Consider the following 72,089-nt stretch of genomic DNA (forward strand, 5'->3'; position numbering starts at 1 on the left):
TGACACTGATTTGAGAAATTTGAAGAGCACAGCAGGGGAATAATTTATTTGGAGGCCTGATTCCTACATCAGGATCTTTGGGAACCTCTTTCCAAAAGGTTCCAGGATCCCTGGAGGGGCAAATAATAAGGGGTGAGAGCAGGTGTGAGGAATGAGGTGGCCTCGGCACTGAGCAGAACAGACTTGGTGGGCCTTGGTGCTGAACTGAGGACAGAGGCAATGTTCCATCCCATGGGCAATTTCTCCTTCCAAGAGGGGGTTTAGAAGAGTCCTTAAAGATAAAACTCAAACTGCCTATTTAAAAAGCCCAAAAACACCCAAATATCTGTGATTTCCGTGAAATTTTATAATCTTGAGTAGCGTTTACAAGAAAAAGAAAAAGCAGCAATGATAATGATGGTTCTCCAGAGGCACATAAAGTTGAGTCTTATCTTTTTGGCACCTGTAAAGCAGATTAACTCTGCTGACAAACAAAATGTTAAACCTACAAGAAAGAAAGGATCCTTTTCAGAAAAGCATATACCAAGTTTGCTGCAGTTATTTTTACAGCAGACTCGCTGCAAGGATTGCTCACAGAATTGACTTATTCTAGTACCAGGGACTTTTGAAGCAAAGGTCAGGAATTCATTTCTAGCTCTTGATTAAATTGTAGAATCAGCTTACTAGTGCTGGAAGAAACCTTTGGGAGTCTTCATTTTAACTCATTCAATTTGTAGGAGAAGGCATTAAGGCCTGAAAGGAGGTGATCATAAAAGTCAGTGACAGCTGGGGCTGGAATCCAATTTCCTGACACTTAGCCTAATGTCCTTTCCAGACACAACTCAAAAGTTCTGCTGGGCCTCAGATTTGGCCAATCTGTGAAAGACAATTGAGATAATATTAAGCTCAGGTTGGGAAGTCACTTGTCCGGACACAATGGAACCTTTCCAGAGACAGAAAAAGATGTGGACTAGCCTGTATTTATTCATTACCTGTGATAGGAAGGAAAGAAGTCTGGATTTCCAAACTCTTTAGGCCTTATATTCACCCTAAAATAAAGATTGGTGATTAGTTTTGATATGCCTTGTTAGGTTATTAGGGTCACAAGTAATTTCAGTCTCCTATTTTCAGTAATGGCTGAAAAGGAAGATTGGATTTGAGATTAGATCTTTGGGTTTGCCTCTCATTGTTTTTAAAAGGAGTGCATGGGGGCAGGAGGCAGAAGTTAAGAGAAACTGAGGTGGCAGTTCAGTTACTCTTCTCCTGTATATGAATGTGTGCTCAGGATCTGCTTTTCTACAAATACACAAAGCAGGTTCCTAAGGTGTCACCAAGAATAGTGGGCCTCCACGTGTGGTTGGAATCTACACGTTCAGGTGTTCCGGAACCTTGACAGAAACAGAAAGAGACGTGACTCACCTCTCTCTCTCCTCCTTTCCTGTTGTCTCACAGTTTTGTACAAGTCACCATCCTTTAGATGGAAATAGAGTGAAATGGAAAAGTCAAGTATAGGAGAAGGAAAAAAGTCAGAACTTTTTCAATAGAAGAAACTGATCTTATTCTTTTTTACAGCTAGTTGTTAGCACCCACATGCATACTTGTTCCAACAGCGCCTATGTATACAATCAACAAGCACAGACACTTAGCTTGTGTTTTTCCCCTTTTCTTTTGCTATTATAAACAAACGTTTGTTGAACTATATAGTATCTTCTCCGGCTCACTCTTCTAATTTATGGCAGAAATCTTAACTTAGCAATAATTCACCCAATAGTGTTTTAAGAAGATGGCTGTAGAACAAGAGTGGGGAGGTAAAAAAATATACATTTGTATAGACTGTATATATGTAAGGCCTCTCAAATTTCTGGAGATTTTTTTTATTTTGATGGTCAGTTTAATTCAGCTTGATGTATATACTTTTATCTTACTTCCCCATCAGCTTCTCATGTTCAGGGAACTCATTGTTCTCTTTATTATGTAATTTTATAATAACTTATATTCCCATTGGGCATAAGCATTTATACAAATATTGGCTCACTTATAATAACTGCAAATGGGGAAGGTCTTATAAAAAGCACTGAGTTTAGATTCAGGAAATCTAGGACAAATTTCCCTCTCTGCTGTTTACCTGTTTATTGAGGTTGGATAAATTATAAGAGCTCTTTGCATCACATTTCTTCACTATAAGAAAGACATAACACAGCTTTCCTATCTTCCCCACAAAGTTGTGTATAAATGTAGGAAGTATTATAGGTTTATCAAGTGTTTAATGTCATTGTTACAGATAAAGAAATAAAGGCTCGGCAAGATTCAGTTACTAAATGAGAGGGAGTCATTACAAAGGTGTTTAAATTTTATACTTTGGACCTTTTTATTTTCAACAAAGTCTAAGGGCTATGTGTATGCTCTAAAGTTTAGGTTTAGGAAGAGCTAATAAAATAGCCATATAGCTAACCACTCCATCACATAAATGAGAACCACCAACATCTTTAATACATTTTTTAAATTAGAGTTTTAGATTTTATACAAAAATATTTTTGTTAATATTTCAAAAACTTGATGCTACTCATTTGAATAGAGGAAAGTAAAATTTAAATAAAATTATCATGCAGCAGAAAATATTATTTCCTCCCTGTATAACAACAAGATAAACTGTGGGGACCCTAATGGCATGCACCCGGTAACAATTACAGTAATTCCTGTTTACACAGCACTTCAGATGTTTCAGTGTCATGGTGGTTTTACTTTTTATACAAATACTTGATACATATTTCTACCACTAGATGGAGATAGAACCATAACTGACCGAAGTTCACTTGCCTGTTTAAAAGAAAAGGGTAAAAAACACCTCTCCAATAATTGCATATGGAAAAGTATATATACATTAGCTATGCAATATAATAAATTTCTTTGATAATTTAATATCATATACTTGTTTACATTTTAAATATTTTATCACTATATAAGATTGACATGTGTGAAGTTTCCACGTAATTTAATTTATAGATGTCATATTAATACCTCAAATCTCTGGGATTGGACAGCAGAGGACGGTCAGTTATAAACAAAACAAAGTAAAAGTGTGTATGGAAAACTATTAGTGAAGTTGAGCATCTTCTTCATATATCTGTTGGCCGTTTGTAAGTCTTCTTGGGAGAAGTGTCTATGCAGGTCCTCTGACCAGTTTTCATTGGATTGTTTGTTTTTTGTTGTTGTTGAGTTGTATGAATTCTTTATGTATTTTAGACATTAGTCAGTCCCCTATTGGAGGTGTTGTTTGCAAATATCTTCACCCATTTGATTGGTTGCCTCACTGTTTCATTGATGATTTTCTTTTGCTGTGCAGAAGCGTTTTAGTTTGATATAGTCCCATTCATTTATTCTTGCTTTTACTTTTCTTGCCTTTGAGGTCAAATTCATAAAATCTTCTCTAAGACCAAGGTCCATAAGTTTAGTTAGTATCTATGTTTTCTTCTATGCAATTTATTGCTTCAGGACTTATATTTAGATCTTTGATCCACTTTGAGTTACTTTTGTTATATGGGTCTGTTTATGTATTTATACATTTTCACCCTATCGGTTTATCTATTATGAAATATATATTAGTACCCTTAATGATTAATTTATTTTTATAATTTGACAAATATTATTTTAAATTATTAGATAAAGATATAAAATAATGGATCTGGAAAATTATAATAACTCTCAAATTCAGTGTAATTTTTGCACTCCTGATGGTAAAGATAACCAATTTTACTTGTTCCTCTTTCTGAAGCATTAGATATTATAAATCTAGATAAATCTACTTTTCCTGAAACCTAAATACAACACAGTGCTTTTTGATTTAATAATTTTTCACAATGAGTTCTATTGTCTTGATTTTTTTTTTCCTACAGTAAATGATTCCATTTTCTTGGGAGCAGCATGGCATATTGTTCTATCATAAATTACCTAAACTTAGTTTTCACTAAGTTGTTTCTGATTGGGACTTTGAGCAGGCTTTTCAGTAGCCTGTGCTGGCTACTTAACTATATGCTAGGCTGGTTAAAATGTATTTCCCATCATCGGTCCTACAAAGCCTCTAAGAATCATATTATATAAAAATCATCCTACAGTTTGTGGCATATCCTCTGAAAGTATGGGCTTCTGATTGGTTGTTGTAATGTTAGCACTCATTATGATATTTAAATTCATATATCTGTTTTATGAAAGATTTAAACATTTGTGAGTCTCACTTTTAAGGAAGAGCGTCGATATTTTCTTTTCTCCCATTATTCAAAAGATAAAGTAAAACCCATAGGTTTGTTGGATTCCTAATTCAAACAGGGAAATAAGAATCCTTGTCTCTTTTAAATGAACAACTGTTTAGGGACTGAATGATTATATTCAGGTAGGGGTGTATGTTGACAGAGGTAACATTAGCCTCCATCTGTGGTTCAGAGGGGAGATCGCTGCCATCTGTTGTTACTGAGGTGGGATCCATAGGATCCAGATTTTAATTTTTTAAATGATATGAGGAATTCTGCAAGCCTTTGAACTTAAGGGAGGGTGACTAAATTCCTAAATTTCACATTTCTGCTTTGATACATGGTTACTAGAACCCAAGTCTGATTCCCAGCAGGCGATAGGTTTTCTTTCTTTGGGCTAAATGAGAGCCCAGCAGAGAGAGGTTCTGTTTTTGCAATGTGAGTGGACCAGCAGTGCAGCTGTGGAGCTCTGTGGACAAACTTCTCACCTTCCCAGATTCTTTTCTCAGTAACAGAGCACTGCCACCCCTGGTGGATATATACTCGGTGTGAAGTTCCAGGTCCGGGAAGCTCACTCAGAGCAGCAATAGGCACCTCTGGGTACACAGTGTCTGCAAGGCGAGCTTCTAAATGTCCTAGTTAAGAGTCACTTATCTCCTCCCTCTCTTTTCTTCCTTTCTTTCTTTTTTTTTAAATTAAAGTTTATTGGGGTGACAATGGTTAGTAAAGTCACATAGGTTTCACATGTACAATTATGTATTACATCATCTATATATCACATTGTGTGTTCACCACCCAGAGTCAGTTCTCCTTCCATCTTTGGGCAAAAACGATGGTCATAACTTCCACTTTGCCCAAGCATTTGATGAAATTCTACCACTGACGATGATCCATTTTCTTCTCCTTGAATGAAAACCCATGAATTAAAAGATGGGGAATGCAAGTCCAAGTGAAATCCAGGAGTCCTAAATAGAGGCCCTATCTAGGCTTCTAGAAGTATTTTGGTGTCGGGATCTGCATGTTTCCCGAGCAGTGAAGTGGCCATTACAGAAAACTCCGACTGATACGTTCTGAATATAACCCAGATTCCATGGAGGGAAATTTGATCAAAATCATCTTTAATAAAAAGTCAATAATGTCTCTAATGTGCAATGGAATTTCCAGTTTCAGTACAAAGAAATCACTAAGTACTTATATATAATACATCTGGCAGGAGTCTCTAAGATTCTAAAAATGTTTTTAAAAATCAAGGTAACATTCCTAATGTTTTAAATGTACTATGTCTGAAACAAAACAATAAAGCAACAATAACAACAAAACCTCTCTAGATTAAAAGAAAATGGAAGTCCACGTCTTGCAATCATTATGTTTGCAAAGACAACCATTACTTATATAGGATAAATAAATTAATATTCGGAGGACCAAGGATGAACATATTTTCTCTATTTGAAAACATTGCCTCCTAAATAAAAATACTGACTCATTAAATTGTGTTACAACAATAATAGTATACTTTGATGAAAGGAGAAATAAAATATATACACACGGCTGTGTAGAAAAATCTAAATTATTCATGTAAATGTTTTTCTGTCCTACTCTAAATGGTTTCTATCCTTTAAGAAGTTAAAAGCTGTGGTAGAAATACTTATACCTGACAAAATAAAGTTTAAAACAAAGGCTATAAAAAGAAACAAAGAAGGATCCAGTAATCCCACTTCTGGGTATTTATCTGAAAAACCAAAATGTTACTTCGAGGGGATATGTGCATCCATATTTTCATTGCAACATTATTTATAGTGGCCAAGATGGGGAGATAGCCTGGGTCTATTGATGAAGAATGGATAAGGAGGAGGTGGTACATATGTACAATGGAATATTGCTCAGCCATGGAAGGGAATGGGTCCTTGCCATCTGTGGCAGCATGGACGGACCTGGAGGTATTGTGCTGAATGCAGTATGTCATACAGAGAAAGACAGATGCAATGTGATTCTGCTTATATGTGGAATCTAAAGAACAAAATAAACAAATAAAACAGAAACAAATTCATAGATACAGAGAACATTTTGATGATTGCCAGATAGGAGGGGGTTTGGGGATGGGTGAAAAAAAGAAAGGAATTAAGAAGTACAAATTAGTTGTTACACAGTAGTCATGGGGATGTAGGGTACAGTACAAGGAATATAGTCAATCATATTGTAATAATTATGTATGGTGTCAGATGAGTACTAGAGTTATCGAGGTGATAGATGGGAGTGGGGTTGGGGGCAGGGTGAAAAAGGTGAAGGGATTAAGAAACACAAACTGGTAGTTACAAAACAATCACGGGGATGTAAAGTAAAGCATAATATGGCAATAACTATGTATAGTGACAGGTGAGTACTAGACTAGTCAGCGGGATCATTTCTTAAATTATATAAATGTCTAACCATATGCTGTACACCTGAGATTAATATTAAATAATATTGAATATCAATGTATTTGACGTTCAAATAATTTTGAACATCAAATGATACTGAATTTCAATGTAATTGAAAAATTAAAAAGGGGGAAAATAGGTGAAGGGGAATAAGTAGTTCAAATTTTCAGGTATAAAACAAAGAAGGCATGAGGATGTGATGTACAGCATAGGGAATATAGTCAGTGATATTGTGATAGCGTGGTACAGTGCGAGATGGCTGCTGGCCTTATCATGGTGATCACTTCTTTAGGTATATAAATGTTGAATAACTAATTATGGTGTATACCTGAAACTAATATAATATTGTATGTTAGCTATATTTTAATAAAAGTCATAAATATTAAATAAATACCGAAAGAAAGCATCAGTACAGTACCTACCACATAAGAAAATACTCGATAAATGATTTGTTTTTAAAAAGAAAGAAAATGAATTATTTATCTTTTTCCTACCTGGATAACACTTGCATTTGTGGTCTTTATCAATGAAGCACAGTAACAACCTTTGAGTCATTAGAAGACAGCTTTCATAGGTGGCACAATGAGTGATCAACTTAATGAGTAATGACATAATTAACAATGAATAAATGGTATTAGGGAACCATAGGGGCAAGAAGATCTATATCAACATGAACAGACTCTAAAAATCCATGATGTCGTGAGTAGTAACAATGTTGCCATCATTTTCTGTGGCTAGGCAGAGAAACTACCCAGGAATAGCACATTGGGCACATTTGGCAGTAAAAAATCTATCCAAACAGATGGAGATGGTGCCAGGACACTATGAAACACTTTCATGTGCACTGATTAGGCAATAAACAAATAAGTACTTTTTCTCTAAATTATTCTAAATTTTCATTGATAAAGCACTTCACTTTACATGGGACCATGAATTTTATAATGCAGTTTAAAATCAAATTGTTTTTATAGTCAGATGATTCTAAAAAAAAAAACAACAACAACAACAAAAAAAAAAACACACGCCTTGCCCAGGGCGCTGCACACCCTCTGGGCAGCCCTTCTTATAAGAGAGCAAATGCTGCATCTGCCAGTGGGTTGCTGCATCTGCTCTGATGCTTGCTGAGGGAGGTAGAGAAGGGGTCCACCAGCATTGCAATCCATAAACAATGCCTTCATTGATCAGCCTGGTCTCTGCTCCATCCCAGTCCCTATCTCCATGCCAGTTCTATAGTGAGAATCTCTACTTTTCTCTGTGAAAAATGGCTCTGCACTCTGACGCTGCTTCTGTGCACATTTGGAGTTACAGCTCCTCCTATTCTCCATCATTCCTATTAGGCTCCCATGGGCATTTGATCTTCAAAAAAAAAAAAAAAAATCTAAAAGCTAAAGCTGGTTGCTTCTGGTGCCCCTCAACTGACAGGAATGTAGTTGGCTTCAAACAGACAGTGAGCCTGGCCCTGGAAAAGCAGTCAGTGGTCCCCAGCTCTTCTCTTGGAGTGCTTGCTTTTATTATTTTTTAATCTTTCTTTGCACAGTTCTTTCTGCTGCTTTGCTCATGTATGGCAGGAGACATGACAACCAGCAGTTCCTTGTTTTTGCATTTGTGTTCAAGAGATATATCCAGACTGAAGGTAGAATCTGTTCAACCCACCAAATTCCAGAGAAGGGATGCTGGCACTGGTCAGTCAAGGACCAACCAACCATGGATGTTTTGGACATTCTGGGCTCCCTATATTCTTTTACGATTCTATGTGCACACTGGCCAGTTAAATTCTGAGTTTATCTCTTGTCTCCTATCAAATGTAGAAATAGCAACCATTTGTACTACTAACATTCTGCCATGAATGCTCTTTGCCCAGGGCCACTAGTTTAATGTGTACATATCTGCCTCCCAAGTTATCTCAAGCAACAGTGATATCTAATGTTTCACCACTGCAGGGTTGCTGTTTTCCCAGTTTCCTTTAACAGATACATATTTTAGGAATTTTCATAGCAGAAACCCACTTCTACGTATAAATTTCTTCACATCAATTTTTGCTATAACAATAACTCCAAAATCTTAGTGGCTTACCAAACCAATGTTTTCCTCTCTTTTAAGTTGCAGATGCAGGAGTTTGGATGGGGTTTCGCTAAGATTGGCTCCATGTTTCAGGTCTGGCTCAGGTTTGTTTCCAACGTCTTTGGTCATGCTAATACCTGGTATATGGTCCTCTCATGATTGATAACATCAGAAGAGGCTATATGGCAAATCAAGTAAGACATTTGGCTCCCTGCTTAGACTTGAGAGAGGGAAAATTACAGGAAAAACATTTTTAACGCTTTAGTAAATTACCTTACCAGAGCAGAAGAACCATTACTCCTTTCAAAGAGTGCATGACAGACTTGAGATAGAAGTAGGGACAATGAGAAGCAAGGACACGTCTCAACATTAAGGCATATGGAGTGTGAAAATGAACCAGCCCCCAGTGGAGTAGGGTACAAAGGAAGCATTAACTTCAGGGAAGAGGCTATTTTTAATTTAGGCAAAGGGGGTGGAGGGAATACTCAAGGTGGATGAGTGTAAAATGAGGCATTTCCACTTTGGGCATTAACCTAAAATACAGGGCTAGGGTGTAATAAGACAAAAACTATGAATATTCAAATGTTCCAAGAAATTCAATAATGATAGTTAGTGGGTCAAATAATATAAAACTCATGTTTCTGTGGTAAGCAAGTATAATTTTTACAACAAATAAGCATCAGTCTCAAGAGTAAAGGCAATACAATCTTTGCAACTAAAGTGTAATCTCATAGGAGAGCTTACCTTGGGGAAAAAAATAAAACAATTCAACTTCATGACAACAGGATAGAAAGTAATTATAAATCCTACAAGAAAACCCCATTCCCCCCATATGCCTACTGTTTATATTATTAAGATAACTATTGTTAAATATTTTTTCAGCTTTTACCCTTAGCTAAGTAATAAGACACAAAGGCTAACTCAATGTATTATATTTTCAAAGTTCAATATTTCCCAGTATCTAAAATTCTTGCTATTATAAACCCATGTCCATTCATTCCAACTTTTAATTGAATCAAAGCAAAATAAAATATTTAGACTTTATACCTTTTACTTCTACACTAAACCCAGGACACGCTGTAGCCCTCTCTCCAAGCCTTTCCTCCGTCAAGTACACAGCATTATCTGCAACCCCCAAACCTGCCATGTACACCTCATCAGTTTGTCCTTTCTCACATCCTGTCTAAGTTACCTCCCTGCCCACCACTCTTACACCGAGCCAAGACAGCTCAGGCACCGTGTATTCTGTGCAAGTGATTACTATGACACTGATAACTCTACATTTTTTCCCTCACTAGCTATATAATGTTGGTCTTTCTGTGGTAGACTATAAGCAACTTGAAGGCAGACACTGTGTTGTTATCTTGGTAACCTCAGCACCCAGCACATGATAACCTGCACATAGTAGGCTCTCACGTGTCAGTGTTATCCTTGCTACTACCTCAGGAAGCACCAGATTGTCACAGAGTAGGCAGAGCAGGCCCTCCTATTTAACAAGCAAATGAATTAATAGGTGGATATGTGCCTATTAACAGCGCTTTTAGGAGAGTGAAAAAGAATTTCCTAATATTAGGAACTGTTAAGAAATGATTGTTAATCTTGTTAATTGTGATGATTGTGGTTAGGGAGAAAACATATTCTTATTGTCAGAAATACATATTGAAGTATTTACAGTGAAATGTCCTGATGTGTGTGGAATTTACTTCATAAAATACTTCAACAACAAAGTAGATGAAGTAATATGACATATAATTATTGTCAAATTTCATTATGTGTATATTCTAGTCTATTCCAACACTAAAATGTAACTGGCAAGATGACAAGAACATATTAAAAATGTAGAAATTAATGTGATTATCTTTAGGTAAATCAGTAACCTAATTTTCTCCTGTTAGAATGTTATATTGTCGCAGTAACAATATAACATTCTAACAGGAGAGAATATGACATGCTTGAAAAAGTACAATATAGTGCAATTTAAAAATAAGCAAAAATGTTTCACACTAGGATAACCAAAAGCACAGCATTCTAAACTACGTGAGGCAGGAGGGGAATCTCTTATTTAGAAGTAAATCATTTACATTTAACAAAGTAAATTTCAGATACTACATGAGACAAATAATGTAATCAATTATTTATTTCATTTAGGGAAAATAAATTTTTCTTTACATATATTCTTGAACTTTTCTTGTTACATGTAAAACTAACGTGTTCACTGATGTAAATTAATATAAATAATCTTAATATTACAAAAGAATATGATTTATAATCTAGGATCACTTCAGAAATATAGAATATTTTCTTATGTTAATATTATAATATCTCTGGATACTTTTAAAGACATTAAGTTAATAAAAAGACATCTTCTATCCTTTCACCGTTTTACAGGACTGTTACAAGAAAGAAAAAAAGATTGTCCTAATAACAAAATTCAAATTATAGCTTATCTATCTTACAATTAAGGGGCTAAATCCTAGTTAATTATCTGTGCTTGTGTGACAAAGAAAGAATCATTTCTTCTTTCTATACTTCTCCTTTGCCACCAACTAACCCACGAAATTCAACACTCGGGATCATTAGCATGTTTTTCATTTAAAATATTTCGTCAACATATTCAGATTCATTTTAATAGAATTAGAAAATAGGAAAATGCCTTTGAGTTAAGAAGGATTATTTTATAATATGGTTCATCTCTCTGGCAATTTTGCTTAAAAGAGACTAGGCAATACCTTTTTTGTTTGTTTTCAATATTCAATTAATGTTTTTAGTTTTTTATTTTTTTTTTAGTAAGTAAAAATAGCATTACATATCTAGTGGAAAAAAGTCACTTGTTTCCTTTTCTTCATGCTCACCTTTTAAGCTACACTTTCCTATACTTTTAGGAAAGTAATCACTCTCAGGCTTGTAAGATGTTCTACTATCAAGAGGGTTGGGAGTGTTGAGAATGTGATTCCAGGGCACATTCGTTTCTCCTCACTGCACTGATAGTCCTATGCACCTTAAAGACAATGATAACGTGCAAAACAAAGAGCACGACTGCATATATGGTGTCCACGCCTCCAGAAATTTATATGGAACTAGAAATATTCTGTGTACTTGTGTACACTTTCTTCTTATATCTTCTTTGGCTAAGTCAGCTAGCCAATGACTGTTAGCATCACGAGCAAAACTGTCAATATTATATATGCGTGTCCTGAAAGTTAAAAGAAAAAGTTAAAATCAACATGCTTGTATTTACTGGTGATAAACTCTAATTTTCTATTTACTATGTGATAAACCATAAATGAGTTAATCGGGTGATTTGGGATACCACACAAATGCAAAATTAGTAAGTTATGGAATACAGACAACCTTACCAGTATAGTTAGAGATTAGTAGCTATAGCAACACAAACTAAAATATGACACTTAACTTTTTAGTTTTGGACATTAAGTGGCCAAATTACAATCAATTAAGATACTTTCAGATTAAAAATCAATGAGAAAGTTTTGTCAAAAGAAGACACCTAGAAAGCTTCACTGATACATTAACGTGAATAATTTTGTGTAACAACATAAGAGATATCTTATAAGATCCGTAAACAGGACTTTAAAAAGCTACCTTAAAACAAATTTTAGTATTTCATAAACTCTGGAAACTCTAAAAGCCATCAAGTAAAAAGAAGAAATGAATACAATGTAAGCCAATCATCTCACGAAGCAAATAGTCATAATGAGGGCGTTCCTGTTCGGAAGCCCTAAGTATCAACCTTTTGTTTTTTTTCCCAAATATTTGTGGCATTGCTAACATCTAATCATTACAATAAACTGAGTACAAAACACAAAATGAGAGCATGCTGAAGAGTCAAGAATTGAAGACGTCATGCTGAGAGGTTTAATATGTTAGTCATTCATGCAACAAAGAAAAACAGAGCTGACAATAATAGAGGTTTAAGTCTCTATTATCCTTTTAACAATCACAGATAAATCCTGAGGCAACTGTATTGACGGACATTTTGCAAGACGCAGAAATGTGATGTTATAGAACCAGATACCTTTTATAATTTACCAAGTCTTACTTCTGAGGCATCAGGAGTCACAGTTAAATTATGACACATGGCATTTTGTGCTTTGTTGTCCTCATGAGTGTAATAGGAGCTGAACAGCAGAGAAGGAAAACACTAACTGAATTACCTAATTTGAATTTGAATTAAAAAGCAATACCAGCATTTTCCTACAACCACATCGTTTTTTTTTATATATAAACTAAAATTTATCATACAAGTTCAACACTTCTAAAAGAAGTAAAAAATCCTTTGATAGGCAAACACAAAGGATCACCAGGTGAAGAGGGTATATTATCACCTTTACACTCATTAACTCTTTCCCCGTCCTCATTAAGAGCAAAATTTTAATTTAGTCAATATGAAATCAGGAGAATAACCAGGAATGTACAAAGTTAGCTCTTACCCTGAAATGCTTATATTTACTTCCCAAGTAAGGCAAGTGGAGCATTTTTTTCAGTGCATGTGAAAAAGGCAAATTCTTAGTACTTTGCACAAATTTCCTCTTATTCAGAAACAGAGGAATTAGGTTTACTGCAAACATCAATAAAATTCTAAACAAATACTTCCTCCTTCTGTTTCAGCACTTTTCATACTATTAAAAATATCATGGCCAATTATTTTACCAAAGAATGTAAAGAAACTGATGACAGCCGAGAGCTAGCTAGCAAGCACCCTATAAACTCATTACTTTCCCCCCCCCTCACCTACGGAGCCCCAAAGCCCTGGCTTTGGAAGGTAAATTCATCATGCTCTAATCCATAATGAGGGCAGGAACAAATGCAAGGAAGTACATAAAATGGGTGGTTTACTTTTTCTTCCAGAGTAGTTTTGCTGAGGCACCTATACCAACTCATTTTATATGACTGAGAATTCTGTACGTTTTGGCTGGGCTCTAAACCACATTCTTAGAAAGTTTCTGAAACGTCTAAGAGAAAGTCATACCGTGTTTCCCGAAAATAAGATCTAGCCAGACAATCAGCTCTAATGCATCTTTTGGAGCAAAAATTAATATAAGACCCGTTCTCATTTTACTATAATATAAGACCTGGTCTAATATAATATAATACCGGGGCTTATATTAATTTTTGCTCCAAAAGATGCATTAGAGCTAATTAGGGTTTCCAGGTGGGAATTCCCGCCCGTTCTCGGGAATTTTTTTCGCTTTCCCATTCTGGAATCCTTGAGAAAAGTTGGTCGGGAAATTGGGAAAATCGGCTCCTTAAACCCAGGTGGTTGGTAGTATCGGCTGTCACTTTGTGGAAACGATTCATCATGCAGAACAGAAAACAGTTTGTATCTTGGGATTCGGGAACAGGAAAGCGAAAAAAATTCCTGAGAACGGATGGCAATTCCCTCATGGAAACCCTAGAGCTGATTGTCCGGCTAGGTCTTATTTTCGGGGAAATACGGTATGTTACTACATTTGCTATTATAGCCTCTAGACTACTTCATTGGCAGTAAACAAATATCTGTAAAAACTATTAAAAAAAAACAGAACCTAATGATCAAACATTTTTACTAAAAGACTGAACCCTTTAGAGATTTAAAAAGCATTCACATATTTTAGCTTATAATAGGCTTAAGTAAAATTGTTAATTTAAGGAGAAAGGAAAGTTATATAGAGCAAAAAGTAGACAGCTCACCCAAAGAATTAAAACCAGCAGTTAAGTAACAGCATTAAAACATAGTTGCTCTTAATTAATGAAAATATAGGAATTAAGACAGTTTAGAAATAACTCAAGTTTATATGAACTCCATAATTCGTTTTCTGAACAGTAAAATCTGTAAGATAACAGTAGGGGATCAATTTAAGTAATCCTGTTTGTCTACAGAGCATGTCAGGGTCAACCATGGCATTATACTTAATATATACTGGGGGTGCCAAAAAAAATGTATACACATTTTAAGAGCTGTTATCTATGCTCAAGCAGTAGTTCGCCATAATCAGAAGTGTCTGGACGCCGATGGTAACCACTTTGAGCACCTCTTGTAATTGCAGGAGTCAAAGGTGACTTGTATTCATCTTTTGTAATCAGTATATATTGAGTATTACAATTTTAATAGTTTTTTTCCTTTCTTAAAATGTGTATACAGTTTTTTGGCACCCTCTGTCTATTTATATTCAATGCAGATCATATGTTTCGAATAATAGCAATTTTTTTCTTATGTGTTACTATATTACCATCTAAGGCTTGCCATATGCCAAGCAATGTTCTAACCTCTTTACAGGTGGCAACTCATTTGATCCTTACTGTATGAGAAAACTGAGGCATAGAGAAGTTTAGTTGCTCACAGTCACGTGGCACCTAAACAGTAGACCCAGGATCGAACCAAACAGCCAGGTTCCAGAACCTACCCTATTAACCATTGGGCTATTTTGGGCTAGATTGGCCTGTACTAATAAATACAATTCAGAAAAAGGCCTAAGCACAGGCAATTTAACAATATGTTAGAAGTTGGCTTTTCCTAGATTTCTTTGATTTGGTATAACACACATATACTATCATAAATTGTACTAAGGAAAAAGGTGAGTTGATTAATAGATTGCAAAGGGAGACTTGGGCTTTCAAATCATTTTCCTTTGAACTGTTGTTAATGTCCTTGAATATATTCAGAAATTTGAAAACACACACAAAGTCTATTCATACAAGGTAGTAATTTCAGACAAAAGAAATAAAGAGATAGCATATTGAAAAATACAGTTAAGCTAAGAAAGTTATCTACTCATGATATAGTATCAAGTTTTATTGGAAAGAAGCTAAGGATAAATGTTTTAAATCATTAGAATTTCTGCTCACCCTGATTTTCCATAGTCCCAGAAAATTCTGACTAGAATTAGGGTACCAATTATTATAGTACCAGCAACAAGTCCTTGAGGGGAAAAATTTGGTAACACAGTTAACATAAATATGAGCAATTACATGTACAGAGTAATTTCACAATAACAAACATACTGGTTATGAGGCAAGTTAAAGAAAATATAGAAGACAAGAATTATATTTTGTATATGGTTTCCTCATGTTACAAGTTTGAGAGTAAAAAATGCATGTTATTTATCCGTAATCCTGTTTTCTCAGGTAAAATGAAATAAAATATTTAAAATGAAGTATCACAATGATCAAATAAAATTTGTTGGACAGGTTTTAAAAGATTCTAAAGTGTTTCAATGCCACTATGCACAATTTTAAAAGCTTTGCTGATTGATTTTCATATACCGTATGTATTTCCTCCTCACTTCACTCTCCAATGGCCTTGAACTCTACTTTTGATCTGTCTACAAAGGAAATTAGAGATGACACTAGAAAAGCAAACTGAAGCTAATGTGTCTAATAGGTATATTTGGTTCCAAATCAGCAAATATAAATGTCACACAATTGCACTATCATAAGGACACATGATTTTAAAAACAAAAACAAAAACAAACAACAGAAAAATCTGTTTCCACCACAGGTAAGTTTTTACAGTATTTTACCCAATCAATTTATTTAACTGATGCCCTACCACCTTGCCAGAAGCTTGGAAAGACTGTATTCATAAAATAAATTATGGTTCTTCAAAATTTTTAGTTTCTTTTCCTTTGACCATGTCCCATTAACCTCACCATTTTCTACTGCTACAAAAACACTCCATTTTCTATTTGAATGATAAATATAGAAATTTAAAAGTGATCCAAACTACTTAGATGACAGAAGTAAAAGCGTATTTCTAGAACACTGGTCCATGCATACATGTAAATCTATAAGAAAGTGTGTGAAGGTGGATGGTTTAACAGAAAACCAGAGTAAAATATAGAAATATGAGAAACATAAGTCTACATAAATGATTCCTTAGTAAATTAATAAGGGAGTATTATCTCCCAAATTGGAAACAAAAAAACTTTAAGTTATGAAGGCAATAGTTTATGAAGTCAAAATTCACTTGGTATCTATAGGAAACCATCCCAAAAGTGAATCAGTGTCAATTTAATATTTATGCAACTTGGGATAAATGAAACTGTAAATTTTGAATTAAATTATGATTATGATTCCATGTTCTTAGTCACTAACTGAAGAGACTCTGAGGTAGGAAAAGTACATAATTTTAAAAATGGTTTTCTCCAAGTGAAAGAGATATTTTAGTAATGTCCCCCAATGTAGAATTATTTTTACATACTGTTTAAAATGTTGCAAAGCAATTTTCCACCTATTATCTCATTTGGTCGCCTCCAATAACTAGCACAGTGCTTGGCAAATAATAGAAAGTGCTTAGGAAATATTTATTAAATTCATGGAATGATGTTCTTTTTGCAGACAAGAAAACTAAGAGCACTAAAATATAGAGTATCATCTTCATTTCTGAAGAACCCAAGTCAGAATTCTACCTACAAGATCTGGTGTTAATTAAATGATGCTTGTCTCCTTTTCTGAAGAAGTGTGTGTTCACCTAGTCACTTCAAAAGGTATCACTTATATCTAATCAGGTAGAAATGCAGTCCATGTGCTATGAGAAACTAAGCAAGTTGTAGGGAGGTTTTGTTCTCCCTTCTAACCTTATTTAACATAACAGAGTAAAGGGACTGAGGTCGGTGGATAGGTGATTTCACACTGGAAAGAGACTTTTGCAGAAGAAAAATGAATGTGCTTGAGTAAACATTATATTTTCAGACTTATAAGTCAGGTTCCACTTCCTCAGCAACATGTATAGGACCCTTTAAGTGTCTTGCTATTATCACTGGATTTTCTGTGCCTCTGTTATTTCTTCAAATTTTTAATATAAGGGAAATTCACACACTTCCCTTTTCCGACTAAACAGATCACAGAAAAATTACATGATTACCTAACTTCTTAACTCTGAATAACAGGTAGGTAATTGAAGTCACTTTATAATGGGATTTAAGTTTGTCGTGCATAGACAGGTAATAAGATACAGTGAAGGCCCTTTATCAGCATCACATTCATTTCAAATCCCCACTTGTGATTCAAGACTCTTCAAAGTACACTTGAATTTGGGCTAGTGTGTAATACATGCTATATTCTGGTAGGCAGAAAGCATTAGGAAATAAGGATCTATGTTTAAAGGATACAGAAAATGTATTTTAGATTTTTCACTGAGTATTCTCTTTTTTTTATTTAATATTCCTTTAATTGAACTTTTAATTTCCATAAGGGACTTAGGAATGTCACAATACCAGATTTAAGCAATGGAGGGGGGAGAAGCAATACTTGTAAAGAATCTGGACTATGTTAATTGTCAAATTTGAGTTGTGCAGTTTCTTATCCTCTACTAGGACAAGAATCTTTCTAGACTTGCAAGTACCCAGTTCTGGAAAAACTAGTCATCTGCCTTTATTAAAGCACCTAATAGATGTGACCTTGGGCACGTTCTAAATCTTGCCAAGCCACAGTTCTCTCAGATGAAAAATGGGACATAATTATATTATAAGATTGTGTGAAAAGTTAATAAAATGTCTAAAAAATGTCTGAAATTTTTTTTTAAAGGGGAGAAGGCGATATAAAAAAAAAAGATAGAGAAAACACTGTTAATAGAACCAGCAGAAGAATATCTTTAAAATTCACAATACAGGCTTCACTTACATGGCAAATAAGGAAATTCTGAGAAGATTAGTCCGTTTCTCTTTCTTAGCAGAATTAAATGGGAAAAAATTCAACTACTTTGAAAGTTATAATGTTATCTGTGTTATTTACTTACACTGCAGTATAATCAATAAAAGCAATTTCCTTGCAGTGGAGTTTGCTTCTTTAAAATGAGAAAAGTGACCTGATTTACACAATAAATTTTATTGTCATATGTGTGATTTAAGAGGAAAGGAACTCCTCTTTATTTCTGAGCACAAGTTAGAATTACAACTAACCTTGAAGAAAAGTTTCTGGGAAATCACATAGTGTATACCTCAAGAATTTCAGAGAAAATAGTAAGTATTTCAGATCTTCATTGAATACCGCTGAGCAGATGAGAACAAGCTCATCTATTACACTCATCACAACAACCAAAATGTCATGAACATTATATCACTAAATCATGGGATTTGCATTTAGAACACATTTATTTCTATTTAAAATATAGAATGAACGAATTGAATTCCAACTGTATGAATCTTTCAAGATAAATCTTTCAGCTTAAGGGAGGTTTATTCAAAATATAAAAGAACTATAATAAATAATAATAAAAGAATAATTTAAAAATACCTGCTTTCAGTGATATAGTCCTTTGGCTAATTCATGTATGCATAAGATAGGAGATTGCAGATTACAAGGACGTAATTTTAAAATATACATTTTTTGTAAGAGTGCATCTTCTATTGGATATTTTTATCAACATGTAAATTTAACGGTTCTTCTTAACAAAGATTTCTCTTACCATATTCTTTAGGAGTTTATTAATCTTGTCAATGTATAATGTCAAATAATATATTTATGGGCAAAAAAAAAAGGACTGCACCAAATACGAAAAGAAATTATAACATAGATATGTTTTGGGCCTCACACCTACAGCAACGGAATATATTTTAATGATAACTTTGCTTTAAATCACTGACAGGGAAGGGAAAAGGAAGAGGATATAATCAAAGGTAGAACTCTATTTTATCTGGGGTAGGACAGAAATGTAGAAATGGTCAAGAAGTAGTTTATGATTAATTATAAAATATCTGAGGATAAAAACTATATTAATAACATTCTTCTTTTTATGGTTCTTCATCCCTAGAATGACTCACTGAGACAGTAGGCACTCAATTGATTGATTGGCCCAATGATTTTAAGTTTTCCTAACATTACCTTGGAGTAAGAACATGGTTGGAAACACTTAGGAACGTACCAAGTACCTAATGGTGTCCACGAAACAAGGTGATAAAATGCATTTACCTGTTTTCTCTTTTGCACCCAGAAACACCACTTTTTAATAGTTTTCCTAAGACAGTTAAAAGACAATATTCTCTTCCAGAAATATGGATTGTACATCCAACAATGAAGACAATGTCTTTTAAATTCCAGAAAGCCAGACTTACCAGATGCAATGGTGCTGACCCCTAAAGAAAAGCAAAAAAAGAATTACAAAAATAAAAATGTTAAAGAATCATTGATTTGCTAGCAGTTTTATACATATATATACATACACACACACACATATATATATACAAACTGTACTTAAAAGTTCAAAAGTCATTCAGATTTCCATAACCAAAAGAAATAATTATATTTATGAAAACAATTATATATTATGCACAATCAAATAACACACACACCAGTGCCTATATCTATTCAACAGAGTCAACACTATAAAAACATAAGACACAACAGTTACATGAATACTGAAACAAACACCATGTAAATGATTATGTTATTTAATGACAAGAAACAAGATCAAAAGCTTAAATAGTAACTGCTGATCCAATCCTATGATCAAGAAACTATCAGAAACTGAAGTCTCTTTCAACTCTATCTAGTCTATGAAGACTCTATCAAAACTTAAATTACCATATCAGGTTATTTACTTACATCGTTCAATGACTATGAATGAGGCATTGCAAAACAGCTTCACTTTCAGATAAATATAGAGGTTGCCAAAAGAAATGTATACACATTTTAAGAAAGGAAAAAAGTGTATTAAAATTGTAATACAGTGAATGATGCTAGCATTCCTTTGATTAACGCCATCTTTTGAGTAAACGTCATACTACACATTGCTACGTAATTCAATTCAACTTCAAAAAGTAGTACATAGAAAACATCTCTTAAAATGTGTATATATTTTTTGGCACCTCCGGTATATTTATAATAAATAAATTGCTCTCTTAAGTGGTGAACAAATTTACTCAATGTACCATGGAGAATAGGAAATATTGCATAGCAGAAAAAGCATAGAATCTGGAGACAGCAAACATGTTTAAACCCCAATTTTGTCCCTATTAACTATGCATTGTATATGAATCATATAAGTTAATCTCTGAGCCTCTAATTTATCATCTATAAAATGAAACTTATTTTGCAAGGTTGCTGTAAGGACAAAAGGAGATTTGACTTTGAGTGGTGAATACACAATGCAATATACAGATGATGTATTATAGGATTGTATTATTGGTTAATATTATTAACCAATAATATTAACCAATGTCACCCCAATAAATTTAATTTAAAAAAAATTTTAAAGCAGTGGTATGATATTTAAAGAATAAATTAATTGCAAATAAAAGACTTGATCCCAAGATCAGATGAGATCAAGCATGTTCAGGGCAGTACGGCCATACTAAAATTAACTCAAAATGGGTCAAAGACCTAAACATAAGACCTGAAACAATAAACTGCATAAAAAAAAAAGCATAGGTACTAAACTTATGGACCTCAGGTTCAGAGGTATTTTATGAATTTGACCTCAAAGGAAAGGGTAGTAAAAGCAAAAATAAATGTAAGGGACTATATCAAACTAAAAAGCTTCTGCACAGCAAAAGAAACCATCAACAAAACAAAGAGGCAACCAACTGAACGGGAAAAGATATTTGCAAACAACGCCTCTGATAAGGGGTTAATATCCAAAATATATAATGAACTCAACAACAAAAATTAAACAATCCAACTTAAAAAATGGGTAGAGGACTTGAATAGACAACTTCTCCCAAGAAGACATACAAATGGCCAACAGATATATGAAAAAATGCTCAACTTCACTAACTATTAGTAAAATGCAAATCAAAACCACAATGAGATATTACTTCACACCTGTTAGAAAGGAACCCTCAAACACTGCTGGTGGAAATGTAAATTGGTACAGCCACTATGGAAAACAGTATGGAGGTTCCTCAAAAAATTAAGACTAGAATTATCATATAACGCAGCAATTCCTCTTCTGGGCATCTACCCCAAAAATTTAAAAGCATTTGTCCGTAAAGATATATGTACCCCTGTGTTCATTACAGCATTATTCACAGTGGCCAAGACATGGAAACAACCAGTTTCCTTCAATGAATGACTGGATAAAGAAGATGTGGTGCATATACACAATGGAATACTACTCGTCCATAAGAAAAGATGGAATATTGCCATTTGCAACAACATGGATGGATCTTGAGATTATTATGCTAAGCGAAATAAGTCAGACAGGAAAAGTCAAGAACCATATGACTTCACTCATATGTGGAATATAAAACTGAAAGCAACAAAGGAACAAGACAAACAAAGAAACAAAAACTCATGGATACAGACAATAGTTCAGCGTTACTAGAGGGTAAGGAGTGGGGAGGTAGTGGAAGAGGGTAAAAAGGGTCAAATATATGGTGATGGAAGAACTGACTCTGGGTGGTGAACACACAATTTAATATACAAATGATGCTTTATATAAATGTACACTTGAAACCTATATAATTTTACTAACCAATGTCACCTCAATAAATTTAATAAAGAAGAAAAAACAAAGAAACTTGATCCCAAATATTGGTTGTATTTTTATCTTAACAATTGACTCAAGTTTAATTTAAAGGTGTTAAATTATCTTGTATTTTTTGCAGAAAAATATTTCAACAAAGTTAGCTCTATAACAAATTTACATAAAGTGAAACATTTCTCTTTGCCCTGCTATATTAAAAGTTGGGCATACTAAATCTAAAAATTTTAGGCCCCAAAATGTCTTAAAAATTTAAAAAGTCAGCGAACACATACAAGTGTTAAAATTAATGTTAAATTTAAATGTACAAACATAAGCCACAAAACCAATATTGAGTGCAAAAAGTCAAGGTAGAGAATAGAAATATGGCATGTTTATGTGAATTATAAAAAAATACAAAACAATGTTTTGCACTACTTATGGATACATACATGTGCCATAAGAATAGAAACATAGAAAGCTTGCACACTGCCTCAGGGCTTAATTGCCTTATGCCAAGAGAAATGGGAGTAGGGAAATGTGTAAAGGAACTTTAACAAAAATATCTATCATGGTTAAATTCTTATAAATATCCAAGTAACGGCAAAATAGGCTTCAAGGTAGCAATTATGAAATGTATGAAATCAGTATGAAAACATGGTAATAATGTGTAAAATTATTTTTAAAACCACAATTATTTGATGTCATTGAAAAGTGACCAAAACCGGGTAGAAATTGAAGTTCCCCTTTTAAAGAGAGGAACTAAATGAGGAGGGATTTTGAGTATTTGCGTGTATTTGGCCTTTTACCTAATGGAAGAAAGAAATATACAAAGAAATTTCAACAATAATATCTGTAATGTTTTAAGTTTTTAAGAACTATCTGGGTAATAGCAAAATAGACTTCAACATAGCAAATCTGGACAAAATATTAAAAAACAACAGTAACAATGGTTTGAAGGCCCTGGAGAACAAACTAATAAGTGTAGGCAGAGACTGATCAAAGCTGAGAGAACTGCATGGAATGACATTTTGCATATACTCATATGCAGCTGAGGGAAATACCTAGGCCATGTGGTATAACGAGCAGAAAGCCAGTCTTACTGGATTGAGAAGTCAGAGGATGAACAGAACATCTAGAAACTGAGGGGGCAAATCTGAGGGGCTACTAATGTTCTATTTCTTGAAATTTGTGGTGGTTACGCAAATACTTGTTTTAGAAAAGTTATTGAGCCGCACATGTATGTTTTATGCAGTTTTTCTGTATGTGTGTTGAGTTCAATGAAAATGTTAAAATGATTTTAAAAAAATTATTTGCTGGTTCAGTTCTATTGACATTTTCCAAGAAACCAAAAAAGTAAGTTATCTCTGTTGGAGAACAAGAATGTCTGTAAAAAGGGCTATATATTAGGCAAGTTGTGAGACAAAACAACATCCTGGTGGACTGGAGCACATGAATTAGTAAGAGGGGTTTCATAAGAGGGGTCTATGGCATATTTTATTCCACTTTTATAAAATAAGCTTTTATTTAAAGAGCCTTGTGTTAATATGAACTATTTCAGAGAACTCTGTGTTTTCAATTACTTAGATGCTCTATCTACCAAGTTAGCAACTTTAGGGAATCTGAGAGATCTTTTGGCATACTTGAGGGATGGGTATCTCTCAACCAACCAAACCCAGAAATCAACCTTAAGGAGGGTACATACTTGGTTCTTTAAAGGGTCTTGAAGAATTCAATGACTCCCTAAAGCTAATATAGAAAACAAAATTTCTTCACCAACTTTAATTTAGCATTATTTTTACGGGCCATACCTTTTTCTATATTATAGCAAAATGTTTCTTTTTTAAAGATTTGACGTAGCACAACTCAAGTCTGCCTCTGAAGAATGTCCAGACATTAGTATGAAAAAACTCAGGTTACAATAAATCACAGACTATTTAATTTTGAGATCCTGGTCAAGTTGAAATTTCCACCATAGCACATTAGATTCATACTCAGGAACCAGATCAATGTCAACTCACCTACAGAAAGGGTTCTTGGACGAAACGATGTGGTTCTCCTCGTAACAACTTGACTCTGTGTTGCTGTAATATGAGCAGAGGGCACTGTTTGTGTTGTACGTGGATGCTTAATCACTGGGTCATGTACAGCAGTGAACTTTTGTGTTACTGTGACTTGTGTAGCAGAAGTATTTGCAATGATGGGAGTCTGGGATGCTGGTGGGGTCTCTGTAGATAAAACATGTGATATAGGGGATGTTTTAGCTATTGTGGCTGAATCATTTGCTGTGATGGTTTTCTGAGGAGTTGATGAGGCTTCTTTAGCTGCAACATTTACAGAGGTGAGTTTCTGAAGAATTAGTGGGGCCTGTGTAGCAGTAGCATTTACTGTGATGGGTTTCTGAGGAGCTGATGGGGCTTCTGAAGCTGGAATATTTACTCTGGTGGGTTTCTGAGAAGTTGGTATGGCCTTTGTAGCAGAAGCATTTACTATGATGGGTTTCTGAGGAGTTGATGAGGCTTCTGTAGCTGAAATATATACTGTGGTGGGTTTCTGAGGAGTTGGTATGGCCTTTGTAGCAGAAGCATTTACTATGATGGGTTTCTGAGGAGTTGATGAGGCTTCTGTAGCTGAAATATATATTGTGGTGGGTTTCTGAGGAGTTGGTATGGCCTTTGTAGCAAGAGCATTTACTATGATGGGTTTCTGAGGAGTTGATGAGGCTTCTGTAGCTGAAATATATATTGTGGTGGGTTTCTGAGGAGTTGGTATGGCCTTTGTAGCAAGAGCATTTACTATGATGGGTTTCTGAGGAGTTGATGGGGCTTCAGTACCTGGAATATTTACTACGGTGGTTTTCTGAGGAGTTGGTGGGGCCTTGGAAGTTTGAGAACTTTCTGTGGAGGAAAAAAATGTTTTTAAAAATTAGCTAAATAATGCTGTCCAAAGTAAGATTTGGAACCAATCGCTTTCTCAATGACTCTTCTCTTTGCCCCCCCCACTACAAACACCTAAATATGACATTTAGGAAACTAAATATTATTGCGCATTTCCAAAGGAACTGAAACGTTACATTGTTTTTGCTTTTATATAATTTATACTGACAGAAAACTACACCAAAGTAGTACTGAGATATTTAAACTGTTTTCTGTGTGAAGAAAGAAAACCGAAATTAGATGTAGTGATCTCATTCTGTGACACACCCCAAATAAAGATGTTTTTTCTCATAAATTGTCTTCCTTTACTCATGCCAAGACTAAAGGACAGCAGGATGCAACCTTGGGACCAACACAGATAATCACAACATAATTACTTTTTCCAGAGTTTTCAGGATATGTTAGTGACCTTGGGAACTTGTTTTGTTTCACTTCTTTTTTAAAGTAATAAAGTCAATTGGAATAAAATAACTCCCTTTTTCTCCTCTTGAGCTCGTTACCAACTTTACATACATTAGTTTTGTTCCTCTTTGGATTTTAGGTCAGCTAACAAATATCTGAAGTGCAACTTCCGTTAAGATCCTACTCTCAGTTACACACAGAAAGATATATGTGGATTCTAAAGAACAAAATAAACAAACAAGCAAAATAGAAACAAACTCATAGATACAGAGAACATTTTGATGGTTGCCATATGAAAGGGGGGTTAGGGAGGCTGTGTGAAAAGGGGAAAGGGTTTAAGAAGTACAAATTGGTAGTTACGAAATAGTCACGGGGATGTGAAGTACAGCATAGGGAAAATAGTCAATATGGTAATAACTATGCATGGTGACAAATAGTACTGGACTTTCAGGGTGATCACTTCGTAAGTTATATAAAAATCTAATCACTATGTTGTACACCTGAGACTAATATAATATTATATGCCATTCTAATTGAAAATAAAACAATTATTTTAAAAAAGAGATCCTGTTCTGATAATAGCATAGTAAAATTTTAGGTTTTCAGTGCCTGTTTGACTCTGGGTTGCTTATACAACTCCCTCTTAAGGAAGCATTGAATCCTGCTTAAGACTGTTACACCACATGTTCTGTAATCCCTCTAAACTTCAGTTTTCTCATCAGTAAAATGAGCATAAAAACAGAGCAGATTTTATAACACTACTGTAAGGAAGGAGGGAAATAATTCAGTTATTTCACACAGTGTCTGCCCCTGAAACAACACGTTATATCATCCAATACTGCTACTGCCAGCACCATAAACATACATTCTGCTCTAGGCGCTCAGATGTCATTTGTTTCCTTTACCTAGCTCACAGGATACTACAAGGGATAACTCAAGTAAAATACTAGAAAGTAACATAGCACTTAGCAGGCACTCAAAAAATGAGTCAATGTTTCATGTACACTTGAAAAATTTTGCCATGTGTCCTTCTAGGACTCAATGCTCTTATCATCAATTTTTTAAAGTTTAATTGTTGTTCACATCTTCCATATTCTTATTACTGATTTTTGGTTGCTTGTTCTATTAGTTATTGAAAGAGATATGTGGAATTGTAGAACTATAATAGTGGATTGTTTATTTTTCTTTCTGTTCATTTTTGCTATATGTACAGACTGAAGCTATTTTTTTAAGTGCACATAGATTTCAGATTGTGATATATTTTTGTTGAACAGATCCCTTTATCATTATGAACTGTCTTATCTTAAAATGTACTTTGATATCAACAGAGTGCAACAGCTTTGTGTGTGTGTGTGTGTGTGTGTGTGTGTGGTACTTGTTTGCATAGTCTATTTTTCCATTCTTTACTTTCACCTATTCAGTGTTCTTATCATTAAACTGTGGCTCTTACAAACAGCAAATACTTAAGTTTTATTTTACTAATCTAATCTGACAATCTTAGGCAAATCACACATAATGTAATCACTGATATAGTTGGGTTTATATCAAACACCTCACTATTACTAGTTTTCCATTCCACCTATCTATTTTACTTTTCTTTTTGTTTCTCTCTTATTGCCTTTTGGATTAAATATTCATTATCATTCCTGTATTAGTTGGTGATTTATACATTCTTTTGCCATTATTTTCATGACAACCCTAGAGATTATAATATATATTAGACTGTAAGTCCATTATGCAAATTAACATTTTTACCACTTTTTAATACTGCTAAAACCTTGTAACTTTCAAATTCAAGTTACCTCTTTCTGCCTTTTGGTTTGTTGCTAGTGTACATTTGTATTCTACATGTAATTCAAACCCCACAAGACATTGCATTTATTCTTTTGTAAAGTCAGTATTCATTTTTCTTTGCCATTGTTCTTCATTTCCTCTTGCATTTTCATGTTTTACTTGGGATATTTTCATTCTACTTGAAGGATTTCCTTTAGTTTTTCATTTTGTATAGGTCTGGTCTGCTGGTGACAAGTTCCCTTAGTGCTTTTGTATGAGAACATCTTTATTTTGCATTCAGTTTTAAAGAATATGTTCACTGAGTATAGAATCTTAGGTGAGCAGTGATTATTTTTTATAGTATTTTAAAGATTTCTTATTAATGTCATTTGGCTTCCATAATTTTTGTTGAAAAGTCAGTGATCAGGTTTAGTGTTGTTCCTTTGACAATGTATGTTTTTGCATCTCGGTGCTTTTATTACTACTTTTGAGTTTCCAAACTTTTGTTATGAGGTACCTGGAAATGGTTTTATTTTTATTCTGCTTAGAGTCCTGAGAGCTTTGGGAATCTGTTGGTTGATGCATTTCATTAGTTTTGGAAAATTCACATTATCTTTTTGAATATTTCTTCTGTTCCTGCTTCTCTCTCTCTCTCTCTCTCTCTCTCTCTCTCTCCTCTTTTTCTAACATGTTTAATATGTCTGAAATATCTCAAACTTTTATCCTTATTTTAAATTCTTTTTACTCTTTGTGCTGCAGTGTGGGCATTTTTAATTAACCTCTACTCCAGTTCCTAATATTCTCTCCTGCTGTGTTCAAATCACTGTTAAACCTATCTATTGTGTTCTTAATTTCAGATACTATATTTTCCAGTTGTAGAATGCCTATTTTACTCCATTTTTATAGATCTGAATTCTCTATTGATGTTCTCTGTTTATCTTTTCCTTTAATGTCTTAAACATATTAATCACTTATTTTAAAGCCCTTGTCTGCTAATTCAGTTATCTGGATCTTCTTTATCTGGTTTGGTTTTCTTCTAATCTGGTTATGTTTTCTTGCTTCTTTCCATGTCTAATAATTTTTTTATTGTATGCCATACGTTGTATATAAAACATTTAGATGATATGATCTTCCAAAGAGACAGTCCCCTTTTCTGGTAGGCAGATTGGTTTGCGGTGATCACATCCTCAGTCTATGAGGGATTGAGCTGGGTTACAGTCTTAGTGAGATTTTTTTCTACTTCTGCTCTTGCCTCTGCTCCTTGGGAATGACTCTTCTGGGCTTCTGATTGGCAGCCTGGTGGATCTTTGTTTCTTAAGCCCTGAGATACTATGGCAGATCCAGGTCTATCCTTCAGAAATCCTATAACCCAACAATCTAGCCTCCTTCCCCAAACAGCTTCAGAATGGACACAATACAATGTCTTAAGGGGGAGACTGGCTATATGCTTGATACAGGCTTGTTCTTCTGATGAGTATTTTTTGTCCAAATACCATAAGGTTCAGAGACATTTCATTTTGTACTTTGGAAGCTTTGGGCCTAGCTCCCCAATCTCACATGCAGCCCCAGAAATCAACAAATGACTCTTGGGAAAAACTGGTTCTGCATTTGAGGACCTCAATTTTCTGTGTATTATCCTAGCCCACCATAACCATTAAAGTTTCGCTGGTTTCTCTCTTTCCTGGCAGTGGTCTTTTATCTGGATCAAGATGGATCTTCAGTCCAGGGCATCTCAGAAGGGTTTGCCTTCAACCCCACCCCCAGGAATTTTGGTTTACTCAGTCCTAGTTGTTTTCACAGCCATATCTTATGCTTTTAAAAATATTATTTAGAAAAGAATCTACCCAGATTTTATAGTTACTGTAATGAAAGCACTGACGTGCCATGACCTACTTAGCCACTACCATCGGGTTGTAAGCTCTAAATAACTGATGACTTAATAAAACAGAGGAAAATAAATATGAAGTGGATCAAATGGCCAAACAATCCAATTTAAAAAAGGGGCAGAGGAACTGAGTAGTCATTTCTCCAAAGAGTACATACAGATGTCCAACAGATATATGAAATGATGTTCAACATCACTAAATTATTAGGAAAATGCAAATTAAAACCACAATGAGATATCACTTCATACCTCTCAGGATGGCTATCATTGATAAACCAACCAATAATAAGTGTTGGAGAGGATGTGAAGGAAACCCTTGTACACTGTTGGTGGGATTGTAAATTGGTGCAGCCGCTATGGAAAACAGTACGGAGATTCCTCAAAAAAATAAAAATAGAGCTGTCATATGATCTAGCAATTCCACTTCTGGGTATTTATCTGAAGAAAAAAATAACTACTTTGAAAAGATAAATACACCCCTATGTTCATTGCCGCATTACTAGTAATAGCCAAGATATGGAAACAACCTAGATGTGCATCCACAGATGAATGAATAAAGAAGATATGGTGTATACACACACACACCATACACACAAAACACACACTGAAATATTACTCAGCAATAAAAAAGAATGAAATCTTGCCATTTGTGACAGCATGGATGGACCGTGAGTTAAGTGAAATAAGTCAGACAGAGAAAGACACAAGCCATATGATTTCATTTATATGTGGAATCTAAAAAACAAAAACAAAAAAGAAATGAATAAACAAAATAGAAACAAACCCATAAATATAGAGAACAAATTGATGGTTGCTAAAGGGAAGATAGGTGGGGGAGTGAGAATGATATTTTTTTTAATTTAAAATAAAAAATAAATTAAAAAGAAAGCTAATTCACTACAAACATGAGACATTATATGTATGTATGTATGTGTGTGTATATATGTATATATTTTCGTATATGTCATGTATGTGTGTATTTATTTATTTATATTTTACCACATATTTTCTACATCAGCGGTTCTTCCTTTTCTGGAAGTCATAGACCCCTCTGAAAATCTGATGAATAACTGTACCCCCCCAGATAAATGCAAAATGCATATGTACAACATTTTACATTCATTTCTCAGGGATTCCACAGAATTTCTGCAGCCCTTATATAGACCTAAGAGTAAAAATAAAAAATATATATAACCATCCATGTAAACTGCTTAGCTTTGCATTCAGGTGGCACGCCACCCCATTCTCCTTGGCCACCTTTGACTTTACAGTACAGTAGAGCTCTCTCAGCTCAGAGTCAAGCCTTTAGTACCTTTACGTGTTATAAACTGTCTATATACATAAGTGTTCTGTTGCCCTTGAATTATTCCACTGTCAATTTCAGTAGTTCTGCACAAAAACTTCTTTAAAAATATTTTGGAATATTTTAAATTAATAAAACTGGACAGTTATTTTTTTAAAAAAAGTAAGATTAAAACATGTTAAATATTTTGTTTTTAAAAATCAAAGACTGGAGGGGAGATGGGAAAGATGGTAAATGGTTTAAAAGCACAAATTAGTAGTCACAATATTGTTCCAGTGTCATGCAGGGAATCTGGTCCCGCTTCCCACATAAGAACTCAGGATATGGTGAGGCCAAAAAGGAACACCAATGGAGCCATAGATAGGGGAGTCACATCACTATATTCTTGCTGGTGGCTGGACTTGAGACACATGAAGCAAACATCTGCCAGAACCCCAACAAGGGGTCTTCCTGCACCCCAGTCTTGCTGGAGGCCGGGCGAGACACAGCGAGCAAAACATCTGCACAATCTGCTATTTGCTGTCCGCTTTTCTGCCTGCCAGCCAACCAACCAACCAACACAGCCACAGCAGTTATATCAGTGGCTCATTGGCTAACTGGTTACAGCTGACAGCCAACCAGTCACAGCTGATGACCATCTACTACCCGAGTCAGCACCTTTCCACGTGAGGCCGAGAGCCTGGAAACTGCTCTCTGGGACTCTGTCCCCACACATGGGGATGTGAAATACAGTTTGAAGAACATAATCAATAATGTTGTAAAGATTATGTAGGATGCCAGATGGGCACTGGACTTATTAGGGAGATCACTTCATAGAATGTGTAACTGCCTGACTACTAGCACTATATGCCTGAAGCTAAAGTTAAATAATATTGAATGTCAATTGTAATTAAATATATAGTATAGTATATATTTATAGTATATAGTATATCAATTGTAATTAAATTTATATATTTATAAAAGTATATATTTATAGTATATATATATACTATATATACTATATATAATACATATACTATATATGTATATATAATATATATACATATATATTTTATATATTTATAAAAGTATATATTTATAGTATATAGTATATATATAGTTTATACTATATACTATATATACTATACTATATATTTAATTATAATTGACATTCAATATACATATATATTATATATATGCTCACAGAATGTGGAGTACAGCATAGCGAATACAGTCAATGGAATTGTAACAGCTATATATGATGTCAGACAGGTACTAGACTTGGCGGGGGAATCACTTTGTGAGGGGTATAAATGTCTAACTGTTATATTGTTTTGTACACCTGAAACTAAAACAAAACAAAAAATCATTTTTCTAAATTCAGCATTATTAATGGGGGCTGCTTATAAATGCCTATTAAGTAATGGTACTATATTTGGAGCTTTGGATACAAGTGTTGTAAAACATGAATGCTAACTCTAAGACCAATTTATAGAAATACAGTAATGTGAAGTTTAATAAAGGGATATGACCTGTGAAACACATTGTTAGGCAATTTCATCATTGTATGAACATCCCAGAGTGCACGCACACAAAGCTAGATGGCATAGCCTCCTACACACCTAGGCTCCATTGTAATCTTATGGGACCACCGTCATATAAGGGGCCCATCATTGATTGAAATGCTTTATGCAGCACATGACTGCAATAAGATTTAGAACATATATGTAACACAAAAATTACAATTAACTGTGCATGTTGTATCTCAAACTGGTGCTAAAAAAAAGTAAAGGAGTTCAGTGGCAAAAGCAGGGCGGAGATTTTAGGGAGGAAACGGAACTTGAGCTTAACCCTAAGATGACCTTTCTTCAAAGACAGAGCAGAGAAGAGGGCATTGCTGTTCTTTCCATGGGGAAATGATGTCAAATGGAATGGCTGGGAAATTCAAGTGGCATACTTGGGAAATAGAAATAGATCATTTGGAGAGGGCATAAGATCTCAAAAGCCAGAATTACATTTTGATTTTTAGGATAAAAAGATTTTAGCATGTGCTGACTCACAGCCTTTTACTTAAAGTAAGTCTTACTGAGCAGCTGAATTTGTAAAGCATATACAAGCAGAGTTACTCCAGTTATATTATAAAAAGTGCCTCCCCCAGCAGTCACCCTGCTAAAAATCTCAATGAGTCCACATTGTCTAATGGCATGAAGTTGTTTTTTTTATTTTTTAAGCAGGAAAGTGATGTGATCATGTGAACATTAAATTATATTGCACTGAATGCCCTGAAGTACAGAGAATACTAGCAAATTTATAAATTACTTTTAGGTATTGCTTTGCAAGAAGCAAAAACAAGCTAATCTGATTTACACTAAACTAGGGTGTATGATGACTACACATATCACCATTAGTTCAATTCAAGCATTTTCTGAGCACCTAATACATACCAGGCATTGTTCTATAAATATAAATGCAAAACTGAATAAGATATTATTCCCGTGTCTTCAAATATAGTGGGGAAAAAGATTCAAAGAAGTAATTTCAATACAAAATAGTGAGTGTTATTACAGAGGCATGAACAGTGGTGTGGAAAGAGAGACAGTTAACCAGACTAGTAGGTCAGAAAGCTTTTAAAATGACTATCAGAGCAGACCCTGAATAAGAAAAAGGAAAACCCAACCAGCCAAGCAAAGATAGGACTGAAGGGCCTTTCAGGCAGAGGTAATAGTATAAGGAATGATGTGGGGGCATGAAGAAGCATTGAGGTCCATGGAAAACTACAGTAGTTTGTATAGTCAAGAGTATAAAGTATGAGGGCCAAACATGAGCGTGGAGAAGTAGGTAGATCATGACTAGCCTTGTACTTTATAATACGGAGTTTCAACTTTGTAAGTGATGAGGAGACATTAGTAAGCTCTAAGAAGGAAAGACAAGTCACGTTAGTGTTTCAAATGGATCACACTGGGTGGAGTATAGGTGAAACAACATCAATGGAGTGTAAGAATGAAGGCTGGAGGCCATTGTAATCAGTATCACCTTTGAACTCAGGCAAGTGGGATTCCTCCCCTAGCTCCCACACATTAAAATGCTGTGCTCTGGCTTCCTCTGGCTGTGCCTCTCTCTACTAGGTAAAGTATTTGCAGGGCTGAAGGGATGTGCTCAATGAGAGCTCCTCCCCCGCCCCATTCTAAATCATGCTTCAGGAACTGGCACCTGGAATTCCTGTGCCAGTGTGCCTTTCAAGGCCTGGAAGAAAGTGCCCTTTCTCCTGGTCCATATTCTTTAAAAAACATGGAGTACTTCACGAATTTGCATGTCTTTCTTGCATAGTGGCCATGCTAGTCTTCTCTGTATCATTCCAATTTTAGTATATGTGCTGCCGAAGGGAGCACATGGCCTATATTGTTGAGGATGGTCTATTCTGCTGATGTGCCTACCTAGCCCAAAGTTCAAAGGAGTTAGGGATAAAGGTCATACAGGACATGACGTGGGTGTATAAACCGATTTGTCCATTTATGTGCATCAGAGACCCCTCACAGTGCAAGAAGTGGGCACCTATTTGAGAACAGCTGGATCTTAGGCCAAGGACTTCCACATTTATTTTACCTGAGTGTTAGAAGAAATTAAGATAATAAATGACCAAGCACAATACAAACCACAGTTTGTTTTTAATCCTTTATCTCCACAGCTAATAAATTAAGGAGCATTATAAATAAAAGTCTTTAAATTAGCTAAGACACACATTAGAAGGTGAGGGTACTACAAATACATACTGCAAATAATTCTTAATGGGCAGAAAGTAATTTATCACTGATTATTCAGCCCCACAACCCGAGTGCTTAGACTCTTTCAGTCTTACCTTTGCATTCCGGCAATGGATCACTCCAATCAACTGTGTCTCCCACAATGATACAGTAACTAGAAGTTGGACCAATTAATTTGTACCTAAACAACGAGGGGAAGAGAAAAGTTGGTTCTCTTAAATTTTGCAGAATATCATCTTAAAATATTTACTATTCCAGTAGATGGAGACAAAAACAATAATTGGTCAGAGTTCGTATGGCAGTTTAAAGAAAAAGAAATTAAATTTAAAAAGGTGACATCCAAAGGATAAAAAAGCATAAAACATGCAAAACATTTTTTATTGGGGTGGGGCACATGTTAGAAAATATTAAAGCATTTTAAAATTAGATGCTTGAATATTTTATATTTCTGAGTTCTAAAAGATCGATAAAGGCTTCCTAGAACAATAGAAAGTACTTATATTTAAAGGGTTCGAAGTACTCCCAGATTCAATATTAATTATATTAATGATCCAAACAGCTATGTTTAGTACAGAAGACAAGTGATACTGATATTTCTATGTTATGAAAAATGGACACAGAGTAAAATATCATAATTCAATTTGCAGATATTAAATGAGAAATGAACATGAAGTTTTCAGCAGCGTCTGAGACACTGATGATACCCAGTGACAGAGTTCCTTTTCTCCACACAAATAACTGGTAAAAGATTTGAGCCAGAATAGTATTTTCACAGTAGGAATAAACATTTTTAAACCATGATATTTTAAAACAGGTTGTTTGAATATAGGAAAAAACATATGCAAATTTATTATTTAGGTAAATGACAGATTGCTTTCATATTCAACACCTGGATTTAAGTTCTGCAACTATCATCAACATATTACAAGTTTTTCCTTTACTAATCACATTTAGAAGTTTATAATGAATCACGTATATACTGAAAGCTAAGAATTGAGAGAATTTAATTGTATAAGAAATCTTCCTTTCTTGCCATATTTTACTAAATTTAACTGTGATGAGGTCATGGGAAAAATCTTTGAATAAAGGGGTAGTTTTATTGCTATTAGCTTATAAACACTTGCCACAAATCTAAAAACTTCCATCATACATCCTAATTTGTTTTTTCATTTGTTAAGTATAGTATTTAGTATATCAAAACTTACCCTGTATTACATGAGAAGATGATGGATGCGCCAAATAATATGTCAGTTGTTATATTAATATAACCATTTATTATTTTTCCAGGATTAGGACACGATTTTTCTAGAAAAGAATACAAATTTCTTTTTTTCATTAAAGTATCAGGCACATCTATACAAATTCATCATCCAAATCATTGATAATCTCTTATTCTTAGACTTTTTAAGTCCTACATTCATTTGATAAGTTTCAAAACAAGCAACATATGTAGAATATGTACTTATTTCATTTACGGTAATCTTTAAATGTGAAATCTATGAGTAAATTAATATTCCTATCTCACAAGTATTTAGGTTGCCTGATTTAAAATAAAATGACTCTAATGGTTCTTTTAAGAATCATTCTAAGGAGAACAGGTATACACAGACTTCCAAAATGAATGAAGCAATACTATTTCCTCAAACACCATCAGATTAAGAATACTCTTTATACTCACTGTTACAAAATTCATCTGGTTTGGACCACGTGAAATTCTGAAGGCAAGTTGCTTTTCCTGATAGGGAATGATTCCTTGTGTAACCCAAACGGCACTCATATTCCACAACGCAACCCTCTGGGAAATAACTCATTCTGTTATAAGGCTGTTTCAGAGCTGCAAAGAGTAGCCTAGTTGGAACATCACAGCTACCTAAAAGTATTAACAAAAGCAACAACAAAAAAATAGTATCACTTTATAACTTATATTTAATTACTTTGAATTATCTGGTCCTTACATTACCCCTTTTTCTGTATTTCTTTGTACATATTTGGTACTTAACAATATTAACATCATTATGGCATTTAAAGTGTATCAAGTGTGTTCACATATATGTTTTCATTTTCTAATTACTAGAGAACCGTGAAGTAGATTTGGTACATACATGTCACTATGCCCACAGTTCTGGCCACTGACTCAATAAATACCCATGCCCCATGCAGCACAGGGGTAGTTGAGAACCAATATTTACAGATTCCTGGGGTAATGTCCTGGACAACAACAATAATAGTAACGATTCTATCTAATATTTATTGAATATTTCAAAATGTTTTACACATATAAATTCATTTAATCCCCACAACAACCCATGGGGACAGGATCAAATGAGCCAGTGTGTACATAAAAGTATTTACAAATTTTAAATATCTGGGCAAATATGAATTTACAGAGGCCTGGCATAGTGGAAAGGGTTTTGGATTTATAATCAAAAGACTCAAGTTTGAACCCTGGCTTTTCTGCATAAGAGCTGCTGATCTCAAGGAAGTTATTTAACTTCTGAGGGCCTGTTTCCTCAACTGTAAAATTAGGATGAGCCCCTATTCCCCGCGCTGAGTTACCTGGAGGATTAGAAGAAGTAATATATGAGAAGGGTTATAAACGCTGAGACATGATATACATACAAAGGTTTATGTACTTCAACCGACTGTCTTCTATCACAGATGTTTAAAACGTTAAAGCTGATTTCACGCATGGTTTCAAAAAATACTTGTGGCAGTTTCTATATTTACTGTGGCTTCCATTGCTCCAACTTCTTCAAAGGCAGGAAACAAGTCTTATCTTTATACCTACTTGTATATGTAAAAGCTATGCATAGATTTTTAAGTAAACATCGAGACATTTTTGAAATGCCATCACAGAGTTGTATTTGGTAAATACTAATTAAAAAATGAAATTTAAGAGAATAGAGCACCTATGTTATGTGTCCCAAAGTAATTGCCAAACATATTCATATATAATTTACTCCCTAAACAACAGTCGCTATCGTTTATTTTCTCTGTTAGTCAGTTCAGGAGGTACAGTGTTGGGGGGTGGAGGTGGGGCGAACCTGTTAATGGAGAAGCAGGACCTAGTCGATGAACTAATGATTATCAATTACCTGAAGTATGAAGTGCCAACAAGTATACCCTGGGATTTACTAATGCTAGAAAATGATCAGTTATAAGTCACTCCGAAGAGGGATAAATTTTAACAAGACACATTTCATTCCCATAATTTTTGTAAAAAGAAATGAAGAACTTACGATTACAAAACTCTGCAATGTCCGACCATGTACTGCCCGTAAGACAGATCACTGCGTCTTTCTTGCCAGGAATTTTTACAAAATCTTTATTACATTTGTATGTTACTGTGCTTTTTTCAGGAAAACTTGTACGACCTTCCAAAGCTGGCTTGGCATTAGGTACATCTGGGGGAAGGCTGCAGTCACCTAGGGTGAAAAAACCGGGAACTGAAGGAACAACCACTTTTCCATTCATTGCAGCACTGCTTTCCCAAGGCGAACAAGGGAAGCAGCAATGGCCTGAGATGTACTTGTAACATTTCCATCCAGTGCAGAACTGACATACCAAGAACTTGCTAGGCTTCCTGCCTTGTCAATTAATTTCAAGACTAAAGTAAGTCGAGAATAAATCCGTCCCCTTCATTATTCTTTTTAAAGTGGTTTAGTATTTATCTCTGCCTAGATACTGTTGTTAGGCACGCAACAAAGACAGACGCCCCTTGGAATATTACACCTGGAGGGAATGGGCAAACCTGGAGCGCTGTGTGCTGCACACGACTGGACTCTGCTTGGAGGCGAGGGAGGTCAGCTATTTTGCCTCCCACCCTTAAAGAGATAATTGGAGGTTTGAGAATTCACTCCGAGCCCTGCCTTTTGGCTTCCGCATGTTTGGCTGTTCTGCATACTGAGCGGTGCTTCCTCAATTCTCCACGCCTCACTCCTAAACCATGCCAGCTGGTCCGCCACAGCAAGACCCGCAATTGCTGGTTAGCAGCGGAGATCCTCTTCCGGTCCCAGGGATCCTGCCAGTAGGAGCTCTGAGTCTTAAATGTAGCGATTAAGGGTAATTACGGATGCCCACAGGTTCCCAGACTTCTCGGTTGTCACGGAGACTGACTCAGGCCCTCCCACTCAGCCCAGGCTTCCCCCGCGGCGCTCGTGCCCATCCCCCACTCACTCCGCACAGCCTGTGGACACAGCAGCAGTAGCACGGTCAGCCCGCGGAGCAGGCGCGACACTGCGCCGGCGCCCAGCCACGCCGGACTCATAGCGCGGGAACCAGAATCGCGCTCCCGGACTCCGCGGCCTCAGGAGCAAGACCAAGCGGGCTCCAGCGAGGAGCTGTAAGTTGCAGCAAAGCTAGTCGTTCTGCAAGTCAATTTAAATTAGCGCCTTGGGTGGGGCCAGGGCTCTGAATCACAAAGGGTGGGGCGAAGAGAAGCGCGGAGGAAGGGAGGGCAAGGGCTGGGGTTCTTGCGTCACTGACCCCTAAGGACCCTCGACTAGGGATGGAGGTCCTCGGCGGAGACCAGCTCTCTGGCGCTGAGACCTTTTCTTTCTCTTTGCTAGGGTGGGGGCTGCGATGAGCTGCCATCTGGAAATGTAAATATCTGCTTTATAAGGAAACCAAAAAGTGGGGAGAAGGGAGTGGTTCCAGGGGCGCGGGCTTGGCTCCCCAGGAATCGGAATTACTTTAAGAGGCCTCTAAGCGCCCTTGGTGCTGCAAAGATAGATGGGCGGTAGTTGCAGGTGAATTCTGAGGTAGCTGTCGGGGCTGAGAGAGAGGGCATCCCCAGGCACTCAGCTGTAGGAGGGCTGCCAAATGCGAACCAAAGGATGGGAGACAAACGACGGAGTGTGTTGTCTCCTACGGCACTCCATAATCGGAAAACAGCAAGTGGGAAATGGCCCAAGAAACAGGTGGAGCAACATAGCAGGGAGTGACTTGTTCATACCAGGTTTGGGTGGTGACCACTTTCACCGCCAGGGTTCTCCTAATTTACCAAGGATCCCTCATGAATTCCACTTTAGGACTATTCTAGTCGGACTGCAGAGAAAAGCTCATCATCCTGCGGGGAACGCATGTGTGTTGGGCAGAAAGAAAGCACCAGAAAGCTAAATGATAGGGTGGTAGATTTTAAGAAGCAAGTTTGCTAGAAGACCTTACGTGTATGCCAGTGGTTTGTGAGGCTGGCCACGTATAGAATCACATGTGAGCTTTTTAAAAATCCAGATGTTCAGACACCTCAAGACAAGTTAAATTAGAATGTCTAGGAATGAGAGGTGAAGGGAGGGGGGAACATCTGGATTATTTAAAGAGCTCCAGGTACATAATTCCACCGTGCAGCCAGGCTGAGAACCACAGATTTATTAAATGGTGCTAGTCAGAGTGAAGATCCACTCAGCCCAGCACTATGCCTGTCAAAAACACTGAAGGACATAAATAGAAAAACCAGTTACTCACATTCACGCAGAGTACCCCCAAGATCTTGCTTCCCTTTAGTAATTTACTGGGTCTGGTTAGCAGAGTCCTAGTCTAACTTTTCTAACTAGCCCCTCAAACATCTTACCTGGTTAAGTGAAATCCCTGACTTACAACTCAGTCCATGGACCAGCTGTGGGGATAATTGTTGCATCCTGTACTGATATGCTTTTCTAAATGCTTTCTGATTGCTTTTTATGGATTAGTATGAGCTTTAGAAGGAGGAAAACTGTTTCCAACAATAGCATTTGCTCTGACTCATGCTTTCTATACTGAACTGAACCACGTGTCACTCAATGCTGGAACCCATCCTACAGAGATTCCAGGAAAGGCACTCCTATCATTGTTCATCAAAAGCTATCAGTATTAAAACATTAAGAGATTAGAAGCTGGGCTTTTAGCATCATATTTTACATTAAAATACCTTACTTTTACTCTAATACTTGAAATAAAGACACAAAGTTTATCAGGGCCCAGCAGTGCTGTAGAAGTGATACCAGGTCTTCATTTATTCTCCCCGAGAGCCTCCTATGAGTCTACCTACTATTCCCTTCTGTCATGCTATTATGGACAGGCAGTCTTTGTTTCTGCTTGAGTTCAGAGAATTGGTGTGAAAGGCAAGGTGGCATCATGAAAAAGAGCTGAAGGTCAAGGTCAGTTGTGGAGCTGTGTATTATGTAAATGTGATAGCTCTTTTATCCAGAAAAAACAATGAGCTCTGCAAAGTGTCAAAAAGTTATCTCTGTCACCCAGCTTAGCTACACTGAATGCTGTAAGCATTCACCTTCCAAAATACATAGTTCTTGATACTACGTTTTTTTAAACAGGAAATTTACAAAAAATAACCGGGTGGACTCTTTAGTAACACTATTACCACCCCCAAAATTTCAACATTCTGAGGGCAAAGGAAAAAAGAGAAATCCACTATTCATTTACCCAATTAAAAAAAAGCTTCTATGATAAAATAAAGAAAATATGCATTAAGAAAAATTATATGTGCAAATTTGTTGCTTACTAAATATTATTTTAAATAATAACCTCAAATTTTTGTGTTCCAGTCACTTCATATACATTATATCATTTCACTAACACAACTTCATGAAGTGAAGATAATTGTCCACATTTTATAGATGAGGAAACAAGCTGAGAAATTAAGCAATTAACCCCAAAATCTGTGCAGCTATTTAAGTGACCAGGCCAGGATCTTAATCGATCCTGATTCCAAACCTGTACTTAAACTCTTTTATTCAGCCTCTTCAATAAACGGTGCTGGGAGAATTGTAAAGCCACATGCAAAAGAATGAAACTAGACTGCTATCTGTCACTGTGTACCAAAATTAACTCAAAATGGGTTAAAGACCTAAACATAAGATGTGAAACAATAAACTGCACAGAAAAAAGCATGGGTACTAAACTTATGGACCTCAGGTTCAAAGAGGATTTTATGAATTTGACCTCAAAGGCAAGGGAAGTAAAAGCTAAAATAAATGAATAGGACTATATCAACCTAAAAAGCTGCTGCACAGCAAAAGAAACCATCGACAAAATAAAGAGGCAACCAACTGAATGGGAGAAGATATTTGCAAACAACACCTCCAATAAGGGGCTAATATCCAAAATATGTAAGGAACTCATACAACTCAATAAGAAAAAAAAATCTAATTAAAAAATGGGCAGAGGACCTGAATAGACATTTCTCTAAAGAGGACATACAGATGGCCAATAGACATATGAAAAGATGCTCAACATCACTAATCATCAGAGAAATATAAGTGAAAACCACAATTAGATATCACCTCACCCCAGTTAGAATGGCTATCATCAACAAGATAAATAATAAGTGTTGGAGAGGCTGTGGAGAAAAAGGAAGCCTCATACAATGTTGGTGGGAATGCAGACTGGTGCGGCCACTATGGAAGGCAGTGTGAAGATTTCTCAAAAAATTAAGAATAGAATTACCATATGACCCAGCAATCCCTCTCCTGGGTATTTACTCAAAAAATCTGAAAACATTTATACATAAAGACAACTGTGCTCCAATGTTCATTGCAGCTTTATTTACAGTGGCCAAGACCTGGAGACAACCAAAATGTCCTTCGATAGATGATTGGATAAAGAAGATGTGGTATAGATACATAATGGAATACTACTCTGCCATAAGAAAAGATGAAGTAGTGCCCTTTGCAACAATATGGATGGATCTTAAGGTTATTATGCTAAGTGAAATAAGTCAGACAGAAAAAGTTGAGAACCATATAAGTTCACTGATATGTGGGATATAAAACTGAAAGCTACAAAGGAACAAGACAAAGAAACAAAAACTCATAGAAACAGACAATAGTTTAGTGGTTACCAGAGGAGAAGGGGGAAGAAGGGTGGTAGATGAGGGTAAACAGGATCAGATATATGGTGATGGAAAGAGAACTGACTCTGGGTGGTGAACACACAATGTGATTTATAGATGATGTATTACAGAATTGTACACTGAAACCTATGTAACTTTACCAACCGTTGTCACCCCAATAAACCTTAATTTTAAAAAAAACTTTTATATTCTACCACACTACATTTTAATGGAATAAGTCAGCAAAGATTTCTTTTATGTAGAGGACACTGAATTAGATTTTGGGAGGTGATTTGAGAACCAAGCTCTTTCTGGTGTCAGCAGTTAGACCTACCATAGTCTTCCTACTTGATCTACCAAAAACTAGCTCTCCTTCACGGCCTCATTTCCACATTAAGAAAGAATTTAGGATTAAAATAATTTCTATAGCGCTTTCTAATTCCAAAATGATAGATTTATATAATTAGATAATATATATATATATATTTTCATAGAAAATAGGTCTATGATTTTGGTGGAGGTTAATGGACACACAGCTCTCACACCTATCCCAGGAAACATACAATGACTAATCAAAGGCTTTTAATAAATTTGGGAGTACTTAAGACTCAGAAGTACATTACAAAAGTACCAATACTTACATTCAAGAATCACTAATAGTGATATTGTGATTCATAAGAAAAACACAGTTGGTCATTCAGACAACCCAAATATATTTTTCATGTACTTTGGTCTTTATCCACAATCCCTGGTTCACAGCTCCTGGAACTCTTGGAGTTTTCTAACTGTTGAGAGGTGTCTTTTGTTATGAGGTGACTTTTGGACCCCATCCAGGGATGGGGGCTGGTTACCAGTGGAACCAGCCATGTGATTAGAGGGTTGGACCTTTAAGTCACACCCTGACCTCCAGGAAGAGGAAAGGGGCTTGAGGTTGAATCAATCCACAATGGTCAATGAGTTAATCAATCACAACCATGTAATGAAGCCACTGCAGAAAATCAAGAAAACAGTATTTAGAGAGCTTCATGGTTGGTGAACATGAGGAAATGCAGGGAGAGTGGTGCACATGGAAAGGGCATGCAAGTTCCATGCTCCTTCCTGCACACCTTGCCCTAAGCATCATTTCCATCTGGCTGTTCCTGAGTTATATCCTTTCACAATAAGCCAGTGATCTAGTAAGTAACATGTTTCTCTGAGTTCTGTGACCTGCTGTAGCAAATTAATTGAACCCAATGAGGAGGTGTGGGAACCTCTGATTTACAGCCAGTTCATCAGAAGAACAGATAACAACCTGGACTTGCAATTGGCATTCTGAGATGGACGGGGTCTGAAGTGTGTGTGTGTGTGTGTGTGTTTGGGAGGAAGGGCAGTCTTGTAGTGCTGAACCCTTAACCTGTGGAATCTGATGCTGTTTCTGGGTAGATAGTGTCAGAGTCCTGAGAATTGTTTGTTGGTGTTGAGGGATGCCTCCCCTGTTGAACTTGGGTCCTGGAACCCAATTGAATAATCTAGTCGGGAAGTTTTATGTGATAAATGCTATGAGAATGCCACAACCAATGTAGTGCGGGATTCAGAAAAGAGAAAAAGAAACATGGCAGTTAGTGTGGAGAAAGATAGTGATTCAGCTAAATAATGACAGATATCAATGCTATAGAGAAAATATATGAAAAGAGATCAGAATGATATGAGCAAAGGTTTGGGGTCAGGAAAAATGTCATTTGATTCCAAGAATAGTAAAGAATTTTTTTAGGCAGAGCATGGGGAATTGAATATGGTCAATGGAAGAAGAGGCTGAGAGATAGGCTGGCAGGAGATGTGAGAGAGCCTTAACACACAAGCCTTCTGCACTTTAAACTACTCAGAAGCATTGACAGACTGTTGAAGATTTTAACAGGGAATTACAAGGTTAATTTGGAAATTGTGTGCAAGATGCTGCAATGGGAGTTGTCCTGCAAGCAAAGACCCAATTTAGTTAACTATGCAATAGTCCTGTCATTGAAGATTGGAGAATAGAAATGTCTTCGTTTTAATTTTAAAGTTAATAAATCTGTATTAAGGAAACAGTCGAGTTACTCTAAAAACCCCGATACAATTATTATAGCCATTTGAGTTTCCATGTGTGTTCTTACCAAAGAAGTTTCAAAGGAAACACCTACCGAATTTGGTGACTGATTAGATAAGGAACAAGAAAAAAAAAGTGTTAAAGATGACTCAGAGGTTTGGCATCTGTGAGACTTGGGGCCCTACTTAAAAATTCAGGGGAAAAATAATAAATTTGGCTGTACAGTTGTTGATTTAAAATGCGTTGACAGGGTGTCTGTATGGAGATGCCCAGTATGAGATGGAAATGCGGGAGAGATGGAGCTGGGGCATGGATGAGACCTGGCTGAAGGCCAGGTAACCAAGGGAGAGAGTTAAACAGAAACTCCAGCAGGCCTAAGGGGTGAGCCTGGGGGACCCCACATTAGAGTACAAACAATGAAGGGGAAGGAGAGGGTAGTGAAAAGAAAAGTGGATAATGCAATTTCCTGTAAGCCCAGGGGTACAAAACTGTGAGCCAAATATCATCACCCTCCTCATACTTGAGACAGCTGTTGTTGAGGGAAGTTAGGTAACCAGCCCCAACCAACCAGGTGGCTTGTGAGCAGTGGAGCTGGAGCTAGGATCCCAACCTGTCTGCTACGTCGCTCAGGCATCACCTCCTCCAGAAAAGCTCCCTGCTCCCGACATCAAGCCCAGTACCTTCCTCTACGCTTCCAAAGCCTTCCAAGTGTCTCTTGGTTCCTCAGGTCTAAGGAATCAGTCTATTTCATATTTGCATTCATAACTCAGCTTAGAATTATTCTCAATCTTAAAGTGGCCAAGGAAAAACCAAAAGTTTTGGTTGAGATATTTTGTCATGCAGCTGCAATGGAGAGCAGGTGTGCTTTGCAGAATAAATGAAGTATATTTTCTAAAGATACATGAGAACAAAAGGGGAAGACTCCCATTTCTTATAAAGGAAGTTTATTCTCCAGGAACTCACTAATCAAGGTATCAGTGTATACATCAAAAATAGTATTTTTTTTTCTTGAGATGCAGGTTTAGCAGGACCTCGTAAAAGTGGCCTAACACCATGTGACAGTCTCACCTGACATGATGGCATCCTGCCCTGCACCTGACTTCTCTGTGTGTGTGGAAAGGCTCAGCAGCCAAGTGGAAGTGTAATGCTTGACTCATGAGCAAATGTTTCTTTGCCAAGCCCCAATTTTCTGAGACAGCAGTGAATTTTCACCTAAGCGGAGGTAGAGGCAGGAGCCAGAAATGTAGTATGGTGTGTGTGTGTGTGTCTGGTGTATGTGTGAATATGTGTGTGTGAGTGTGCGTTTGTGAATGTGTGACTGTGTGTGTGAGTGTATATGTCAGTGTATGTGTGTGGCTGCGTATATGGGTATTTATGTATGTGAGTGTATGTACTGTGTGTGAGTATATTGGTATGTGTGCGTAAGTATGTGTATATTAGAGTGTGACTGTGTGAGTGTATGTGTATGTGTGTTGCATATGTGTGAGTGTGTGTGTGTGTTCCTGAGAGTGTGTGATGGGAGACAACATAGCACAGAGACTGAGTGGGCAGGTGTGAGAGTCAAACTGACTTAGGCTGTATACCCACTCCTTTGCTCCCTTTCTCTGCAGCCTGATATTCACAAATTCCTCGTTTGTAAAACAGGAGTGATAATATCATCTACCTCACAGAGATTCTGTGAAGAATAAATGAGATAATGTATGTAAAGCATTTGGTATGTTGGTTGGCCCACAGCACTCAATAAATATTAGCAATAATTAATGATGATGATTGACATGAGTGACTACTTCCTATACCAGGACTAGCCGACTTTTTAGGTAACCTATAAAAAAGGACATGCCATGACACAGAATCTGAAAAATCTATAAAAGAAATATAACATTTTCCAAGGAGATACCAGTAGTGTTGAGATCACTGTCATTCTCCTCATTCTCTCCCCACCCAACAAATTTGTTTTTCGGCAAAGATTAGGTCATGTACAAAGACCCAGATTTGTATAAACATTGGCCTCTTTTCCCTTCCTCCACTGTATTCCTTTCGTTTCTCTTGATTTATGATCTTGCAAATTACAAAGCGGAATTCTAATGTGAGCTCATTAGAATTACACAAGGCTGACGAGAGAAGAAAGACATTTGCATTTAAGGGTCACGTACCATGTGCTACTCCTAGTTTGAGACCGAACCTCACTGCTTACCCATCACAGCAATGCCATGAGTAAACTTTTATGACATCATTTTCACATGATGAAACAGAGGTTCAGAGGGGAAAGTAACTGGACCAAAATATACAGATGGGAAATCCAAGATTTGAACCCAGGTCTGCCGAGGTCTAAAATTACACTCCTGCCACTACACATGTTATCTTAAATACATGTGTTGGTGCATACTTAAAACAAAACGCTTCTTTGATATTTCTCAGAAATATTCATTACTGGGTAATATTTTCCTACCACTTTTCTTTCAGTTGTCAAATAAAATCATTTACCTAAATTATGAGTATCTCCCTAAGGTAAGTTGCACTTTCTCATATGAAGCTAAATAATTTGCTATAAAGAGGACAATTCACCTCAAACAATAATTGCAATTGCTATTGAAAAATGCTACTCTAGCCTCAAGGTCCCCATCTATTACTGCCTCCTCAAAGACTTCTGTGATAGTCTTTCTTTCCCCTCTTACATGTCAAATCTTGTGTTTCCAAGTCCTTTCTCATCTCCTTGCTGGTACTTCCTTAGTCTATTCTGTCATGTATGGGCTACATGAAACACAAGTCTTAATTTCAGGATTGAACTTATTGAGGGTAAGCATAATATCTAATTTATCTTTGTATTTTTTATTCCCTAGTTCAATACCATGCACATAGTAGTCCCTGAATAAATGTTTGTTAAATTGTATTTACCAGTCTATCATCTTTATGATCATGGGATTTCTTGACTTATTCAATAAATATTACAGATATACTAAATAAGATGACTGAAAACATTGCTTCAACCTTTTGGCATTTCTCTCTCAATTCATATTTTAGGTATGGGCAAATCTTCCCTGACCTCTATGCCAGAGTAGAACTTCGATAAGTAGAAAAGAGAGAAAAGAATTTTCCAGAATAAAAGATCTATATAGTGTGATTTTTAGTTTATCTCGGAAATATATAGAAGTGAGCTCATTTTCATGTTCACCACCATTCTCTCTACTTCAAACCTGCTTTACCTTAAAGAATGGTCCCCTTATCCACTCAGACTTAGGTGCCTTCCCACCTATTGCTTCCATTACTTGAAGACATATAATTAAAGAACATATTGGAACAGCAAACATAAGCACAGGAAAAAAATGCTCAATAGCATTATTAATTACAGAAATACAAATCAAAAGCACAATGAGATACAACTAAACACCCACTAGAATGACTAAAATTTAAAAAGAATGAACAAATCCAGGCATTGGTGAAGATATAGAATAACTGGATATAGAACTCTCAGACATTGCTGGTGAGAATGTAAAAGGTACAACCACTTTGGAAAACAGTTCAGCATCTCATTATAAAGTGAAACAGATAACTTATGACCCAACAATTCCATTTCTAAGTATTGACCCAGAGAAAGTAAAAACATGTCTACAAGACTTGTACATAAATGTTAATAGCAGCTTTACTCATAACTTCAAATGGAAACAATTCAAATGTCCATCAATAGCTGAATGGATAAACAAATTGTGATACTTCCCTACAACAACTCAGAATTTAACAGGAACAAAGTAGTGATACACACAACATGGAAAAAATCTCAAAAACATACTGAGCAAGAGAAGCTAGACAGAGGAAGTGACGTCATAGCAATGGCGGTAGTGGGGCACACTTTTTGAGTTCTCCGGAACTTATCACAAAAGGGACATCTATAACCCATCAAAGGACTCGCTGCTCATCACACAGAACAGCTAAGAGACTCGTGCAAGAATTACTTGAAGGGCCCAGCTTAAGAGGCACAAGATCCAACACACCCAGAGGCCAACTCCAGACCAAACCAGAGTACTACTGGGTTTGACCTAGAAGTGACCACACCCAGAGGGAATTCTCTACAGGCACAAGAGCCCATAGAGGTCAAACCTCATTTAAGTGGTCAACCCTCACACAGCAGAACACCCAGCAGTGGGCAGAGCCAAGTCTCACAACTAGTCAGCCTAGGAGTTAACCCCACCTACTCACAAGCGAAAAGCAATTAAAGATCTTCTTTAACAGGACAACATACACAACACAAGAGTCACCTTTGGAGCACATGCAGAGGAGAAGAACGAAGTAGTGCAAGTCAAATATAAAGGACACATACTACATAAGATAACCCAGCAAGAACTAAGAACTCTAGGGGATCTACCTAATACATTGAAGCAAACACAGAGAGTCAGCCAGAATGGGGAAACAAAGAAACATGTCCCAAATAAAAGAACAGAAGAAACCTCCAGAAATGGAACCAAATGAAACAGAGGTAACCAACCTATCAGAGACAGAGTTCAGAACACTGATGATAAGAATGTTTAAGGAGCTTAGAGATGACATAAAGAAGGATAGAGAAATCATAATGAACAACCAGTTAGAACTAAAGAACACAATTACTGAAATAAAGAACTCACTTGAAGGAATTAACAGCAGGTTAGATGAAGCAGAGGATCGAATCAGCGACTTAGAAGACAAGTTAGCAGAGATCACCCAAACAGAACAACAGAAAGAAAAAAGAATGAAAAACAATGAAGATGGTTTAAGAGACCTCTGGGATAACATCAAGCACAACAACATGTGCATCATAGGAATACCAGAAGGTGAAGAGAGGAAGCAAGGGATTGAGAACATATTTGAAGTAATAATGTCTGAAAACTTCCCTAACCTGATGAAGGAAACCAACATACAAGCCCAGGAAGTGCAGAGAGTTCCAACCAGGATAAACCCAAACAGGTCCACACCAAGACACATTATAGTTAAAATGGCAAAGGTTAAAGACAAAGAGAGAATCCTAAAAGCAGCAAGAGAAAGACAGAGGGTTACATACAAGGAACTCCCATAAGACTATCAAATGACTTTTCTACAGAAACATTGAAGGCCAGGAGGGAGTGGCAGGAGATACTCAAAGTGATGGAAAACAAAGGCCTACAACCTAGATTGCTTTATCCAGCAAGGCTATCATTTAAAGTTGATGGAGAGATAAAGAGCTTCCCAGAAAAGAATAAGCTAAAGGAATTTATTACCACCAAGCCAGCATTGCAAGAAATACTAAAAGGACTTCTGTAAATAGAAGAAAGATGAAAACAATCTAACTACAAATTTAAAAATGGCAATAACTATGTACCTATCAATAATCACTTTAAATGTAAATGGATTAAATGCTCCAATCAAGAGACATAGGGTGGCTGAGTGGATAAGAAAGCAAGACCCTTGTATATGCTGTATACAAGAGACTCACCTCAGATCAAAAGACACACACAGGCTGAAAGTGAAGGGTTGGAGTAAGATATTTCATGCAAATGGAAATGAGAAAAACCTGGAGTTGCAATACTTATATCTGACAAAATAGACTTTAAAATGAAGAACACATTAAAAGACAAAGATGGGCACTATATAATAATAAAGAGATCGATCCGACAAGAGGACATAACCCTAGTAAACATCTATGCACCCAACATAGGAGCACCTAAATATATAAAACAGATATTGACTGACATAAAGACAGAGATCAACAGTAACACTATCATAGTAGGGGACTTCAACACACCTCTGACAACAAGGGACAGGTCTTCCAGACAGAAAATCAATATGGAAACAACAGCCTTAAATGACACATTGGACCACTTGGATTTAATCGATATTTTCAGAGCATTTCACCCCAAAGCTGCAGAATACACGTTCTTCTCAAGCGCACATGGAACATTTTCCAAGATAGACCATATGTTAGGCCACAAAACAAGTCTTGATAAATTTAAGAAAATTGAAATCATACCAATTGTCTTCTCTGACCACAGTGCTATGAAATTAGAAATGAACTACAGGAAAAAAACTGGAAGACACACCAATTCATGGAGGCTGAATAACATGTTACTAAATAATGAATGGGTCAACCAGGAGATCAAGGAAGAAATCAAAAGATATCTCGAGACAAACTAAAATGAAAACCCGACGACCCAAAATCTATGGGATGCCACGAAAGCAGTCCTAAGAGGGAAATTCATAACATTGCAGGCATGCCTAAAGAAACAAGAAAAATCACTAATCCACAGTTTATCTTCACACTTAAGGGATCTGGAAAAAGAACAGCAAAATAAGCCCAAAGGGAGTACAAGGAAGGAGATAATAAAGATCAGAGCGGAAATAAATGAAATAGAAACCGAAAAAACAATACAAAAGATCAATGAATCCAAGAGTTGGTTCTTAGAGAAGATGAACAAAATCGACAAACCTTTAGCCAGACTCATTAAAAAAAAGAGAGAGAGGACCCAAATCAATAAAATCAGAAATGAAAAGGGGAAGTAACAACAGACACTGCAGAAATACAAAAAAATTTAAGAAATTACTATGAGCAAATATATGCCAACAAATTTGACAATCTGGAAGAAATGGACAATTTTCTAGAGGCATACAACCTTTCAAGGCTAACTGAAGAAGAAATAGAAAACCTGAATGGACTGACTACCACCAGAGAAACTGAATCACTAATCAACAATTTCCCAAGAAACAAAAGCCCTGGACCAGATGGATTTACAAGTGAATTTTACAAACATTCAAAAGAGAATTATCACCTATTCTCCTCAAGCTGTTGCAAACAATCCAGAAGGACGGAAGGCTCCCAAAAACTTTTACGAAGCCACTATCACCCTGATCCCCAAATCAGACAAAGACACCACATAAAAAGAAAACTACAGGTCGATATCTGTGATGAACATAGATGCAAAAATCCTCAACAAAATATTAGCAAACAGAATTCAGCAATACATTAAAAAGATCATACACCATGATCAAGTGGGATTCATCGCTGGTATGCAAGGGTGGTTCAACATCCACAAATCAATTAATGTGATACACCACATTAACAAAATGAAAAATAAAAATCACATGATCATATCAATAGATGCAGAAAAAGCATTTGATAAAATCCAGCAGCCATTTATGATAAAAACCCTTAAGAAAGTGGGAATAGAAGGATCATATCTCAACATAATAAAGGCCATATATGATAAACCCACAGCTAACATCATACTCAATGGGGAAAAGCTAAAACCATTCCCTTAAGATCAGGAACAAGGCAAGGTTGCCCACTTTCTCCACTTCTATTCAACATAGTGCTGGAAGTTCTAGCCACAGCAATCAGACAAGAAAAAGAAATAAAAGGCATCCAAATCGGTAAGGAGGAAGTAAAATTGTCATTATATGCAGATGACATGATACTATATATAGAGAACCCTAAAGACTCCACCAAGAAACTATTAGAGCTGATAGATGAATTTAGTAAAGTAGCAGGATACAAAATTAATATTCAGAAATCAGTTGCATTTGTATATACCAATAATAAAACATCAGAAGGAGAAATTAAAAAACAATCCCATTTACAATTGCTTCAAAGACTATAAAATACCTGGGAATAAATTTAACCAAAGAAGTAAAAGATCTGTACTCAGAAAATTATAAGACACTGAAGAAAGAAATGAAAGAAGATACAAATAGATGGAAACACATACCATGTTCATGGATAGGAAGAATTAATACCATTAAAATGTCCATACTGCCTAAGGCAATACACATATTCAACACAATTCCTATCAAACTACCAACGTTTTTCACGGAAATAGAACATATAATCCTAAAATTTATATGGGACCATAAAAGACCCCAGATAGCCTCAGCAATCTTGAGAAATAAGAATTAAGTGGGAGGTATAACAATAACTGACATCAAGTTATACTACAAGGCTACAGTAATCAAAACAGCATGGTACTGGCATAAAAGCAGACACATAGATCAATGGAACAGAATAGAGAGTCCAGAAATAATTCCGTGCCTATATGGCCATTTAATCTACGACAATGGAAGCAAGAATGTACGGTGGGGTAAAGACAGTCTATTCAATACATGGTGCTGGGAAACCTGGACAGACACATGCAAAAAATGAAGCTGGACCACCTCATTACACCATATACAAAAATAAATTCAAAATGGCTTAAAGACTTAAATGTAAGATCTGAAACCATAAAACTCCTGGAAGAAACTTCACAGACATTACCCGGAGTAAGATTTTTACTGATATATCCCCTCGCGCCAGGGAAGTAAGAGAAAAAATAAACATGTGGGATTGCATCAAACTAAAAAGTTTTTCACAGCAAAGGAAACCATCAATAAAACAAAACGGGATCCTACTGAATGGGAAAAGATATTTGCCAATGATATATCTGATAAGGGGTTAATATCACAAATTTATAAAAAACTCACTCAACTCAACTCCAAAAAAACAAACAACCCAATTAAAAAATGGGCAGAAGACAAGAAGAGACTTTTTCTAAAAAGGACATACAGTTGGCAAACAGACATATATGAAAAAATGTTCAACCTCACTAACCATCAGAGAAATGCAAATAAAAACCACAATGAGATACCACCTCACCCCAGTCAAAATGGCTATTATCAATAAATCAACAAACAACAGTGCTGGCACGGATGTGGAGAAAAGGGAACCCTTGTGTACTGTTGGTGGGATTGCAGATTGGTGCAGCCACTATGGAAAACAGTCTGGAGGTATCTCAAAAATCTGAAAATGGAACTACCTTATGATCCAGCAATTCCACTCCTAGGTATCTATCCAGAGAAATCCAAAACTCTAATTCAAAAAAATTTATGCACCCCTATGTTTATTGCAGCACTATACACAATAGCCAAGACATGGAAACAACCAAAATGTCCATCGGTAGAGACTGGATTAAGAAACTGTGGTACATTTATACAATGGAGTATTATGCAGCCATAAAAAAGAAATAAATCTTACCATTTGTAACAACATGGATGGACCTAGAGAACATTATGTTAAGTGAAATAAGCCAGACAGAGAAAGACAAATACCATATGATCTCACTTATATGTGGAATCTAAAGAAAAGAATAAGTGAATGAACTAATCAGAAACAGTTTTGGAGACATAGAGGAAAAACTGAGGGTTGCTAGAGGGGCAGGGGGGTGGGGATAAGGGGAAGGTGAGAGGTTTAGAAAATAGTCGGTAACCACAAGATGGCCACGGGGTTTTGAAAATTAATTTTGAGAATGTAATCAATAATGTTGTAAAGATTTTGTAGAGTATCTGATGGACACTTGTCCCATTTGGGAGACCACCGCAGGGATGATGTAGATGCCTGATCACTGCACTGTACACCTGAAGCTGAAGCTGAACAATAATGAATGCCAACTATAATTTTATATATATATATATGTATATATATATATATATATATATATATATATATATATATATATATGTATATATATATATATACATATGTATGTATATATATATATATATGTATGTATGTATGTATGTATGTATGTACGTATATGTATATGCTTACAAGAAGTGGAGTACAGCATTAGGAATAGAGACAGTGGAAATGTAATGGCTCTGTGTGATGTCAGAGGGATAGTGGATGGGGGGAGGGGGTTTCACACAGTGTGAGGGCTATAAATGATAAACGTCTAAGTATTACTTTGTCTTGTGCCCCTGAAACTAATAAAAAAAAAAGAGAGAGAGAGCGAGTAGAAGAACTTATAAAGAAGAAATAAGTTAAACAGTAAGACTAGTCTCAAAATACTATGAGCATACTCACAGTACTATCAATAATTAATCAGAATTAAGTAAAATAGATAGATAGATAGATAGATGATAGATAGATAGATAGACAGATAGATAGATAGACAGATAGATAGATAAAAAGACCAAAGAAGAAATATCAACCAAAGAAAATGTAGGACATCATATACCAATTCTTCATATACTAGTCACATACATCATATAGTATATATACTAAACATCAAATATTAATCCCTTTTCCTCACAAGTTGTTCTTACTCTTAAATTCGTACCTCCAAAAATGAATATTTCACAATTTGATCAAGTTTTTCATTGTCCTCAAAACCCTATGCGCTTCCAACCAAGTATTTTTTTTTCCAACTTGCTTCCTCTGCCACTTCAATTCAACGGCCCCTTTCCATTAATGTTTGCCCAGCAGCAAATAACTGCATCCTTTGTTCTAGTACCCTGAAAGAGTAGTCATTTCACAGAGAAAAATGACTGAAATTCCATGTACTTGGTTCATAATAGATATAAACTGCATCCATTCTAGAAATGTGAACATAGAGTGACTAGTAACTAGTACTAAAGGATTAGCTTAATTTATATTCAATACTGTCAAATGATCAGGATCCCACAAGATCACAAAAAAGACTTGTCAGATAATTTTTTTTCACCACACTTTGTCCCATTAGGGTTTACAGATCCTTCTAGTCAAGAAATTAGTAATTATTTCAACATCAAATGCCTTTTTGAGAAATTAATGAAAAATGTGGAAATACTTCCTATAAAAATGCACTGTATCACTGAGAAATAGTTTAGGATGAAAGAGAAAATCCCAAACTTAAAAGAGATAATAGATCACTTCTCCTTCATGTAATAATTTGGAGATAAGCAGTCCAGAGATAATTTGACAACCACAGGCGGGTAGGAAAACTAAGCCGGTTCTATTGTATGGCTTTACTGTGCATAGCTTTCATTTCTCAGACCACTCATGAACCCAGGAAATGCTTCAACGCCTGCCATTTTGTCTATATTCCAGACAGCAGGTGGGAAGAAAGGATAAAGAAGGGCACCCTCTGCTTTTGTTTTTTTCAAATGGCACTCCACAGAATTTTCATCTTACTCTCACTTGTATTTCATTGGCTGGAATGTATGACCATACTAACTGCAAGAGAGGCTGGGAAATCTAAGGAAGGTTGGGAAGATGGACGTTAAGAGACCACCAGCTGACTTCACATGTACTCAAAAACCTTTGCATTCAAATTAAGGTGGTTTATGAAGCCCTCCCACCCCAGAAGTCTATCCCAAGAATCCGTCACACAGATCCAATATCAAGAACGCCTGTTCCCATGATGAAAATGTCCATAGTCTAAGAGGCTGGGTTTAAGACATACTTAGTCTTTGTTTTGTCGCTCCACATAGTATAGAACCCTGAGAAGTAGAAATTCTATGGTAACTATATGGAACATCTATAGGTCATGTATGTTTATTTTCTGACTTTCACTTTATCCTGTATGGCAAGAATTTAGCCTCACTAAAAATCCTTGGGCTGGCTGGATGGCTCAGGTGGTTAGAGCGCGAGCTCTTAGCAACAAGGCTGTTGGTTCAATTCCTGCATGGGATGGTGGGCTGTGGCCCCAGCAACTAAGATTGAAAACAGTGACTGGATTTGGAATTGAGTTGCATCCTCCACAACTAGATTGAACGACTTGGAGCTGATGGGCCCTAGAAAAACACACTGTCCCCCAATATTTCCCAATAAAAAAACAAAACACAAACAAAACCAAAATAAGGACAGAGGGAAGACAACATGAAGATACAGGGAGAAAACATCCTAGGACAGAGGACTCAGAAGAAACCAACCCTTCCAACACATTGATCTCACATGTATAGCCTCCAGAACTGAGAAAATAAAGTTCTGTTTAAGCTTAAAAAAAAAAAAAGAGAGAAGCTAGACACATAAGAGGACATGCATTATCATTCCTTTTATACGACGTCTGACAATTAAGTTTGTGAACTTGTTGTAATGAGGTTGCTAACCTTTTTTGACATCAGAGAGATTATTCATTACGAATTTGTATCAACTGGACAAACAGTTCGCCAAGTTTACTATTTCGAAGTGCTGAAAAGCCTGCGTGAAAAAGTTAGACAACCTGAACTTTTCACCAACAATTCATGGCTCTTGCATCACGACAATGCACCAGCTCACACGGCACTGTCTGTGAGGGAGTTTTTAGCCAGTAAACAAATAACTGCATTGGAACACCCTCCCTACCCACCTGATCTAGCCCCCAATGATTTCTTTCTTTACCCCAAAATAAAGAAAATATTGATAAGAAGACATTTTGATGACATTCAGGACATCAAGGGTAATATGACAACAGCTCTGATGGCCGTTCCAGAAAAAGAGTTCCAAAATTGCTTTGAAGGGTGGACTAGGCACTGGCATCAGTGCATAGCTTCCCAAGGGGAGTACTTCAAAGGTGACCGTAATGATATTCAGCAATGAGGTATGTAGCACTTTTTCTAGGATGAGTTCATGAACTTAATTGTCCAAACTTGTGTGATGTTCTGGAACACAAAAGAAAAACAATTTATGATGATGGAAATCAAATTAGTGGCTGTCTCGAGTGGGAATTGCAAAGGGGTAGGACTGACTGCAGAAGAGAAAGTGGCAAATTTGGGGGGCAACAAACGTGTTCTACATGTTGATTAGGGTGTTGGTTACATGGTGTGTACATTGGTCAAAACCCATCAAACTGACTACTTCAAGTATTTTTGTTTGTTTTATATAATCTACACCTCAATAAAGTTGATTACAAAACCGTAAAATGAGATCAAAGGTTTAAGTTCTAGAGTCAGTGGCTTTCACAACAGAGGACCAAATAGGTCATCATTGTGTCAAGGATAGCACGATCAAATGTACCTTTCCTTTTTTGCCCCCTAGTTTAGTAGATCAATTTTAAGTAGAGTTAACCTGGCTTGTGAAATGCTCTTAACCTATGTGTATATGGAACAATATCAGTGGGCTTTGCTGACTTCCGAAAACCTGAGTAGGTATATACATATGAAAATTGACAACATGACCGAAAGAATTAAAATCATGTTGGATCAACCTTTTGATGTGATAGTATAACCCCTATGTTGTGAGAGGCGCAGGTCAAATCACAGGGATCACCATTATCAGAACAACCATGGGAACTTCCCAGGCGACATCCCCCCCAATGAGATTCATCCACGCAGTTTTGACCCCAGCCCCTGCTCTTACTGCTCCATCTGAGGAGCTGGTTATATGTTCTGAGCTAGTGAGGAGAGTTTCTGGCTCTCCTGCAAATGCTCTCTTTCCTGCTCAGTGAATTCCCATAACTCTTGTGCCAGGATAACATGGAGGACAGAAAGGATGACAGCGCAGTTTAGACTTGTGGAGGACTTCATTGCTTTGGGTGTTTCTCATCGCTGTCTCAGGTAATCCTCAGACTCGCTCTGTGAGACGGGTGCTATGGTCATCCCCTGAGTGAATTTCAAGGATTACATACATCTGGTAATGATCAGGATGAAACTTAAATGCAAATCTTCTGACTACAGATTATGTTCATGACACCACTCACGGTTCACAATCTACAGCAAAATTAATAGCTGACTCCTGCAAGCACCATGTTTTAAAGGGTGCTGTGTGTCTGGTCTGTTCACTCCAAGCGCCACAATTTTCACTCTAGGTGTCAGTGGGTACTAACTGGTTCAGATATCTCTTTTTAATAATGTCTACTATTCCCATTAAGAATTTTAAAACAACAATATGATGAATTAAGAGAGCAATTATACCTATACTTCAGAATGTTCTATGTCCATTTTCCCAGTTAACTTAAATGAAAATATATATACATAAATTTAAATGCAATATAACAACATAAATATAGATATAACTATAGTAGGCTTCTGATGTTAATTATCAAACTGCTTGTGCCTCCTTAGATATTTTCTGTGCTGTGGTTATTTCTCAAGTGTCATTATCAGTTGTTCTTCAGGGGCAGCAATGTGGTTAAAAACTGGTCATTTTTTGCAGTTTGTCTCACCTCCACTTAAATAGAAGTTATGTTTAAACTGGCTACTTATTTCATATTCTGTTGTTTTTCTTCAAGATTTTTATCTGGAAAAGTAGCCTAAGGAGATAATTCACAATATAGAAAAAAAAAATTAAGCAAAAGGATATCACATTAATGTAAAAAGAAAATTTAGAATGTGCTTAAATATCCAACTGCATTTGGTTAAATACCTCTTAGTACTTATATTCATATTACCAACTGCTATGCAGCTATTAAGAGGTATGTATACAAATAAATTTGTAATAGAATATGAAATATTTTATTAAAATGTTATTCAACCAAGATAAAAATTGTAAATTCTGTACACAATATGGTAATCAATCTGCCTATGTGTTAATGTGGAAACAAAGTTACACTTAAAAGAGACTGAAAAAAATAAACCAAAATGTTAGCTAAGGATATATCTGGAGAGATAAGATTACTGATTTTTTTCTTCTTTCTACTTTTATTTATTTCCCATATTGAGCATATATTACTATTCATTCTAGAAATCTTTATTTCATTTTAATATAAATCTTATCAGCTGATTCAAAATCATAATTGCTGAATATTTGATTATTCTGGGTTGTAACATGTTTGAATCTAGAGATTTGAACTTATTTTTTAAAAAGCAGATACTCTACTTGAACTTCTTGCAATTTAATTCCATTTTAATCATCCTGTTCCATCCTTTCTAGTTTGAAAATCTTTTTCTTCGTAGAGAAGACAAAATCCAACATAGTTGTGTAAGCCTTGGTGGTTCATCCCATCCAGAACTCAGCCCTCTCTTTCCACTCTCACTAACACGAGTCTAGATCTTGATAATTCTCATTCGCTGTCACAATAAGCCCTTACCTATTCTTCCCACCTCTTCTTCTCCTGTCAGTTGATTATGTGTATAGTATCCAGATTAAGCTCCCACATGCTCAACAATTACTTCCTGTTTCCACAGGACATAGTCCAGTCTTCTTAGCCTGCTATCAAGGCCCTTTATAATTTGACATTAGATCTTTCCTGCCTTGTTCTCACTGGTCTCATTTGTGGATGGACAATGCTCGGGTCAATTTACTTTCCTTGCTGACCTCTGTCATATGGCTTATCATCTCTGCATCATGATTCACTCAAAAGAATTCCCTTTCCACCCAGTTTGGTCCAAATTCAGTAGTCCTCCCCTTACCCAGTTTTACTTTTTATGATTTAAGTTACCGGAGGTCATCGCAGATATCAGAGCAGCTGCCGAGGTATTGCAGTGCTTGTGTTCAAGTAACCCTTACAATAGCCAAATGCTTCATCACAATGCATACCTCACTCAGCTTGTTCCATCACATCACATAGACATTGTATCATCTCACCTCATCACAAGAAGAGGGGTGAGTACAGTACAATAAGAGATTTTGAGAGAGAGAGACAGACCATAGTTACATAACTTTTATTGTTATAATTGTTGTATTATATTATCAGTTATTGTTGTTAATCTCTTACTGTACCTAATTCATAAATTAAACTTCATCACAAGTATGTTTGCATAGGAAAAAAACACAGTACGAGGCTAAACAATTAAATTCGTGAATTTGTTGCAACGATGTTGCTAATCTTTTTTGATATCAGAGGGATTATTCATTATGAATTTATACCAACTGGACAAACATTTCACCAAGTTTAATATTTGGAATTGTTGAAAAAGCTGAGTGAAAAAGTTAGACAACCTGAACTTTTCGCCAACAATTCATGGCTCTTGCATCACGACAATGCACCAGCTCACACGGCACTGTCTGTGAGGGAGTTTTTAGCCAGTAAACAAATAACTGTCTCGGGACACCCTCCCTACTCACCTGATCTGACCCCCAGTGACTTCTTTCTTTAGTCAAAGATAAAGAAAATATTGAAAAGAAGACATTTTGATGACATTCAGGACATCAAGGGTAATATGACAACAGCTCTGATGGCCATTCCAGAAAAAGAGTTCCAAAGTTGCTTTGGAGGGTGGACTAGGTGCTGACATCAGTGCATAGCTTCCCAAGGGGAGAACTTCAAAGGTGACGCTAATGATATTCAATAATGAGGTATGTAGCACTTTTTCTAGGATGAGTTCGCGAACTTAATTGTTTGACCTCGTATACAGAGGATTTGGTATTACCTGCAGTTTCAGGCATCCACTAGGGATCTTGGAACATATCCCCCCAGTGGATAAAGCGGACTACTGTAAATTCTTCCTTGACCATCAACCCAAAGCTTTCTCTGAGCTCCTACAGTAATAGGCTTATTTTCCCTAAAATGTGCTTGCATTTGTTTGTGACATTTCTTCCAGCATTGTGTTGAACCTTAAGGTCATTTAGCTCTGCTTGCTCTTTCCCTCAACAAGATTACGAAGCAATTTATCACAGTGGATAATAGCACTGACTCTCAAGCCTTCTGTTTGGGTTTGAATGCTGGCTTCATCTCTTATGAGCTTCGTGATCTGGACAAGTTATTTCATTTTATTGGGCCTTACTTTCCTCACCTATAAAACAGAGACAATAATAATATCTGTCTCATAGAATTAAATGGGATAATATAACTAAAGTATTAGGTTGGTGCAAAAGTAATTGCAATTTAAAAGGTTAAAAATAATTGCAAAAACCACAATTACTTTTGCACCAACCTAATATTTGGAACAATGTTTGGAATGCATTTACTGCCAATTAAATATTATTAATAGCTGTCATGACTGTTATTAAAGTTATTTTAGTATAAGGATTTCATTTCATATTTCTTTATATATCATCCACAGCTTAGTAAAGAATGCTTTGCTAGGGGATGGTGAGTAAAAAATTGGATATTTACTGATTGTTTTGTTAATGAATTTACTGATTGTTTTGTTTATATCACAAGCTGGCAAATCTTGGGAATTTATTGATATTCTATGGTGTATCAACAGTATATTATGCACTGCACATACATTATTTTAAAAAATAATCATAAGTTTTTCCTACATAGTTTTATATGTAGTTTTTAAATTTGAATTTTAGGAGATATATATATGATTTTAAAAGCCTAATAATACTTTAAGGACATGAGGTAGCAGTTCCCTGACCTAGCATTCCCCTAAAAAGTAGCAAGTTTCAGTATTTTTAATTGTATCTTCAGGTATATACCTCCATGTCTCTGTTCTTCATGCCTTAGTATTTTTTATCAATTTTGGACTTTATGTGTTGACTTCCTATTATGGAAGATTAGAATTTAACTCTCTGACGCTCCCACCTCCCATACGTACTTCCCATCTCCCTCATGCTCTCAATATAATTTTTACTTAAAAATATTACAATTTTTACTTAAATTAATATTTAATGTTTATATACTAGTACTATATAAATATTGGTAACATGTGTTGCATTATTAATAAATTTCTGTTTTCATACTAATCTTTTTACATTTCTTTCCATTGATAATTACCTCATTCTATTGTTTGTTCGCTTTTTCTATGCACTTTTCACTAAATTTGCGCAGAGCCATACTATTCCTTAAAATACGGTTAGACATTAAATAAAGTATCAGTTCCATATTTTCTTCTTCTTGGAATACAGACCTTTTGTAGTCCTTCATAATCTTCCATCAATCTGTACATTTGTCTTCTTGGGACTTCCTTTTACCATGATTCTGAGAAATTATCTTTGCCTCTTTTGTTAGTATTGTTATTGGATTTCCTGCTTCTTGCACCCTTGTCTTCCTTTCACTTGTGTTTATCTTCATTTTGATGGTCTATGTTCTCTAATAGCTTCCTGGGGGAAAAAGGGGGCGGGAGGATATGGAAGGTAATTTTCCGTTTTCTTTTTATTATTTCTGAAAAGTATTTGTTCTATTCACAAACTTGAAAGCTTGTCTTGGTTTTTCAGTCTAAGTTGCAATTCTTTTCCTTAGAATTGTGAAGGTATTTCTTTATTACAGTTATCCGTTTTCAGGATTACTAACTTTCAGAATTTGGTTGTCATTCTGACTCCAAATTCTTTGACCCAATTTTATTCTTTAGAAGGTTATAGTTTCTTCTCTTTAACATTGGAACTCTGGAATTTTATCACAATTTTATTACAATGTCTCACATTAGTCTTTTTTCATTCACTGTGCTGGACAAGTCTCAAAGTTCATGTCTCCCAGTTTTGGGAATTACTCTCATATTATTCTTTAGATAATGTTTTTTTGGTATTCTCTTTCTTGATCTTATATTAGTTAGACTATTAGTCTTGGAATTCCTGTTAGCTCTCTAAACTTTTTTTTTTTTGCCATTTTAATCTCTTTGTCTTTTTGTTATAGCTCCTCGACTTGATCATCCAATATTTCTATTGAACTTTTATTATTAGTATGACCTTTTTAATTACCACCAGCTCTTAGTTATTCTTTGAGTATTCTTTCATTTTTACCAACATCTTTTTTTCATTTCATACATCTGATGGTATTAATTATACAACTTTGATTTTGTTTTGGTTTTGGTGGTGGGGTGTTTTTTTCTGCTGTTTGCATTGTCTGTGTGTCGTTTGAGGATTGGGTCTTTTTGGTTTTGGGTTTTTTTGTTTGTTTGTTTTTGTCTTCATTTGTTTGTTAGTTTTGGCCTCTGTTTTTCATGTTGGAGGCTTTCCATGACTTTCCTTTAATATTTAAGAGTGAGTCTTCAAAAAGCTGGTCGCAAAACTGTGTGTGTTTGTGTATGTGTGTGTGTGTAGTCCATGCTGGTTTTCTGGTTGGCCTGACTAGAGTTATTTGGTTGTAAACTTGACAGTGTAGGTAGTAGTCCCATATGTTATTGTCTGAAAATGTTTTCTCTTAGATCGATTCATTTCTCTAGAAACAAATCCTCCAAACTCTTGCCTGAGATGGAACAAAGAGTTATAAACCTGGCTATAACATTCATGGGTCTCAATGGGAAAAGGGGACCAAGAGTCTCACTATGCAATATTTGTCTTTTATATCCCTCTTCATTCACTTTCTGATATCCTAGAGCCAGGAATTACCCTGGCTTGATTTGTCCACTTAAAACCCCATGCCTCTTGCCAGGTAGTCACCTGGATGCTGTGGATATGAAAAGGGTCCTTGGGGGTCTATCTATTTTATGTGTGTTTTCAACCTATCCTCCTATTTTCAGCCCAAACCCCAATCCGCACATTTTCAGAGGTGTTTGGTGCCTCAAATTTCTCAGTTTTTCTGAGATTTTTCAACATAAACAGACTGGCTTCTCCCTCTGCTTGTAGTTAGGATTTAGCTTTCTACTTTCTGCTAGATCAGTAACCATCAAACCCGTGTCTACATCTCCTCACCCATTGTCATTCTCTTGTATTTTTATGCCTTTTAAAAAGTGTCTTTACTGTCACTTTACTGGCATTTTGAGAAAGAGTAGAAATAAAGTTATTTCATATATATATATATGCACATATATATGTATGTGTATATATATGTGTGTGTATAGATAGATAGATAGATAGATAGATAGATAGATAGATAGATAGATATTGCTGAACTATGTCATATGATGCTATTATCACCTAAAGAACAGAGACTTCTTTATCAGCCAATATTTGTTTAGCATCTGGGCAGAAAATTTGAAAGAACTGGGTATATCAATGAAAAAGATTACAGAGTCAGAAATTGAAAGTCTACTTTGTTCCTAGGACAGAAACATCCAGCAAGTAAGGCAAACTATAAATTAGCTCTTTCTTTTATTAATAAATGGCTTAGAGAGTGGGTTCTTCTTACCCAAAATATTACCTAAAATTCAACAAAGTGCATCAATACTTGTCCCCTGAAAAGCCAATTAACTTGTGAGTTATTAAAAAAAAAAAAAAAAAAAAAAAAACTTTAGGTGTTATTCACATTTCTTAATAAAATCATTTGACAAAGGCTAATTCAAGTCCAGGGTCTAATGGAGGTAACAATGTTTCAGAGAGTAGACAGAACTAATTTATATTCATTAATTTAACAGCTGTTTATCATGCCCCTCTTTGTGCCAAGAACTAGGATTATTGGCTGTTTGATACCAGTCCTTCCCATGGATAAAGTAGTGGGGCATGTTGACCCATGGCAAGCTGTCCTTCTCTAAGGCAGCTAATCCAGAAGGGCTGTCAAGGATCGCAAGTGCTTCATCTTCTGCACAGAGCACTAATGTTTTTCCTTCTAGTTGAAGTGCTGTTTGACAAAGCAGGTTTTAACTATTTCAAATACATGACAAGTCTAAGTCTCCAGAAGTGGCTTCCAAATTAAGAAATATTTCTGTGATGATATCAGCATATACTTAAGAGGCAAATCAGTTTCTTTGAGAGTTGTCAGTAGTTATAATCTAGTAGCTGAAATGATGTAGCTATCTATTCCTCATGGGCTAACACCAAAATTTTTAAAAGAAATGTAAACAGCTCTAGTGTGAATGTGCAATTTGAAGTCAATTTAGGGTTTATCTTTATTTCTTCATTCCAAACGAATTCCAACTGACCATTTCCAGAGCACATGATTCCTTCAAAGTCCCACCAATTATGGTTTAGCAGCTTTAGTTTGGCAATGTTTATGGTGAAGAAAATCTAAATATTGGTAGTGTTTCCAAAGGAAGCCTTTTCTGCTGTGAAGGACCCGCAAATGTCCGATGTATTTTCAGGATGAACAAATACAATGTGCAGTCGGTGCAAGCTAGCAGCCTGCATGTTGGGCCCAGAACTCGGTGTGCATTCTTTGTAGAGGCTCCAAGTCTCCCCCCTTGAGGCCTGGATCCCGCCCTACCTCTCCTGCTCTAGGGCATTCTTCCAACAATTGTCTGCTGTTTCTCCTGCACCATTAGTTTTTTCTCTCAGATCTCTCCTGCAAACATACCCACGTACTGTTTTTCCTCTGATCTTCAAAAACACAAAGATTCTCTCTTGACCCACTTCTCCCTTCAGCCACTCTCCCATAATTTTACTCCCCTTAGAACTTGTCAAAAAGATTTGTGTGGGGCGGCTGGATGGCTCAGTTGGTTAGAGCGCAAGCTCTTAACAACAAGGTTTCTGGTTCAGTTCCCACATGGGCCAGTGAACTGTGCCCTCCACAACTAGATTGAAAACAACGGCTTGAGCTTGGAGCTGGGCCACCAGTGAGTTAGTGGTGTTAGAGTGAGGTGCTTATAACACCAAGGTCACCGGTTTGAGTCCCACATGGGCCAGTGAGCTGCGCCCTCCAGAACTAGATTGAAAACAATGACTTGGAGCTGAGCTGTGCCTCCCACAACTGGATTGAAAAACAACAACTTGACATCCTGGAAAAACATACTGTTCCCTAATATTCCCCAATTAAAAAAAAAACTGTATATGCATATTGGATTTAATTTTTCTTTTATTTCTTGAACCTATTCCAATAAGGCTTCTGCCACCCCCTTCACTCCACTAAAACTGCTCTTATCCTCGTCATTAATGATCCTCACGTTGCTTAGTGGTCATTTCTTTGGACTGACAACAGCACATGTCCCAATTGGCCACTTTCTTTCTTAAAGTACTTTCTTCTCTCGGATGCCACATTCTCCTGGTTTCTTTATTTCATTGGCTGTGTCTTCTCACTTGACTTTTCTGGCTCCTCCTCATCTCTCCAAATTCTAAATACAGTGCTTCAGTGCTCAGTCCTTTGTCCTGTTCCCTTCTCTATCAACGCTTACTCCCCTGATAACATCTGGTGTAAATGGTATGATTCCCTAATTTATATGTCCAGTCTGGATCACTACCCTGAGTTCTAAACATATATACCGAATTGCCTAACTGACAACCCCACTTGGAGATCTAACAGGTAAAAAACTGAGCTTCTATTTTTCACACCACCCCCAAGATCACAGTTTTCCTATCTTGCTTAATGACAACCCATCCTTTCAGGTTAGACCAAAAATCCTGGGAGTCTTATTTGATGCCTCTTTCTCTCCCACCTCGACATAGAATCTATCAGCAAATTCTATTGTCTCTGCCTCCAAAATACATCCCAAATCTGATTCAGTCTCCTTGCCTACACCCTTACAAGTGTTATCTAAGCAGCCTTCATTTCTAGTCTGGTTTATCTGCAGTAGCTTCTTCTCAGGTGTCCTGATTCCTGCCCTTACTCCATATAAGTATGCTCTCAACATAGCAAGCACAGAGCTACTCCTCAGCTCAAACATACTTTGGCTTCTTATCTCACCCAGGAAAATGGCCCAGACCCTCACCACAGCAAAAGACCCTGTGGGGTCTTCTTCTCCCTCACTTCTCTAACCACATCTCTATAGATTCTCCCTCTAGATCTCACTGCTTCCGTGGTCTTTTGAACTCAGTGATCAATGCCCCACCTCAGAGACTTTTGCTGTTCTCTCTTTATGTCAATATGAAAATAGATATCTGAGTTGCCTGCTCCTTCTCTTCCCTAAGGTATTTACCTTTCTTGGTAAGGCCTTTCCTTGATACCCTATTTAATATCGCAACCAACTCCAATGTTACCTATCCCACACTCCTGCTTTATATTTCCTTGCCTCTTTATATAGCACTTGCCTCGCCACCTAACTTATTATATACGAGGTGTAATCAAACAACATGGTGAATGTTTAATTTTTAAAAATGTATTACAGTAAAAGACACATTGCCAATAATCCCCCTCAAAGTACTCCCCCTTGCTTTGAACACATTTATCCCATCATTCTTGCCACTTTCTGAAGCAGTTCTGAAATCCTCTTTCATGAGTGTCTTTAGTTGTCCTATCATAGCTGCCTCAATGTCCTGAATCATTTGACTTTGGAGAAGATCTAGAAATCGCATGGTGCCAGATCCGGTGAATAAAGTGGATGAGGACACACCATAATGTTTTCATGTGACAGAAATTGCCATATACCAGAAGTGATGTGTGACACGGAGCATTGTCATGATGGAGGATGATTTACGGCACATTTTAAAACACACCTTGTCTCAACCATAGTTCACACCCCACTGACTGCACCAAACGAGGTGAAACTTGTCACACACTGTTACTAAGGTTCGACCACCACTTCCCATATTGAAAATCCCTGTCTTTCTATTGGCTGGCACCCGGCAGCAGTACTCACCGTATTTTATGATCACAACGGAAAGGCTCCGTGTCACACATCGCTTCTGGTACAGCAGTTTCTGTCAAATAAAATCATCACGGTGTGTCCTCATCCACCTTATTCAATGGATCTGGCACCATGCAACTTATGGCTTTTCCCCAAAGTCAAAATGACCATGAAAGGTAAACATTTTGAATGGATTCAGGACATCAAAGTAGCTACAACAGCACAACTAAGGTCATTCATGAAACAGGACTTCCAGAACTGCTTCAGAAAGTGTCAAGAATGATGGGATAAATGTGTTTAAAGCAAGGGGGAGTATTTTGAGGGGGAATTAATGGCAATGTGTCTTTTACTGTAGTAATTTTTTTTTTTAATTTAAGCATTCACCACATTTTTAAATCACACCTCGTATTTTACTCATTTCCTTTTTTTATTGTATGTGTTCCCACATTTGAATGTAAACTTCATCTAGGGAAGGAACTTCTGCCTCCTTTATTCATTGCAAAATCTCCAGATCCTAGAATTGTACATAGAATTGTATGGTACATAATAGGTACTCAAAACATAATTGTTCAATAGATGAAATCATGCACAGAATTTTTAAAAGCTGAAAACTTTCAATAAAACACCAAGTTTATAGTTCTTCTTGAAACATCAAAAGGTTAGGCAACACTGGGACTGTGTCTTCCCAGGCTAACAAACACCTGGAGTGGTGAAGGGGCTGTTTCCTTTGGATGGTACATGCTCTCCACCCTTCCACTGTTTTTCATCCTGTGATGATTGTATCTTATCTGACTCTCTAGCAGCATCTATTTCTAACCTACTTGTGATTGTAAGGAAACAATACTTTCTGTTTTTCTTTCTTTTCAACAAAGGTAATTTTCTTTCTTTTTTTTTTTTTATTGGGGAACAGTGAGTTTTTTCAGGACCCATCATCGCCAAGTCATTGGTTTTCAATCTAGCTGTGGAGAGCACAACTCCGCTCCAAGTCAAGCCATTGTTTTCACTCTAGTTGTGGAGGGTGCTGCTCACTGGCCCATGTGAGAATCGAACCAGTGACCTTGGTGTTAAGAGCACTACGCTCTAATCAACTGAGCCACCTGGTTGTCCCCAAAGGTAATTTTCTTTTTAAAAAATTTTCAATTATAGTTGACATTTAATATTATTTTATATTAGTTTCAGGTGTACAGCATAGTGGTTAAACATTTATATGATTTATGAAGTGATCCCCCCAATAAGTCTAGTACCTACCTGGCACCATACATAGTTATTATAATATTATTGACTGTCTTCCCTATACTGTAATTACATCCCCATGACTATTTTGTTACTACAAATTTGTATTTCTTAATCCCTTCGCCTTTTTCACCCAACACCTCACCCATCTTGAAACCATCAGTTTGTTTTCTATATTTATGAGTTTTTTGTCTGTTTATTTATGTTGTTCTTTAGATTCCAGATATAAGTGAGATCATATGGTATTTGTCTCTCTCTACCTGACTTATTTCACTTAGCATAATACCCTCTAGGTCCACTCATGTTGCCACAAATGGTAACATTTCATTCTTTTTTTATGGCCAAGTAATAGTCCATTGCATATATGTACCATATCTTTATCAACTCATCTATTGATAGGCATTTCGGTTGCTTCCATATCTTGGCTATTTATAAATAGTGCTGCAGTGAACAAAGGGGTGCATATAACTTTTGAATTTATTCAGATTAATACCCAGAAGTGGAATTGTGCAGTCATAAAGCAGTTTTATTTTTAATTTTTTGAGGAACATCTACACTGTTTTCCATAGTGGCTGCACCAATTTGCAGTCCCATCAACAGTGCACAAGAGTTCTCTTTTCTCCACATCCTCACCAACACTTGTTGTTTTTTGATTTATTCATGATAGCCATCCTGACAGGTGTGAGATGGTATCTCATTATGATTTTTATTTGCATTTCTCTGATGATTAGTAATGTTGAGCATCTTTTCATATATCTATTGGTCATCTGTATGACCCTTTGAAGAAAGGAAACTCTACCCATTCAGGTCCTCTGCCCATTTTGTAATTGGGTTTTGTTTTTTTGGTGTTGAGTTGTATGAGTTCTTTATAAATTTTGGATATTAAGCACTTGTCGGATGTGTCATTGATGAATATCTTCTCCCATTCAGTAATCTGTCTTTTCGTTTTGGTGATGGTTTCTTTTACCGTGCAAAAATTTTTAGTTTGATGTAGTCCCATTTGTTTATTTTTGCTTTTATTTCCCTTGCCTAAGGAGATAGATCAGAAAAAAATATCACTAAGGGCAATGTCAGAGAATTTACTGCCCATGTTTTCTTCTAGGTGTTTTATTGTTTTGAGTCTTACATTTAAGTCTTTCATCCATTTTGAGTTTATTCTTGTATATGGTGTAAGGTGGTCCAGTTTCATTTTTTTGCATGTATCTGTCTAGTTTTCCCAGCATCATTTATTGAATAGACTGTTTTTACCCCATTGTATACTAGCTTCACTTGTCATAGATTAAATGACCATATAGGCAGAGGTTTATTTATGGGCTCTCTATTCTGTTTCATTGATCTGTGTGCCTGTTTTTATGCCAATACCATAATGTTTTGATTACTATGGCCTTGTAGTATAGTTTGATATAAGGTAGTATGATACCTCCAACTTTGTTCTTCTTTCTCAAGATTGCCATGGCTATTTGGGTTCTTTTATGGTTCCGTATAAAATTTAGGATTATTTGTTCTAGTTATATGAAAAATGCCATTGGTATTTTGATAGGGATTGAATGAACCTATAGATTGCTTTGGGTGGTATGAATATTTTAACGATGTTAATTCTTCCTATCCATGAACACAGTATATTCTTCCATTTGTTTGTATCTTCTTCAATATTTTATAACCTCTGAGTACAGGTCTTTTACCTCCTTGGTTAAATTTATTTCTAGGAATTTTTTTGATGCAATTATAAATGGAATTGTTTTCTTAATTTCTTTTTTACATAATTTGTTATTGGTGTATAAAAGTGTGACCAATTTCTAAGTATTAATTTTGTATTCTGCTACTTCACTGAATTCATTTATTACTTCTAATAATTTTTTGGTGGAATTTTTAGGGTTTTCTATATATATAGTATCATGTCTGCAATAATGACAGTTTTCTTTTTCCTTTCCCATATGGATGCCTTTTATTTCTTTTTCTTGTCTGATTGCTGTGTCTAGGACATCCAATATTATGTTGAACAAAACAGGTGAAAGCTGACATCCTTGTCTTGTTCCTGACTTAAGGAGAATGCTTTTACCTTTTCCCCATAGAGTATGTTGTTAGCTGTGGGTTTGCCTTTATTATGTTGACATATGTTCCCTCTATTCCCACTTTGCTGAGAGTTTTTATCAAAAATTGATGCTGGATTTTGTCAAATGCTTTTTCTGTATCTATTGATATGATCACGATTGTTATTTTTCATTTTGTTTATGTGGTGTCTCACATTAATTGATATGTGAATATTGAACCAAACTTGCACCCTAGGAATAGATCCACTTGATCATGTTGTATGATCTTTTAATGTATTGCTGAATTCAGTTTGCTAATATTTTGGTGAGGATTTTTGAATTTTTTGAATTTCTTGTATGTTCATCATGGATATTGGCCTAGAGTTTTCTTTTTTTTTTTTTTTTCTTTTTTTTTTTTTCTTTTTTTTTTTGTAATGCCTTTGTCTGGCTTTGGAATCAGGATAATGGTGGCCTCATAGAATGAGCTTGGGAGCCTTCCCTACTCTTAAACTTTTTGGAATAGTTTGAGAAGTGTAGGTATTAATTCTTTTGTAAATGTTTGGTAAAATTTACCTGTGAAGCCATCCAGTCCAGGACTTTTGTTTGTTATGAATTTTTTAATTACTGATTTGTTTCATTAATAGTAAATTGGTCAGTTCAGATTTTCTGTTTCCTTTTGATTCAGCCTTGGAAGATTGTATACTTATAGGAATTTATCTGTTTCTTCCATATTGTCCAATTTGTTGTCATATTATTGTTCTTAGTATTTCCTTATATATTTTTGCATTTCTGAGGTGTCTATTATCATTTCTTCTTTGATTTCTGATTTTATCTATTTGGGTTCTCTCCCTGTTTTTCTTGAGTCTGATTAAAAGTTTATCAACTTTGTTTATCTTTTCAAAGAACCAGCTTAAATTGATTTTTTGTAATTTTTTTAGAGTCTATTTTATTTATTTCTACTCTGATCTTTATTATTTTCTTCCTTTTACTCAATTTAGGCTTTGTTTCTTCTTCTTTTTCTAGTTCCTTTAAGTGTAAGGCTAGATTATATATTTGAGATATTTTTGTTTCTTGAGGTAGGCCTGTATTGCTATGAATTTCCCTCTTAGGACTGTTTGCACTATGTCCCATAGATTTTGTGTCATTGTGTTTTCATTTTCATTTGTCTCAAGGTATCTTTTGATTTCTCTCTTGATCTCATTATTAACCAATTCATTATTTAGTAGCATGTTATTTGGCCTCCATGCATTTGTGTGTTTTTCAGTTTTTTTCTTGTAATTGATTTCTAATTTTATACCATAGTTGTCGGAGAAGATGCTTGATATGATTTCAATCTTTTTAAATTTATTGAGACTTGTTTTGTAGCCTAACTTGTTTTGTAGCCTAAATTTATTGAGACTTGTTTTGTAACATGTGGTCTATACTGCAAAATGTCCCATGTGCACTTGAAAAGAATGTATATTCTGCTACTTTGGGGTGGAATGCTCTAAAAAATATAAATTAACTCCATCTGTTCTAGCATGTCATTTAAGTCTCTTGTTTTCTTGTTGATTTTCTTTCTGGAAGATCTGTCCATTGCAGTGCTAAAGCTCCCTACTATGACTGTATTGCTGTCAATCTCTCCTTTTATGTCAGTCATTATTTGTTTTATATATTTAGATGCTCCTATGTTGGGTACATAGATGTTTACTAGGGTTATAGCCTCTTGTTGGATTGATCTCTTTACCAATATACAAAGTTTTCTTTATCTCTTATTATAGTCTTTGTTTTAAAGTCTATTTTGTCTGATATAAATATTGCTACACTAGATTTTTGTTTTCATTTCTGTCTTGCATGTAATGTCTCTTTCCATCCCTTTACTTTCATTCTATGTTTGTCTTGGACTAAGGTGGGTCTCT

At 36.0% G+C, this 72,089-nt stretch overlaps 1 protein-coding gene and 1 non-coding gene across 3 annotated transcripts; both read right to left on the minus strand.

The window, feature by feature from the left end:
• Positions 1–10,820: 10,820 nt before the first annotated feature.
• On the minus strand, positions 10,821–38,441 carry CD55 (CD55 molecule (Cromer blood group)). Of its 2 annotated transcripts, none has more exons than XM_074322087.1 (11): positions 38,313–38,441; positions 37,376–37,561; positions 35,815–36,006; positions 35,342–35,441; positions 34,232–34,317; positions 24,932–24,994; positions 24,119–24,181; positions 19,750–19,770; positions 15,545–15,617; positions 12,735–12,837; positions 10,821–11,894 (listed from the first exon to the last, which is right to left on the minus strand). In XM_074322087.1, the coding sequence occupies exons 1-10, from the start codon at positions 38,401–38,403 to the stop codon at positions 12,738–12,740; spliced, it is 975 nt and encodes a 324-aa protein (XP_074178188.1). In that variant the 5' UTR covers positions 38,404–38,441; the 3' UTR covers positions 10,821–11,894; positions 12,735–12,737. The 2 variants fall into 2 exon arrangements, with proteins under 2 accessions (XP_074178188.1, XP_074178187.1); XM_074322086.1 differs by having other exon boundaries at positions 24,119–24,325.
• On the minus strand, positions 33,658–33,764 carry LOC141569405 (U6 spliceosomal RNA). Its single transcript, XR_012493017.1, has one exon. It is a non-coding gene; the product is annotated as a U6 spliceosomal RNA (small nuclear RNA).
• Positions 38,442–72,089: the final 33,648 nt, after the last annotated feature.

The sequence above is a fragment of the Rhinolophus sinicus genome, linkage group LG17 (assembly GCF_036562045.2).
Source record: "Rhinolophus sinicus isolate RSC01 linkage group LG17, ASM3656204v1, whole genome shotgun sequence".
Lineage (NCBI taxonomy): Eukaryota > Metazoa > Chordata > Mammalia > Chiroptera > Rhinolophidae > Rhinolophus > Rhinolophus sinicus.

Excerpts from the sequence above, each read along its gene's own strand:
- CD55 (XM_074322086.1), bottom strand. The coding sequence starts at position 38,403 with ATGAGTCCGGCGTGGCTGGGCGCCGGCGCAGTGTCGCGCCTGCTCCGC. Across the intron at positions 36,007-37,375 it reads CATTGCAGAGTTTTGTAATC|GTAGCTGTGATGTTCCAACT; the intron begins GTAAGTTCTTCA and ends TAATACTTTTAG. Across the intron at positions 15,618-19,749 it reads GGTCAGCACCATTGCATCTG|GACTTGTTGCTGGTACTATA; the intron begins GTAAGTCTGGCT and ends TTTCCCCTCAAG.